General features: G+C 34.2%; 2 protein-coding genes across 2 annotated transcripts; both read left to right on the top strand.

Moving 5' to 3' along the window:
- Positions 1-38,448: 38,448 nt before the first annotated feature.
- LOC110616703 (leucine-rich repeat receptor-like protein kinase TDR) lies at positions 38,449-42,350 on the top strand. Its single transcript, XM_021759162.2, has 2 exons — positions 38,449-41,468; positions 41,766-42,350. The coding sequence occupies exons 1-2, from the start codon at positions 38,921-38,923 to the stop codon at positions 42,071-42,073; spliced, it is 2,856 nt and encodes a 951-aa protein (XP_021614854.1). The 5' UTR covers positions 38,449-38,920; the 3' UTR covers positions 42,074-42,350.
- Positions 42,351-64,278: 21,928 nt separating this feature from the next.
- LOC110616859 (DNA replication licensing factor MCM5) lies at positions 64,279-70,557 on the top strand. Its single transcript, XM_021759362.2, has 18 exons — positions 64,279-64,622; positions 64,715-64,858; positions 64,957-65,136; positions 65,226-65,324; positions 65,404-65,540; positions 65,626-65,731; positions 66,059-66,193; positions 66,266-66,343; positions 66,541-66,645; positions 66,778-66,869; positions 66,952-67,084; positions 67,183-67,278; positions 67,477-67,568; positions 67,652-67,742; positions 68,365-68,474; positions 69,357-69,474; positions 69,608-69,709; positions 70,112-70,557. Exons 1-18 carry the CDS (start codon positions 64,344-64,346, stop codon positions 70,193-70,195), a joined length of 2,181 nt encoding a protein of 726 aa, XP_021615054.1. The 5' UTR covers positions 64,279-64,343; the 3' UTR covers positions 70,196-70,557.
- Positions 70,558-72,089: the final 1,532 nt, after the last annotated feature.

Genomic DNA, 72,089 nt, shown 5'->3' with positions numbered 1-72,089 from the left:
AGATGCGGACAGGAGGAACACATAGCACGGGAGTGTCCTAGAGCACCTTTTATGGGCCAGCCCCAGCAGACAGCTTCTGGTAGTGTGGCACAGCCAGCAGCTTCAGCCACAACTCAGGGCAGTGGCAGAGGTAGAGGGAGAGGGGCAGCCTCTTCTTCTGGTTCCCGAGGTGAAGGTCCATCAGCTCCAGCCAGGATCTTCACCATGACTCAGTAGGAGGCTAACACATCCAACACCGTGGTGTCAGGTAATCTCGTCATTGGGTGTTCTGATGTGTATGCATTAATGGACCCGGGTGCATCTCATTCATTTATTGCTCCGAGAGCCGTTGAGAGGTTGGGTCTGATAGTCTCTGGGTTAGAGTGTCCCCTATGGGTCAGCGGACCCAAGTGTGACCCGTCAGTGGCAGTGTCAGTCTGCCAGTACAGTCCAGTCTTTGTTGAGGGAAGATGCCTCTCCGCCGACCTTGTGGTTCTAGATTTGACAGACTTTGACGTCATTCTAGGGATGGATTGGCTATCTACCCATGGTGCTACCTTGGACTGCAGAGACAAGGTAGTCAAGCTCAGAGATCAGAACGGGTCAGAGGTCATGTTCAGAGGAGATAAGAGGGGCACACCTAGAGGTCTGATATCAGCTCTACAGGCTCGTAGGTTGCTTAAGAAGGGATGTCAGGGGTACTTAGCTCATGTGAGAGAGCTAAACAGTTAGGTCAGGGAGCCGGCCTCGGTGCCAGTTGTCAGAGAGTTTCAGGATGTCTTTCCAGACGAGCTTCCAGGTTTACCACCTGCTAGGGAGATAGAGTTCGAAATAGAGTTGGTGCCTGGAGCTAGACCGATCTCTATCCCTCCCTACAGGATGGCCCCAACCGAGTTGAAGGAATTGAAGGAGCAGTTGCAAGAGCTGGTAGAAAAGGGCTTCATCCGACAGAGTACCTCACCTTGGGGTGCTCCGGTCTTGTTTGTGAGAAAGAAGGATGGATCCCTCAGACTTTGTATCGACTACAGGCAGTTGAACAAAGTCACTACCAAAAATAGGTACCCTCTGCCAAGGATCGATGATCTATTCGACCAGCTAGCAGGAGCGGGTTGTTTCTCCAAAATAGATCTAAGATCGAGGTACCATCAGCTAAGGATAAGGGATGAAGATGTGCCAAAGACAGCTTTCAGGACCAGATATGGGCATTTTGAGTTCCTTGTGATGCCGTTTGGGTTAACCAACGCCCCTGCAGCATTCATGGATCTCATGAACAGAGTATTTAGTCAATACCTGGATCACTTCGTTATTGTCTTCATCGATGATATCTTAGTGTATTCCAGGAACGCAGAGGAGCATGCCCATCATCTGAGGTTGGTTCTGCAGACTTTAAGGGAACATGGCTTGTATGCCAAGTTCTCTAAGTGTGAGTTCTGGCTGAGGAGCATTTCGTTCTTGGGGCATGTGGTGTCGGAAAATGGTATAGAGGTAGACCCCAAGAAGACAGAAACTGTGGCTAACTGGCCTAGACCCACTTCAGTGACAGAGATTAGAAGTTTCTTGGGTTTGGCAGGTTACTACAGGAGGTTCGTTCAGGACTTCTCAAAGATTACAGCTCCTCTGACCAGACTAACCAGGAAGAATCAGAAGTTTGTGTGGACCGACCAGTGCGAAGAGAGTTTTGAAGAGCTTAAGAAGAGGTTGACTTCAGCACCAGTGTTAGCTCTGCTATCTAGTGATGAGGACTTTACAGTCTTTTGTGATGCGTCCCGTGTGGGGCTGGGTTGTGTACTAATGCAGAATGAGAGGGTGATCGCTTATGCTTCTAGGCAGCTGAAGAAGCATGAGTTGAATTACCCCACACATGACCTTGAGATGGCAGCAGTAATCTTTGCACTCAAGATGTGGAGGCACTACCTCTATGGGGTTAAATGTGAGATCTTTACAGATCATAAAAGCCTGCAGTACATCCTGAGTCAAAGAGATTTGAATTTAAGACAGAGGAGATGGGTGGAGCTGTTGAGTGACTATGATTGCAAGATTCAGTACCATCCGGGTAAGGCGAACGTTGTGGCAGACGCCTTAAGCCGAAAATCACTCGGCAGTTTATCCCACATATCGGCAAAAAGGAGGCCAGTGGTGAAGGAGTTTTACAAGCTCATTGAGGAAGGTCTACAGATGGAGTTGTCTGGTACAGGTGCCTTGGTGGCCCAGATGAAAGTGGCACCCGTGTTTCTGGAGCAGGTGGCTCAGAAGCAGCATGAGGACCCGGAGTTAGTAAAGATTGCCAGGACTGTTCAGTCAGGCAATGATAGTGAGTTCAGATTCGACAGCAAGGGGATCCTCCGCTATGGGAGCAGACTATGTGTACCAGATGACATAAGGCTAAAAGGAGACATTATGAGAGAAGCTCATAATGCAAGATACAACGTTCACCCTGGGGCCACCAAGATGTATCAAGATCTAAAGAAGGTTTATTGGTGGCCAGCTATGAAGAAGGAAGTGGCACAGTTTGTGTCAGCCTGCGAAGTGTGTCAGAGGGTGAAGCTGGAGCATCAGAAGCCGGCTGGAATGCTTAACCCGCTACCTATTCCAGAATGGAAATGGGAAAATATAGCTATGGACTTCGTAGTGGGGTTACCGGCAGCGTCCAACAGAGTGGACTCCATATGGGTGATTGTGGACAGACTCACTAAATCTGCTCACTTCATCCCTGTCAGGAGTGGCTATTCTGTGGACAAGTTGGCGCAGGTGTATGTCGATGAGATCGTCAGACTGCATGGGGTTCCTGTTTCGATAGTGTCAGATAGAGGGCCCCAGTTCACCTCTAGATTTTGGCGGAGTCTGCAGAACGCCATGGGTACTAGGTTGGATTTCAGTACTGCTTTCCATCCACAGACGGACGGACAGTCAGAAAGGACCATCCAGACCATAGAGGATATGCTCAGGATGTGTGTGCTGGACTTTAGCGGTTCTTGGAGGCAGCATCTACCTTTGGTGGAGTTTGCCTACAATAACAGCCATCATGCTAGCATCGGGATGGCTCCATATGAAGCCTTGTATGGGAGGAAGTGCAGATCACCTGTTTGCTGGGAAGAAGTGGGAGAAAAGGCCTTGGCAGGGCCTGAGCTAGTTGAGATTACCAGCAGAGTAGTACCCATAATCAGAGAAAGAATCAAGACTGCTGCAAGCAGACAGAAGAGTTATGCAGACATCCGCAGAAGGCAGGTCGAGTTTCAGGAGGGGGATCTGGTATTGCTCAAGGTGTCTCCTATGAAAGGAGTGGTTCGCTTTGGGAAGAAAGGTAAACTAGCCCCACGATACATCGGGCCCTTCGAAATCTTGCAAAAGATTGGGAATGTGTCGTACAAGCTGGATTTACCTGCTTCAATGGAAAGAATCCATCCGGTTTTCCATGTTTCAATGTTGAGGAAGTTTGTGTCAGATCCGAGCAAGGTTCTTAGTGAGCCTGATGTGGAGGTCCAAGAGGATCTCACCTATGTTGAACAGCCAGTACGGATCATAGACACCCAGATCAGAAAGTTAAGGAACAAGGAAATCCCGATGGTGAAAGTCCTGTGGAACCACCACAATTTGGAGGAATGCACTTGGGAGACACGGGAGTCTATGCTCCAGCAGTACCCTCATCTCTTTTGAGGTTAGATCTCTATGTGTTTATGTGCTATGTATGTATGTATGTTATGTTTTATGCCATGCTATGTGCTAGTTGAGGAACATTCGGGGACGAATGTTCTTAAGGGGGGAAGAATGTAATACCCGGCTAGACTCCGGTATCGGAATTCCTACCGTCCGGTGGAATCTCGGATGTCGGAAGCCTCTAGTAGGGTAGAATCATGTTTTCATAAAATTTTTTAAGGTATTTCATGGTTTTAAGTATAATGGAAATGATTTTTTGCATGAAAACAACCTTGAAGGAAAACTCAGGTTCGGCCGCCGAACCTCAAGTTCGGCCGCCGAACATGCATGCCTTCGGGAGCGCCTTTAGGCCCCCGAAAGCATAAGTGAGGAAAGTCCAGGTTCGGCCGCCGAAGATGGCATGCATGCGGAGGCACGTTCGGCCCCCGAACGTGGCCTGGCCAGCCACTATAAAAGGGTCCCTTAGCCGAAAACGGGCGAGCTTTTTCCCCATTTCCGGCCAAGGTGAGTTCTCCGCCACCCCTCACCGTTTGAGCAAGTTTTGGAGCTTTGAGGTTCAAAAACTCAAATCTCTTCCAACTCCAAGTTAGATCGCCTCCACCCTCGATCTTCAAGAGGTAAGAGTCGATCTCTAGCTTACATTATGTTTTAAGCAAGTTTTATGCAAGTTCATGGGGTAGAAAATGCATGTGTAGCTTATGTTGAGCTTATGGGTTTTTGATGTGATTTTGAACAATGTGAGTTGCTTGTGTGTTGTAGTTGGGGTTTTGATGGTTTGATGCCCCTAGGAACTTGTATGTTTGCTTGTGTATGATTGAGGAATGTTGTAGAATAGGTTTATGCATGTTTGGATGAGATAGGAGGCATAAATGCATAGGGGAGCTGAGTTTCTGCCATTCTGGGAGAAACCAGGTTCGGCAGCCGAAGGAACTTTCGGCCGCCGAACATGCTTGTGGAGGCAGCCTTCGGCTGCCGAAACTTGCCCCCGAAAGGAGACTTTCGTCTCTGTCTGGGACTTTCGGCCGCCGAAGGTGCCGCCGAACATGCATGAGTTTCGCCTCTGTCTGGGAGTTTCGGCCGCCGAAGGTGCCGCCGAACCTGCCTGACTTTCGGCTCTGGAGGAACTTTCGGCCGCCGAACCTGCCGCCGAAAGTGCCCTGTCCAGCCCTTTCTTGCATGTTTTTCTATGATTATTCCATGATGTTTTAGGGGGTTTTGGGGAATAGTTTAGAGTTATGTTCACGTATGTTGGTCCCTCATTTGAGTCCACCTGTGTAGGTTCGGACCCGAGGAACCGAGGACCCCCGCAGTGAGTATGTTGCCCCAGTGTCTGGTCAGAGCTATCCAGAGGTGAGTGGAATAAACCTTTATGTTTTTAAGCAAATTAATCGTATAGTTTTGAGCATGTTCATGCATCATGAATGCCATGTGATGTTTTAGGTTGTTTGCATTAGAATCCACGAATATGTTGCATTGCACATTTTAATGTTGATGTGGATGAATGTTGGATGATCCATAGCCCTCGATCTATGATATGACGATGTGATATGTACGGTACGGAATGTAAGACTAGTGGGACCCATTCTACGTTCGCTGGCACTATGTAAGGGAAAGACCAGGACCCATTCTACGTTCTGGCACAGTTGGACCATGTAGAGGGCTATTGGTGATAGGTTCATCCTTGATGTGATTAGCTGTGATGTGATGCATTCCATGTTATCATATATTTTTAAATGTTTTATTATTCTGCTCACTGGGCTCTAGTAGCTCACCCCTCTCCCAATTTTCCCAGGATTGCAGGTACAGGGTAGACCAGGAGGTTTACAAGAGTAATGAAGTATGGTATATGTAATAGATAGTGTGGACATGATAAATGTATTAATGTTATGTAAAAGTACAGTTTCAGTCATGTAATCATATTGAGGATTAGATATTGTGCTTGACATTGTGTATGAGGTATCCCTTTTATTACATGATCAAAAATGTTTTATTATGTTCATGAAAGCCAACTCATCTTATGATGTATCGCCCATTGGGGCATTGATGAGATCCCACAGAGGGATCATGATTATGATTATGGCTATGTGCAGTGCATGTTCAGGTTGAGTTGGATGTATGAAAGAAAAGTTTTAAATTTTTATGTATGTTGTTGATCATATATGGGATTAAACAGGTTTTCAGGTTGTATGTCAGGCTTGCTACGGGTCTTGGCGGCCTTAAGCCGACCCGGATCCTAGCGCCGGTAGCGGTCCGATTTTCGGGTCGTTACAGCTCCTGTCAGGATGGCACCTGCAGAGTTAAAAAGAGTAGAAAGAGCAATTATAAAAGTTGGTAGACAAGGGTTTCATCCGACTTAGTACCTCGCCCTGCGATACTCTAGTGTTGGTTATGAAAAAGAAGGATGGATTCCTAGGACTTTGTATCGACTACAAGTCGTTGAACAAAGTCACTACCCAGGACAAGTATTTGTTACCTTGGATTGATGATCTGTTTTAAACCAGCTAAAAGGAGCTGGTTGCCTTTCCAAGATAGATCTGGAGTCCAGGTACCATCAGTTAAGATCAAGGAAGAAGATGTACCGAATGTGGTGTTTAGAATCAGATATGGGCACTATGAGTTCCTAGTAATGTCGTTCGGGTTAATAAATGCCCCTACAACATTCATGGATCTCATAAGTAGAGTTTTAGTCGGTTTCTGGATCGCTTCGTTATTGTCTTCATTGACGGTACCTCGGTGATTTCCAGAAATACAGAGGAGTATGCCCATTATCTAAGGTCAGGATTGCAGATCCTGAGAGAACATGGCTTGGATGCCCCGTTCTCCAAATGTGAGTTCCGGTCAAGGAGCATATCTTTCTTGGGTCAAGGTATGTCGGAAAAAGAAAAGTGAGGTAGACCCGAGAAAGTCGAAGTTGTAGCTGACTAGCCCAGGCCCATTGGAGTGACAAAAAATCAATAGCTTTTGGGTTGGGCAGGTTACCTACTAGAGGTTCATCCAGAACTTCTATAGAGTTGCCGCTCCTATGACCAGATGGATCAAGAATAACCAGAGGATTATGTGGTCTATTCAGTGTGAAGGGAGCTTTGAAAAGCCGAAGAAAAGGTTGACGTCAGCACTGGTGGTAGCTCTGCCTACCAGTAATGAAGATTTTGCAGTGTTCTATGATGCATCCCGTGTGGGGTTAGATTGTGTGTTAATGCAAGTGATGGGGTAATTGCTTATGTTTTTAGGTAGTTGAAGAAGCATGAGTTGAATTATCCTACACATGATCTAGAGATGGCAGTTGTAATCTTTGCACTCAAGATGAGGAGGCATTACCTTCATGGGGTAAAATGTGAGATCTTTACAGATCATAACAGTTAGCAGTACATCTTGAGTCAGAGAGAGTTGAACCTAAGGCAGAGATGATGGGTAGAACTGTATAGTGACTGTGATTGCAAGATCCAATATCATCCGGGTGAGGCAAATGTTATGTTAGACGTCCTCAGTCGGAGATCACTTGGCAGTTTATCCCATATTACAGTGAAGAGAAGGCCTGTGTTTAGAGGAAGAAGTAGAACTGTTGTGAGTCAGCAGAAGAGTTGTGTAGAGTTCCAAAAAGGGAAAGAGTTTTATCAGAGTGCGCAGTGAAAGCTTGTTAAGGTCTAGGAGAAGGTTATGGTATTACTGGAGGTGTCTCCTTAGAGAGGGTGATTCGTTATGGGAAAAAGGGTAAACTGACTCTAAGATACATCGAACCCTTTGAAATCCTGCAAAGGATTGGGAATGTATCCCACGAGTTAGATTTGCCCACTTCAATGGAAGAGATCCATTCGTTTTTACATGTTTCCACGGTATATGAGTTCGTGTCGGATCCGAGTGAGGTTCCTAAAGGAACCGGAGGTGAAGATCGTAGAGAATCTCACCTATATTGAGCAACTAGTACGGACCGCAAACACGCAAGTCAGAAAGTGTGGAAACAAAGAAATCTCGATGGTGAAAGCCCCTTGGAATCGCCTTAAGATGAAAAGTGCACCTGGGAGACCGGGAGTTCATACTCCAGTGGTACCATGTTTCTTTATAGACTAGAGTTTATGTGTTGTTATGATTGTGTTTATGTTATGTTTATGCATGTGTTAGTTGAGGAACATTCGGGGACAAATGTTCTTAAGGGGGGAAGAATGTAATACCCGGCTAGATTCCGGCATCGGAATCCCTACCTTCCGGCGGAATCTCCGTTGGAATCAGGAATTTTGTCGATGCCAGAGTCTTCTAGAGGGGTAAAATGTGTTTCTAAAATGTTTTCACATGATTTTATGGTTTTAAATGGAAAATAATTGAGTTTTGAAAAGAAAAAACCAAGGAGGCATTTGCCAGGTTCGGCCGCCGAAAGTGAAGTTCGGCCGCCGAAAGTGAAGTTCGGCCGCCGAAAGTGAAGTTCGGCCGCCGAACATAGGAAGGTTTTGGGAGCGCTGTTGGCCTCCGAAAACCTTGTTTGAACGAACCACGGTTCGGCCGCCGAACCTCAAGTTCGGCAGCCGAACATGCATGAGTTTAGGGGGCACGTTAGGCTGCCGAAGGTGGTTCGGCAGGCCACCTATAAAGAGCCCTCAGATCGGAAATGGGCGAGTTTTCTCCCCATTCTCGAGCTCAGGTGATTTTTTGTACTCCTTTGGTCGTTTTCATGCTTTCTTTACCCATCCCTCATATAACAGCCCGGACGTGATCCCCGGCACTGTTACCGCTCACGGCCCAGGGCTATCCCTCGCCTGGCCCTCTCGCCACCTCGGGCTTTCCACTGGCGTCGTGAGCAGCTCTTAACATCCCTTCACCCTCACGGGTTCCACGCAGGATTTGTCCCTCGGGGGAGCCATTACGGCCCGCCCTAGCCCGAGTGGATTTGGCCCAATTCCTTCCTCTGGGAATTAGGTCGCCTCCCCCACTGCTCGAACCCTTGACCTCCCACTTTAAGGGAATAGTCTGGTGAGAGTGAGTACCAATTGTTCCAATAGTCTGGTGAGAGTGAGTACCAATTGTTCCAATGGAACAACTGGTACTCACTCTCACCAGACTATTCCCTTAAAGTGGGAGGTCAAGGGTTCGAGCAGTGGGGGAGGCGACCTAATTTCCCAAGGGAAATTTGGGCCAAATCCACTTGGGGAAGGATGCGTTTGACGAGAACCCAAGGGGACAAATCCTGCCTGGAACCCGTGAGGGTGAAGGGATGTTAAGAGCTGTTCATACGCCAGTGGAAAGCCCGAGGTGGCAAGAGGCCAGGCGAGGGATAGCCCTGGGTGTGAACGGTAACAGTGCCGGGGATCACGTCCGGGCTGTTACACCTCAAGTTTTCATGAGTTCTACCCTTGTTTTGAAGTTTTGAAGTTTAAATAGGAGTTTTGGGAGCTTGGAGGCTTTTGGAGCTTGGATCCTCCACACCTCCGAGTTAGGGATCGCACCACCCCTCGATCTTCAAGAGGTAAGTGTAGATCCTTGCTTTCCTTGTGTTTTAATGAAGTTTTAAGCGAGTTTAAAGATGTTTTGATGGTTGATTATGGGTAGATATGCATGTTAGGGTTTATATGAGTTTTATGCCCAATATATGTTTATGTGCTGATTGTTGGGGGCTTGGACTAGTGTTTATGCTCCTTTATGCATGTGGGAGAGTGTATGCATGATTGGGAGAGAGCAAGTGAGGTTTTGAGTAGTTTTGATGGTTTTGACTTATGGGGTCATAAGCTACTTATGTGTGCTTTATGACGTTCTTTGTTGGAGTTTAAGCTTGTTTAAGCTCCTTTGTGCATGGTTAAGGGTTTATGCATGTTTTTAGGAGGTTGGGTGCTTGTTTTGGGGTGTTTGGAAGGTTTGGGAGGCTGGTATGCATGAGAGGCTGAGTTCTAGACAAACTCAGGTTCGGCCGCCGAAGGTAGTTTCGACCGCCGAACCTGCCTGTGGATGCATGGTTTGGCCGCCTAACATTGCCCCCGAAAGTTGAGTTTTGGCTTGAAAGCAGACTTTCGGCTGCCGAAGGAAGGTTCGGCCGCCGAAAGTTCCTGACTTTCGTCTCTGGAGAGGGACTTTCGGCCGCCGAAAGTGCCCGAGTTTCGTCTCTGGAGAGAGGGTTCGGCCGCCGAAAGTGCCCTGTCCAGCCTTTTCATGATTATTTTCTATGCATGTTTAAGTGATGTTTTAGGGGGTTTTTGGGTAGTTGTGTATGAGTTGTTTAGAGTGTGTTTGGCACCTCATTTGAGTCCACCTGTGTAGGATCAGACCTGAGGAACCGAGGTGGTCAGCAGTGTTAGTTGCTTCAGAGTTAGCCCAGAGCTAGTCAGAGGTGAGTAGAACTGAACCTTATGTTTTTGTTAAATTTAAACCAAATGATTTAAGCACGTTCATGCATCACGAATACCATGTTGTGTAATAGGTTGTTTGCATTAGAATTCACGAATATGATGCATTGCATAATACGATGATGATGATGTGGATGAACATTGAATGATCCTCTAGCCCTCAGTACGATATGATATGATATGATATGACATGGTATGACATGAGATGGAAAGACCAGGTGTGGTCTAATCGCCCCTGGCAATATGTTATATGACAGAGAAGACCAGGTGTGGCCTAATCGCCCCTGGCATAGTTGGACATGTTATGATATGAGTTATGTGAGAAAAGACCAGGCGTGGCCTTATCGCCCCTGGCACAGTTGGACATGTTATGATTTGTGGAGGGCTATTGGTGACAAGTTCATCCTTGATGTGATATGTTTGTGATGTGATGCATTTCATGAAAGCATATGTTCAAATGATTTTTATTATTATTCTGTTCACTGGGCTTTATAGCTCACCCCTCTCCCCTAACCCCAGGTTTGCAGGGTCAGAGATAGTTCAGGAAGTCAACAGGATATGGCTATGGTTATGATATGTAATAGAATAGTTGTGGACATGATGTAATGTAAGGTTATGTAATGATGTAAAAGAGTTGTATAGTAACATGATATTATATAATGTATTCAGAGTTATAGTATTGTGCTTGGCCCGAGTTGGATAATCCCTTTGTATATGAGTTTTATGTTATGTTGATATATGTATTGGACCGAGTTTGACATAGGGTATGCTGACCCTAGGGGTTCTATGAGTTCAGTCATAGTGCATACACAGATCAAGCTTGGTAAAGGTAAAGTTTTAATGTTTTATGGAAATGTTTGATCATGTTTGGGATTATACCAGCTGTATAGGATGCATAGTAGGCTTGCTACGGGTCCCGGTGGCCTTAAGCCGATCTGAATCCTAGCGCCGGTAGCGGTCCGATTTTCGGGTCGTTACAAAAGGGAGGATAGGGCATGAAGGTGGGATATGGGTTATAGCTAAAGAAATCTGATGTACCTCCCATCGGATACCCTGGCCCTTGCGGGTAGGGTGGATACTGTGGTGGAACAAAATCTGAGGCCTGAGTGCCTCCTTGGGACTCTCCCATATCCTCTACTGACATACTCATGCCCATACTCCAATCTCTACTCTGATCATCCTCCTCTGATTCCCTCACATCATCTGACATTCTGCCCAGAACTGATCCCCTCCTACTTGCATCAAAAGACCTTCTAGGGTCCCTTGATGTACCTTCTCTGCTTGATCTACATGACATTGCCCTTTACAGAGTAGGGGGATGGGCATCTATACTCTCATTCTCTGGCGGAACTCCAGTCAATCTAGCAGATCGACTAGTTCCTCTCATCCTGCTTTCTGAAAAGCACAACACATACACTTAAGCATTAACATCATATGATCCATGTGAGAACACATGAATCCTCAACACATACATCGCATACATAGCATATCATTAATGCACACGTCCTTAGGCATGGCATTACACATCATCATACAAGACAGGACTCCACATCCTATCCTAGTGGACATGATTTTCCTATTGTGCTTGCCCTTCTATAACCTTTATGAGCCCGACACACTATAGATCCGACCATATGAACCTAGGGCTCTGATACCAATCTATAACGATCCGGAAATCGGACCGCTACCGGCGCTAGGATCCAGATCGACTTAAGGTCGCCGGGACCCGTAGCAAGCCTAACATACATCCTGTATACCTGACAAATCCCATACATGATCAAACATACACATGAAGCTTTAAACTTTTTCTTTCCTTTACCAAGCTTAACATGTGCATGCACAATCCCATAAACATAAAATAACCTCACACTGGAGTCCTCATCAAACGCTCCAATGGGGCAACATATCATACGTTAAGCTTGGTGTACATAATCATCATCATATAAATATTAACATACTATCATGTATCAAAGGGATTAACCATACATTATTAGGGTAAAGCACAACTCTAATTATGACATGACATTACATATCCTTACATTTCAATACATACTTTTACATCATTACATGGCTTTACAAATACATCATGTCCACTGATATCCTATTACATAATCATGACCATATCCATAACTTGCTGACCTCCTGAACTATCTCTATCCCTGCAAACCTGGGGTTAGGGGAGAGGGGTGAGCTATAAAGCCCAGTGAGCAGAACCATATAAAGAAAACATTTAAACATATGCCATTATGAAATGCATCACATCACAAACAATACACATCAAGGATGAACTTGTCACCAATAGCCCTCAACAAATCGTAACATGTCCAACTGTGCCAGGGGCGATAAGGCCACGCCTGGTCTTTCCTTACATAACTCATATCATAACATGTCCAACTAAGCCAGAGGCGATTAGGTCACACCTGGTCTTTTCTTACATATAATGTATTGCCAGGGGCGATTAGGCCACACCTGGTCTTTCCATCTCATGTCATACCATGTCATATCATATCATATCATATCGTACTAAGGGCTAGGGGATCATTCAATATTCATCCACATCATCGTCATCGTATTGTGCAATGCATCATATTCGTGAATTCTAATGCAAACAACCTATTACATAACATGGTATTTGTAACAGCCCGGCCCTTTCACCGGCACTGTTACCGTTCACAGCCTAGGGCTATCCCTCGCCTGGCCTCGTGCCACCTCAGGCTTTCCACTGGCGTCGTGAACAGCTAACTCTGGAGCAGCTAACTCACTGCTGAACACCTCGGTTCCTCAGGTCCGATCCTACACAGGTGGACTCAAATAAAGGACCAAACATACTCTAAACAACTCCCCAAAAACCCCCTAAAATATCACCAAAGCATGCATAGAAAACACCCAAGAAAAGGCTGGATAGAGCACTTTCGGCGGCACCTTCGGCGGCCGAATGTCCCTTCCAGAGCCGAAAGTCATGCAGGTTCGAGGGCACTTTCGGCGGCCGAACCCTCTCTCCAGATCCGAAAGTCAGGCACTTTCGGCGGCCGAACATCACCTTCGGTAGCCGAAAGTCTACTCTAGATCCAAAATACAACTTTCGGGGGCAAGGTTAGGCGGCCAAACCATGCATCCACAGGCAGGTTCGGCGGCTGAAACTACCTTCGGCGGCCAAACCTGAGTTTGTCCAGAACTCAGCCTCTCATGCATACCAGCCTCCCAAACCTTCCAAACACCCCAAAACAAGCACCCAACCTCCTAAAAACATGCATAAACCCTTAACCATGCATAAAGGAGCTTAAACAAGCTTAAACTCCAACAAAGAACGTCATAAAGCACACATAAGTAGCTTATGACCCCCATAAGCCAAAACCATCAAAACTACTCAAAACCTCACTTGCTCTCTCCCAATCATGCATACACTCTCCCACATGCATAAAGGAGCATAAACACTAGTCCAAGCCCCCAACAATCAGCACATAAACATATATTGGGCATAAAACCCATATAAACCCTAACATGCATATCTACCCATAATCAACCATCAAAACATCTTTAAACTCACTTAAAACTTCATTAAAACACAAGGAAAGCAAGGATCTACACTTACCTCTTGAAGATCGAGGGGTGGTGCGATCCCTAACTCGGAGGTGTGGAGGATCCAAGCTCCAAAAGCCTCCAAGCTCCCAAAACTCCTATTTAAGCTTCAAAACTTCAAAACAAGGGTAGAACTCATGAAAACTTGAAGGATGGGTAAAGAAAGCATGAAAACGACCAAAGGAGTACAAAAACTCACCTGAGCTCGAGAATGGGGAGAAAACTCGCCCATTTTCAATCTGAGGGCTCTTTATAGGTGGCCTGCCGAACCACCTTCAGCAGCCTAACGTGCCCCCTAATGTAATACCCGGCTAGAGTCCGGCATCGAAATTCCTGTCGTCCGGTGGAATGCCGGTGGCGGTCCGATTTTTAGGTCGTTACACCTAAACTCATGCATGTTCGGCGGCCGAACTTGAGGTTCGGCGGCCGAACCTTGATTCGTTTAAACAAAGCTTTCGGAGGCCAAAAGCGCTCCCGAAACCTTCCCATGTTCGGTAGCCGAACTTCACTTTCGGCGGTCGAACTTGGCAAATGCCTCCTTGGTCTTTTCCTTTAAAAACTCATTTCTTTTCCATTAAAAACTATAAAATCGTGTGAAAATATTTTAGAAACACATTTTACCCCTCTAGAAGACTCTGGCATCGTCAGAATTCCAGATTCCAACGGAGATTCCGCCAGAAGGTAGGGATTCCGATGCCGGAATCTAGCCGGGTATTACAAAATACTCCAAATGTCACGGGCCCAGGCTTTGGCACTCAGTTAGGACCGTGTGGCACTTGACTTGAACACTATCAAGACAAGTCAGCCGATCTGTCTACACGTTAATCTGCACAACGAAGCATGTTGGTTAGCCAAGAGGCTAGAATGCAATTAAAGCGAGCAAGATAAATACATATCGAGCAAATATCCACATCCAACAAGCATAAAGGCATAAGCAACCAAAGTATTACATGTAGGCACAAATATTTTGATAAAAGGGCTACTCATTTCATTCCAGGGGCAAAACAGTCATTACACAATTCAACACAAAGGTCCTCACACCACTTGCAGACAGAGGGGAATGCCTACAAGGGTGGAGGCACAGCACAGAGACTCGATAGGCCTACGGTGGCCAGCTGGGCCCAGTCCTCACTGGTGGCCAACTAGTCACTCCCTCCTAAAGAGCCTTAGGAACAAGTTGAGCTGTGACAGGAGGAGACATCAATATGTCTGAGGTGACACCCCCCTTAATAATTACATAAAAATGAATTATAAGAAACTGACACTGCTCTTTTGATACTACTATTTTATACTAATTTCTATCCATTTTGTTTTCAAGAAATCCCATGTTGGGAAAATTACATTTTAGTCCCTCAAGATTCTAGACCCCTAACACACCGGGTCCACCACGCCGAGAATTTTTTTCGATGTTGAATCGAGAGGTAGAGGTGGAGAGGGGGCTAACAAGCTTATTTGCAGGCTATACCGATGCCCACGTATGGCCTAGCGCATGCCCAGGCCCCGGCCTTGCTGGCCCCCCCATGGGGGTGACTAGTGGCAGTAATATCACCGTGACTAGGGAGTGGGAATTCCTATTCAGAAAACAAAACGTGTCATGAGATGAATATTTTACTAGCATAAATTTTCAAGCAAATATAACCTTTATAATTTTTACTATACTCAAGAAAAACACAGGGACTAAATCGAGGAGATAATTTGTGTTTGGCATAAGGTTTTAGCCATGAATAACACAAACAACTAAAAATATCAAATTCTATATAATTGGGTTTAGCATGAAATAAAACCTCATAAGGTGTAGTGGTGTGAGAATTAAGGAAGGGTGTAACGACCCCAAAATGGACCGTCACCGGCGCTAGGATTCAGGTCGGCTTAAGGCCGCCAGAACCCGTAGCAAGCCTGCTATACTCTCTGTGTACCTGTAAACCTCATACATGATCATACATTTTCTGTGAAAATAAAACTCTTTTCTGAACCAAGGCTTAACCTGTGCATGCACTAGCTCTGTACTCTGTACTCATGTACTCTGTACTCTGTATCCCTGACTAGAGCTTGCTCTAGATGGGTTAACTCATGACAGGAAGACCAGGTGCTCGATTCTACGCCCTGGCACAGAGTTACTGGGACTATGTGGTGACAGGTTTACTCTTGATGTGGCTTGTCTGTGATATGGTGCATTCCATGAGATCATATTTTACTGAGATGTTTTACTGTTCTACTCACTGGGCTATAGAGCTCATCCCACTCCCTTAACCCCAGTTTTGCAGGTTCAGTGTACAGTGTACAGGGACAGTCCAGCAGAGTACAGGAAAAGTAAAGAGATCTGTAATAGCTTAGAGTGGACATGTAATATTAAAGAGATGTAATAGTTGTTGCTTGACCTAGTGATGTATGTTTTGTACATGATCTGTATATGTATATATGTTTTCCTGTATGTGAAAACCAGGCTTTTCTGCTGGAAGAATCAAGGAAGCATACCTGGGATGCAGTCTCATAGTATATCTCCTTGCTTTCTTTTGATCAGTATCATAGGCTTGACCCACGTACTGAAGCAGATCCAGGAACTTATCTGTGAATTCATCCACACTCATCTCATCTGTCTGTCTCAACTGTTCAAATTCAATTACTTTCATCTCCCTCGAACTGTCAGGAAAAGCCCACCCTGCAAACTCATTGGCGAACTCTCCCCATGACATATTGTCCATTCTAGGCTCCACATAATTCTTAAACCATTCTCTGGCTTTCTTACATTTTAATGTGAAACCTGCCATCTCAATGGCTCTCCTAGCATCTGCTCCCAATTCACTGGTTATCATCCTAACTGCTCTGAGGTAATCAAATGGATCATCTCCCGTGTTGTATTTAGGAGCATCCAATTTCAAGTACTCCGTCATTTGGACTTTACCTCCAGATGAGCTAGGTTCATGTCTGTCAACAACAGGGGCTACTGGTTCTGGTGGTAGTATTGGTTCATTTGGCTCTAGGTGTGCTGCACTTGGATGGGTAGGGGAAGAGGGATACATAGGATATGGTGGATAGTAAGGATAAGGCATATAAGGCATATAAGGAGGATATGGCACAAAACTCGAGTACTCCGACATACCTCCCATCGGATACTCTGGATAGCCAAAACCTGAGGTCTGAGCACCTCCCTGCGACTCTCCCATACCTTCCTCAAAACTGCCTATACCCATGCTGTCATCTCTAGACTGATCAATCTCCATAGCTTCCCTCCTTTCCTCTGATCTTCCTCCCCTAGCTGTTCCTCTTCTGCTCTCGTCAACAGACCTTCTAGGGTCTATTGACGTACCTTCCCTGCTAGATCTCTGAGACCTTGTCCTTGGCAATGCAGGAGGACGAGCAGCTGGTCTCTCATTCTCTAGTGGGACTCCAGTCAATCGAGCTGATCGACGAGTTCCTCGCATCTTTACTCTGGAAACACAACATATAACATACCACTTTAGCACATAAACATCACATATCAATCATACACATACAACACTCATGGCATATCATAGCAGATAGGACTCAAGACCCTATCCTAGTGGACATGATTTCCTATTGTGCTTGACCACTTCTAACCTGTCTGAGCCCAACACTGTCTCTATAGGTCCGATCATGTGAACCTAGGGCTTTGATACCAATCTGTAACGACCCCAAAATGGACCGTCACCGGCGCTAGGATTCAGGTCGGCTTAAGGCCGCCAGAACCCGTAGCAAGCCTGCTATACTCTCTGTGTACCTGTAAACCTCATACATGATCATACATTTTCTGTGAAAATAAAACTCTTTTCTGAACCAAGGCTTAACCTGTGCATGCACTAGCTCTGTACTCTGTACTCATGTACTCTGTACTCTGTATCCCTGACTAGAGCTTGCTCTAGATGGGTTAACTCATACCTGTTAAGCCTGGTTTTCACATACAGGAAAACATATATACATATACAGATCATGTACAAAACATACATCACTAGGTCAAGCAACAACTATTACATCTCTTTAATATTACATGTCCACTCTAAGCTATTACAGATCTCTTTACTTTTCCTGTACTCTGCTGGACTGTCCCTGTACACTGTACACTGAACCTGCAAAACTGGGGTTAAGGGAGTGGGATGAGCTCTATAGCCCAGTGAGTAGAACAGTAAAACATCTCAGTAAAATATGATCTCATGGAATGCACCATATCACAGACAAGCCACATCAAGAGTAAACCTGTCACCACATAGTCCCAGTAACTCTGTGCCAGGGCGTAGAATCGAGCACCTGGTCTTCCTGTCATATATGTATATGTGTATATAACACCTCTGTACTTACCATTGCCAGGGCGTAGTCAAAGGCTCCTGGACTTTGCTATACCTGCCAGGGCGTAGTCAAAGGCTCCTGGACTTCGCTATACCTGCCAGGGCGTAGTCAAAGGCTCCTGGACTTCCTGTCTGAGACTATTGGATCATTCAGCATTCACTCACATCACCAAATAACGATGCAATGCAACATATTCGTGAATACTAATGCAATCAACCTATGGCATAAACATGATGCATGAGATATGCTAAAAGCAGTTTGTGGTTCAATTAAAAGTCATAAGTTTAGTTCCACTCACCTCTGGCTATCTGGACTGACTGACTCTGCAGGCTCTGAACCTCTGGAGCAGTACTCACCGCTGCTCTCTCTGGTTCCTCTGATCTGTACCAATACAGATGGACTCAAATGAGGGACCAAACAAGCATAGAAATAACTCTCTTAAACTCCCCAAGAATCCCCTTAACCTCACTCAACTATCCATGCAAAGCATGCAAAAGAAAGCTGGACAGGACACTTTTGGCGGCAAGTTCGGCGGCCGAATGGCCTCTCTGGAGACGAAACTCAAGCACCTTCGGCGGCACCTTCGGCGGCCGAATCCCCCAAACAGAGCCGAACATGCAAAACAGGCTGTGGCAGCCAAGCCACCATGCAAGAGGTTCGGCGGCCGAATGAACCTTCGGCTGCCGAACCTGAGTTCATCCAGAACTCAGCTTCAACGGCAAACCATCTTCTCCTTCCCTTCAACCACTCAAACCATATATACTCCAACTCCTCAACACACATATACTCACGTATATGATCACAGGGGTCCGAAACTATCTAATAACCCCAAACAACAAATCAAACATAACACATAAACATTTATACATGCATAAATCATCAAAACCACCATTTTTCACCTAAACATGCCTCTCTCTTCATAAATCCTATAACACCTTCAGAAAACATATAAACAGGGTCAAGAGCATTCCTTACCTCCTGTAAGAAGAAGCTAAACACTCTGAACAAAAGGAAACGGACCAATCTTCCTTCAAACTCTCAAACTCTACGCTCAAACACTTAGTTTTGTTTTGTTGTCAAAACTTTCAAAACCTTAGAAAACACACTACTCTTCTGCATGAGCAGCTAATATCACTTGCAGATGAGTCATGAGAGACGTGACCTGCTCTATGGCAAGAATCTGAAGCCAACATCTGTCACAATACATGACTCAGCTGGCTGGCCACCTCAGCTTCGGCTGCCCAATCGCATGCAAAATCATGCCACATTCGGGGGCCGAACTTGCATTTCGGAAGCCGAACCTTGAGCACTTTCGGCGGCCGAACTTACCTTCGGCGGCCGAACTTGGCTCCTCTGCCTTGGTTCATTTCAACTCAAACCTTGGGTCCATTTCCCTGTAACACAATAAACCACACAACATTCGTGAGAAACTCATATCTCCTACCCGCTAGAGGATTCCGACATCCCGGAGTCCACCGGACGACAAGAATTCCGGTGCCGGACTCTAGCCGGGTATTACAAAGGGTAAGCGATTAATGATATACACACTAGTGTCAAAGGCATAGGACCAATGTTTATAAGGTAAATGTGCATGATGAAGCAAAGTTCGCCCTGTTTCAACAATATGTCGATGCTTGCATTTAGTACAACCATTTTGCTCTGGTATATAAGGGCAAGATACACGTTGAGAAATACCATTAGTACTCAAATAAGTGGTAAGAGCTTGAAATTCTCCACCCCAATCTGCTTAGAAATTTTTTATTGGTAAATCAAAGAATTTTTCAACAAGACTACAGAATTTAATAAAAAGAGAAAGCACATTAGATTTATTTTTCATGAAGAAAATCCAAGAGTATTTACTGTAAAGATCATAGAATAAAACATAAAAATGAAATCCATCAATAGAAGGAAATGGGGATGGACCCCAAATATCAGAACAAATAAGCTCTAACGGTTTATTAACTGGAGAGTAAGAGTCTAGAAATGGCAATTTATGCATTTTTCCCAAATAATGCAGGCATTACAAGAAACTTTAGAAAAGGATCTGAAAGATAACTTATTAAGACTAATAGTATGATTAAAAAGACGAGAATTAGTGTGACATGAGGATAAATAGAAGTAGAAGGTTGCAAAGGTAAATAGTATAATTCATCTTTGCTCTAGCCTTGAAAGAGTACCTGTTTCATGCAAATATCCTTAACAAGAAAAAAGTTAGGAAAAAACTCAATGGATACATTATTATGCTTACAAAAGGCACAAACAGAAAGAAATGATGAGCAACTAAAGAATACAAAATATGATTTAAATGAAAAGAATGATTATCAAGAGAGACAGAAGAAGAGCCAATGTGAGTAATAGGAATACCTTTTTCATTGCCAAAATAATTTCTTTAGGTCCAGTATAGGGTGTATATTAAGCGAGACTCCTGGAGTCGACCGTCAGGTGATGATAATTGGCACCAGAGTCTACGGTCCATATATGCACAGGTGAATAAATAGTAGCCAAATTAGAGGTTGGTTTTGGATTAGAATGAATAGAATGGACAGGTGCAAGGGATGGACATTGACGGGCAATATGATCGTTTCCATTGCAATTATGACAAATAATAATGATGGGAAAATGAAATGATGAATTCAAATGCGAAAAGAAATGACCACGTTCGCATCCTCGACCACCATGCCCTTTAAACAGTATAGTTTATGGACATAATGGGTATTAGGAAGAACTCTATTCTCAATAGAGAGAGTCTCCAATTTTAATTATGCCTCTTCACTTAACAAGAGAGCATAGAGATCATCATTGAAAATAGAAGTATTACAAGCCTCGATAGCCCGAATGAATGGACGATAAAAAGGATCTAAAATCTTCCATGATATCATTGACTGAAGAGTCCTCAGAGACTTCACTTTGCAAGGCATTCAATTGATCAAAAATTTGCTTGGCACGTTTCATGTAGTCATCAATGAAATTAGATCCTTGCTTGAGACATTTAAGTTGTTTTCTTAACTACATGATTTGTGTGCAGTAACAAATCTAACAAGTTGGAAAAGTAAGGACTTAGAAATTGAATAAAACAACCAGTTTACAACTAATTGGTTCTGCCTATATCACAAATCATAGTCAGAATTTGGATTATTATCAACCAGAAACTTTATTGGTAGTGGAGAGGTAGACAGAACAAGAGAAGCAAAGTTATAACCATTTAAAATAGGTAGGAGTTGAGCCTTCCACAATAGATAATTTGTAAAGGTTAATTTAATTGGTAAATACTGATTAATATTGGGAAGAGAATGAGAAGTAGCACTAGCTTGGGTTGAAGAAGAAGAGAGAGAAGTGGCTATGAAGAAAGGAGAAGAAAAAAAAAATTAAAGCATGGTGGCTCTCATATCATAAAAGAACAAAGATATATGGCTGAATTGAATGATTTTATTGTTGAGCAAAGCAGCTATTTATACACAAATTAGTTACATGATTTATGAAAGATAAGATTATATAAGATAATATAAATATACACAAGATAAAATACATGATATGATATGTAACGACCCGGAAATCGGACTGCTACCGGCACAGGATCCAGATCGACTTAAAGTCGCCAGGACCCGTAGTAAGCCTAACATACATCCTGTCATCTGATAAAATCCCATACATGATCATACATTTTTATAAAAATTTTAAACTTTTCATATACCAAACTTGACCTGTGCATGCACCAAAACTGTATACATAAAAACCCCATACTGGAGCCCTCATCAAATGCTCTAGCTGGGTCAACATTACATATGTCAAACTTGGTTCAACATATATCATCATTAAAAAATATTTCATAAAGATCATGTACCAAAAGGGATTAACCATACATTAGGGCCAAGCATAATACTAATCCTCATTATATTACTGTACAATACATTACATTATATTACATGTCATTTCATGTCCACTACTAATCTATTACATATACAACGCCTTTACCCTTATTGACTTCTTATGCTATCTCTGACCCTGTAAACCTGAGGGTTAGGGGAAAGGGGTAAGCTACAAGAGCCCAGTGAGCAGAACAATAAAAACAATTTAATAAACATAAGCTTTCATGGAATGCATCACAACACAAACAATTCACATCACGGATGGACTGACCCAAAAATCCCTCTACTCTGTGCCCGGCCATCGGTGGAGCTCCTCAGGACTTCTATTACATAACATAAGCTCTGTGCCAGGGGCGTAGTGCAGGCCACACCTGGTCTTTCCTGTACTCTGTGCTAGGGGCGTAGAATGGCAGCCCTGGTCTTTTATTACATAACATAATATCTAGAGGGCTAATGGGTCGTCCTGTTGTCCATCCACACCCACAATAAATAATGCAATGCGTCATATTCGTGAATTTTAATGCAAACAATCTATTACATATCATGATGTATGAACATGCTTAAAAAGTTTGATTGCTTTAAAAAAATAAAAGAGTTATGTTCTACTCACCTCTGGCTGACTCTGAACTAACTCTGAAGCAGCTATCTCACTGCTGATCACCTCGGTTCCTCAGGTCCGATCCTGCACAGGTGGACTTAAATGAGGGACCAAACATACTCTATCATGACTCTAAACATCTCCCCAAAAATCCCCTGAAACATCATAAATATGCATGGAAAACAGGCAAAGGAAGGCTGGGCAGGGGACTTTCGGCGGTAGGTTCGGCGGTCGAAAGCCCCTACAGATTCGAAAGTCAGACACTTTCGGGGGTAGGGTTCGGCGGCCAAAAGTCCTTCCAGAGCCGAAAGTCACCATCCTTCGGAGGCAGATTCGGCGGTCGAAACTCCCCTCCAGAGCCGAAAGTCCCAACTTTCGGGGGCGAGGTTAGGCGGCCAAAACTGTCTCCCCTGGCAGGTTCGGCGGCCGAACCTGGATCCTTCTGGGTGGCAGAACCCGATTCTGCCATCCCACAACTAGCCTCCCAAAACCCTCCAAACTCAAACTCAATACTCAAACGCATGCATAAACACATAATCAAGCATATAGGGGCATAAAACTAGCCTATACTCCAACAAACATCACATTTAACATACATTTATCAATAAGCTAACATAAACCCTAACATTTTAGATCTACTCTAAACATGCATCAAAACCCCTTAACCCTTCATAAAACTTACTTAAAAACATAAGAGAAGATGAGGATCTGCACTTACCTCTTGAAGATCGAAGGTAGGCGTGACCTAACTTGGAGATGAGGAGAAAACGAGCTCCGAAGGTCTCCAAGCTTCAAAACTTTGATTTGAGCTTAAAATCTTCAAAAACAAGTTAAAACTCATAAAGATCTTGAAGGATTTGAGGAGAAAACACAAGATCAACAAGGGGGTGGCGGAGACTCACCTTGCCCGAAAATGGAGAGAGAAAACTCGCCCATTTTCAAACAGGGGGCCTTTTATAGGTGGCTGGCCAAACTACCTTCGGAGGCCAAAATTGCCTCTGCAACTCCACCATGTTCGGCCACCGAACCTAAGGTTCGGCCGCCGAACCTGGGTTTCTCCTCCAAAACATTTTCTTTCAAAACTCAATTTTCTTTCTTGATCAAAACTATAAAAACATATAAAAACATTTTAGAAAACCTTTGTTTTACCCTTTTAGAAGACTTCGACATCTGAGAATTCCGGATTTCAATGGAGATTCCACCGGAATGTAGGAATTCCGATGCCGGGGTTTAACCGAGTATTACATGATAAAGATAAATTATACAAAAAATGAGATAAACTCTATCAGCATGTACATGTACAACATCTCCCAAATAAATCTCACTCAATCTGAATTCAATTTATCTCATATTAGTCCCTTTATTTGTTACTGAATTAACAAAATTGTTGAACTCTTCATCAACTTTATTGAACACGTGAGAACAAATAGCAATCAAATTGAATACCACATTTCTACTTATTAATTTTTATTTTATCCTATGATTTAAATAATGTAGTATAACGTGATTTTAGTGTTATTGAGCAACTCAAATAGTATGTAAGCTATAATATCTGTATCCTAATTAAATTTTACTAATTATTATTTTATGAAAACTTAATCATATTCAAATAAATAATAATTATATGCTATTACGTTTATTATTTAATAATCGTAGTAAATTAAATGTATTAAAAAATTCAATTTTTAAATATTATAAATATTACATTTAAAAAATATATTATAAATATTTTTTAATTTAATATTAAAATCTAGTATTTTTTATTAAAAAGAGATTAAGTTTACAGCTTTTAAGCGATTTTAAATTTTTTTAATAATTTTAATTAAAATAAAAAATTAAAAAAAATAATTTATCGTATAACTTTAATTTTAATATTTTTAAATGCAAACTTATAATTATAATTAAATTATAAATTATAATAATTGCGAAATTTAAAATTTAAAGTTAAAATGAAAAATTCATTTAACTAAAATAATTTTTTAATTTATTATTAAAAATTAAAATAAAAATAACAAAAATTTCGCAATAAATATAAATATAAAAACATATATTCTATGATAAAATTTAATCAAGAATATCTTCAATCAATTTAAATTTAAATAGAATAATAATATAATTAAATAATTAAATTAAAATTTTTTAATTAAATAATTAATTTTTTTTAAATAATAACAGATTGTAATTTTTTTAGAAAAAAACTATAATTTAATTTATGATAAAATTTAAAAATATAATTTAAATATTAAGAGAATTCTTTTTTGATAAAATTTAATTAATTATAATTTAAATGTTAAAAAAATTTATCAATTAATTTAATTTTAAATAAAATATTAATATAATTAAATAATTGAATTAAAATTTTTAAATAATAATAAATTTATAATTAATAAAATATAATAAAAATAATTTAAAAAATTCTAATATTCTCTCTCTTTTCGCTTTTATATATAGTATTTCACTTTTATATGTATAGAGTATATAACATAGCTATGGAGAAGTTGCAACTTGAAGCCTTCCGGGTCTTCAGTTCCGGTCAGGAACTCGTTAGAATTAGGGTATGGGCTTAATTTCTCTCGGGCTTGGGTTGTAGGAGTCTATGTTGGACTTTGGGCCTCTGGTCTAGTAAATGTATTTCAGCCCTCTGGCCTAGTTAATTTAATAATTTTTAAAAATTGTTTTTTTTTTATGAAAGTAAAAGTAGTAAAAGCTCAAATAAACACAATCAAAAGACAAAAAATGTTTTAAAAAAAATAATAATAAAACCTCACAAATGGTGAGGCGTCAAAAAAAAATTTTCTAACCAAATAAATTATTTTTTATTATTTAATTTTAATTTAAAAAATAAAATATATTAAAAATTTTCTATATAAAAATTTTAATAAAATTCATAAATTATAAAAAATAACACAGAAAAAATCATTTCTCTTAAAATAATTTATTTTTTTATTAATAAAATACTTTTTATTAATTAATTTTTTAAACACTTTAAATATTAAATAATATAAAAAATATTCATAAAAATTTTAAACTTTCCATTTGTTTACGATTGTATCTTTATTTCTTTTTTTTATAAAAATATTTTATAGTAATAATTTTATTATTAAAAATTAACACAGAAAATCAGTTTAATATAAAAAATCTCTATGTTAAAAAATAAAAATTTTAAATATAGTTATCCCACCGATCAGCATTCTATTATTTATTCTATTGAGTGTTGAAAGTCTAATTATGAAAAAAAATTAATTAAAAATTATTTTTATTAATTTAGGAGTTTTTATGTGAAAACTTAATTTTTAACAAAAATATAAACGAAAAGACAATTATAAAAATATTGTTAGTATATAATATATTTATAAAAAAAATTAAAGATATAATTATAAAAATATGCATAATTTAAAATTTTTATGAATATTGTTCTAAAAATATTTTCTATCAAAATAAATAGAGTAAATAATAAATTAAAATAACAGATAATGAGGGGAAAAAATGTGTATTTTAACATTTTTAATAAGAGAAAAAAGTGAAGGCAAAATGAATAAATAAATAAGGAAGGCGTTTTGAACATGTAATGCCAGCTGGCCACCGCTAGTATTGTTTTTCATCTAAAGCATAATTACATATCCCATCCATGAATTCAATTAATTTCACTTTTGGAGTACTATTGCACCATGCTCATTGCATTATAATCCATGAAAGTGCTTTATCAACTATTGTCGTTTTGAGCGTTTTACAATGTTTTTCACCTGCCTCAGCCATTTCCAAATTAACCAAAATCCGTCGATTTTTAAATTTAAGCTCTCATTGAAGGGAAAAAAATAAAAATAAAAAAAATTACATGTAATGAAAATAATATAATCGCTAAATCACTTTTTTTTAATGAATTACAAAAATAATATCATTAAAAATTAAAAGTGATCATTCAATCGATTCAATTTAAAATTGAACTGAATCAAATAAATTAAAAATTAAAATTTTAGTGTTTATAAAAATCAAACCGAATCAATTTTGATCAGAAATTGAATTGAATTGAATTGAATAGTTCGATTTAATTCGATTTGAATTTTTAATAATAATTTTTATTTTTTACACTTTATTTTTAATATTTTAAAATTTAATTAAAATAATTTAATTTTAATATTAATTTAATCTCTCTAAAATAATATATTATTAGCACTAATCAATTTGATTTAATTTTTTTAATTTTTTTAATTTTTTTTATCAAAATTAAATCGAACTGAAATAACGGAAATTTTTAAAATTAAAAACTAAATAGAATTAAAATGAATAAAAATTTAAATTAAAATTTTAAATTAATTTAATTTAATTATTTTTTTCAGTTTAAATCAAATACTGTTCACTCCATTAAAAATTAATAAGGAACAAATCAAAATCTATATGTAAATATAATCATACAAGTAATTTTAAAAAAAATAATTTTAATAATTTTACATATTTAATAGTATTGATAGAAATTTTTAAAATTAGAGAAACTAATTTAATTTTTTAACTGTAAAATATTTTAATTAATTACTTTTTTAAATATTTTAAATATAAAAAAAATGAAAAATATTTTTTAGAGCTCAAATTAAGGGGCATAACTGTTGGAAGGAAAAAAAAAAGAGAATGTTGTATGAAAATTAATTATTTGCTCTTTATAATTTAGTAAAAATATTAATTATTTATATTAAAAATACATTAAATACTTTCTTTTTTAACATTATTAACTGTTTAGTCCTTTTTTAAATATCTATTCATTCTGTTTATACAAATCATTTGTAAAGTATAAAATGATAAAAAAAAATTCACTCATTTTTAATTAGTATCTGTAATTTTAATTCTTATAATTTTAAAATAATAAGTATAAATCTTTATAATTTTAAACTAAATAACTATTTAATTCTTATAATTAATAAGGAAAATTAAATAATTAACACTCTAAAAGTAGAGTATTTATTATATATTTAAAAAATAAAAAATTAAATAATTAATTTCTCTAAATCATACTGTTTAAGTAATTTACTTTCATTACATTAAAAAAATTCGTCAATTAAAAAAAATTTAACACCTTTTAAAAATTTAAATTTCTTTAATTAAGATATTTCAATAATTAAATAATAAATATCTCAATATTTTAATAAGAAAAGAAATGATGTGACATGAGGATTGAGGATGAATATTTTGAGTGCAAAATAGGAGTCCAATTCAATCCATTCAAACAACTGAGAAATGCAACTTTATTTGTTTGTTTGCTTTTTTCTTTTTTTGGACCTAAAAAGAAGAAAATAGTAAGGCAGAGGGCAGTCTCCGAGGCCACACGGTCAGTCCATGCTCCACGCTTGTCGTTTTCCTTCTCCACAACTGTCCTTTCCTTTAGCTCTTTAAGCTAATTTCTCTCTCCCCTTTATTATCATCACACCTTTCTGTATTTCAGCTTTTTTTTATTAAAACAAAAAAAAAAAAAAAAACACTCAACCTTCCCCAACACTATTCTAAACTATTAATAAAAAATTATTATTTAATTTTTATTATATAATAAAATTATTATATTTTCCTTCAGTATTGTAATATAAAACAGTAATTTTTTATTTTTTTATAATAGATAAAAATATTTTTTAAAATTATAATTTTATTGACCATGAAAATAAGCCGTTTGTTAAAATAAATTATTAATATAATAAAAAATAAATTTTTTTATAATAATTTTAAATTACTATTAAATTATTATTTTGACATTATTAATCATGCACATAAACTCTAAAGGATATTAGGTTAGACTTTTTGTAGATTGTTTTTCTGATAAAATTCTTAAAATATTAAAATATAAAATAATTTATGCAATCCATCAATAAAAAAATCTAGTACTATTATATTTAAGAATAAAATCTATTATTATTTTAGTGATATATCAAATTTTTAATTTTATATATATATATATATATATATATATATATATATATATGCATGCTCAGACGTGTATATATTTTATAAGAAATTTAAGAAAATAACAGAAAAGAGAAGGCACGGGGAACAAGAAAATAATGAATTAGGAGTATACGAACATTAAGGATAAAATGTTGATAATTAGTAATGACAGCATTATTTTTTAACAATCCTAAATTATTTTCTATAAAATTCAATATTATATAGTTTTAATTCATTAATATTGAAGTCATATTTAAGGTGGAGAGTTTATTATATAGTTTTAATTCATTAATATTGAAGTCATATTTATGGTGGAGAGTTCTTTTAATTTTAGTTAAAATCAATTACGTAAAAAATTATTACTATTATTATTATTAATATTATACAGTAATCACTTAAAGTGGATCATGAGCTATTTACAATAAGGTCAGACAAAAATTTAATAAGTTAATATACGGTTCTTCCCATGAAAATAATGATTTGGACACTGTAGCACTTGATTTTTCATCAAAACTCGCTCTCTCTTAAATAAGTTGAGTTTTCACATAAAATTATCGTTAACAGATATAATTAAGTAAATTTCTATCAATTAGCCTATAATTACGGGATTTCCTATTAATTAGGCGATATCAACTGGATTTTTAGAAAATGCGATAATTAATTCCATCTTCTTACGGTATAAAAACTAATGATCGCAAAGATTAAAATATATAATTTGTACACAAGAATATTCTTGAATTCTAAGCAATTCCTTATACTCGCCCTATTCTTCAATTTATTAACAGTATAATTCAGTAGATTCCTATCAATTAGCATATAATTATGGGATCTTCTATCAATTAGGCGGTATCAACTGGATTTTTAGAAGATGCGATAATTAATTACATCTTCTTACAGTATAAAAACTAATGATCGCAGAGATCAAGATATATAATTTGTACACAAGAACACTCTTGAGTTCTAAGCAATTCCTTATACTCGCCCTATTCTTCAGTTTACTGACTTAAGAGTCGGAATAACTGCCGTAAGCATCAACCACTTCACAATCTCTTTCTTGCAAGATTGACCAATTACAGTATAGCTCTATTCCGACAATATCATTTGGTTCCATTGCCAGGAATCCATTGAATTCTCTTTATTCATCTAAATTAAGGTGGAGAGTTCTTTGAATTTTAGTTAAACTTAATTACGTAAAAAAAATTATTATTACTACTATTATTATTGATATTATACAATAATCGTTCAGAACAGGCTATGAGCTATCACTATAAGACAGTGCTACATGATAAGGGTCTGATAAGTTGATATACGGTTCTTTCTGTGGAAAGGAAGACCTGGACATCGTAGCATTCGGTTTTTCATCAAGACTCACCATCTCCTAAATAGGTTGAGTCTTTACATAAAATTATCGTTAACAGGTATAATTTAGTAGATCCCTATAAACTAGCCTATAATTACGGGATCCCCTATCAATTAGTCGGTACCAACTGAATTTTCAGAAGATGCGATAATTAGTTCCATCTTCTTACAGTATAAAAGCTAATGATTGCAGAGACCAAGATATACAATTCGTACACAAGAATACTCTTGAGTTCTAAGAAATTCTTTATACTCACCTTATTCTTCAGTTTACTGACTTGAGTGTCGAAGAAATTATCATAGGCATCAACCACCTCACGATCTCTTTCTTGTAGGATTGACCAATCACAGTACAGCTCTATTTCGGCTACATCATTCTGTTCCGTTGTCGAAAATCTATTGAATTATCTTTATTCATCTAAATTAAGGTGGAGAGTTCTTTGAATTTTAGTTAAAATCAATTACGTAAAATGAAATTATTATTACTATTATTATTATTTATATTTATATAATAATCGCTCAGAATAGGTCATGAGCTATCACCATAAGACAGGGCCACATGATATGTAACAGCCCGCTTACCGGACCATCACCGGCACTAGGATCCAGATCGGCTTAAGGCCGCCGGGACCCGTAGTAAGCCTACTGTCAACTCTGTGTACCTGATAAATCCCATACATGATCATACTTAAGCTTAAAACTGTGACTTACTCTTTTTTTTTTTTCTTTGCTTGACTATCTTTCCACTAAGCCTGGACTATGCATGCTCTGTCTGTATGCACTCGAAGAGTGATACCTGCTATGGTACCATACAGTGACTACAGAGATAGAAAGACTACCATGCACCAAGCTTAGCTCATCATCATCACAACATTATCTCAATCATATATAACATCAACATAAAATGATCATGTGCAAAGGGATAAACATACACTAGGGCCAAGCACAATTCTATAACTCAGTACATAACTTACTATTACATCATTTCTATACATTACATAAACTCTGTACTGTACATCATTATCATGTCCACTATTCTATACTATTACATATGCCTTTTACCCTTGCTATTTCTTTCTCTTTCTCTTCTCTGAGGCCCTGAAAAATGGGGTTAGGGAGAGGGATGAGCTGCTAAAGCCCAGTGAGCGGAATCTATATAAAAACATCACATTGAAAACATGCTATCATATGATGCATCACTGCACAAACATTTCACATCTCGGATTGGACATGATCCCAAAACTCCCTCTGTCAGTGCCCGGCCCCCAAAGGAGCTCACACAGGTCTTTCACTAACTACTCATGGTGCCCGACCCTATAAGGGCTCTCACAGGACTCATCCAAGGTACATGCCCGGCCCCAAAGGAGCTCACACAGGACATACAATAATGACAGACTTATGGGCTATTGAGATCGCCTCGGTCCAATCCACATATACAAGTAATAATGCAATGCATCAACTTGGTGAATACTAATGCAAAGCATCCTACATAAACATGGCATTAATGATGCATGAATCATGCTAAAACAGTTCTTAACTTTTAAAAGAAAGTTCTGTTCCACTCACCTCTGGCAACTGCTGAGCAGTCTCTGTCACTCTAACTCTGTGGGCCTCCTTGGTCTCTCGGGTCCGTACCTACACAGGTGGACTCAAATGAGGACCAAACTTACTTAAACATAACTCCTACTATCTCCCCAAAACCCCTCTAAAACATCATAGGCATGCATGGAAAAATGGGCAAAAGAAGGCTGGACTGGGCACTTTCGGCGGCTGGTTCGGCGGCCGAAACCTCCCTCCAGAGACGAAACTTATGCATGTTCGGCGGCACCTTCGGCGGCCGAAAGTCTCGTCCAGAGACGAAACTCATGCACTTTCGGCGGCCGAACTCCCTCTTTCGGCGGCCGAAAGCCCCTTTCTCACCCAAAAGCCTAGCTTTCGGGGGCAAGGTTTGGCAGCCGAAACTGCCTCCACAAGGGGTTCGGCGGCCGAACCTTGCTTCGGCGGCCGAACCTGGATTCTCCAGAAAGGCAGAATCCGAGCACAACTCATGCTCTCAGCCTCCAAACTCCTATCAAACACCCATAACATGCATACCAACACTTCTCAACTAACATATCACATAACTCATGCATATAGAGGCCTAAAAACTAGTTCAAGCCCCAAAAACAACAACAAAACGCATATGAGCAACATATGCTCAAACTCATGCTTATACCCCAAAACATGCCATAAACCTCTCTAAAACTTCTAAAACTTGCTTTTAACATAAGGGGAGGTGAGGATCCATGCTTACCTCTTGAAGAACTAGAGGATTGATGATCCAAGCTTGGAGATAGGAGAAAACTCAATCAAACTCTCCAAGTGCTCAACTTTGCTTCCTTTTGCTCAAATCTCTAAAACAAAGCTCAAATCAAGTTAAAACATGCAAGATTTGAGGAAAACATGAGAAATCACACCAAGGAGAGCTTGAACCTACCTTTGACCCAAAAACAGAGTGTTTAACACTCAAGTCTCGGGCAAAGGGGCTTTTGTAGTGGCCAACCGACTCTTCCTTCGGCGGCCTAACGTGCATGCGAAACCATGCAACTTTCGGCGGCCGAACTTCACCTTCGGCGGCCGAACCTGGCTTTTGTCCCCTTGGCCTTTTCATTTCAAAACTCAATTTTCTTAACTCAAAACATGCAAACATGATAAAACACTTAAAAACATCTTAAAAACCTTTCTTATACCCTTAGGGCAAGCTCTGACATCCTCGAATCCCGACTTCCAACGGAAAATCCGCCGGAACGTAAGAATTCCGATACCGGGGTCGAGCCGGGTATTACATTCTCCCCCCCTTAAGAACATTCGTCCCCGAATGTTCCTCTCTAACTCAAAACAGAGTAAAAACATAACATAAAGCACATAAAGAACAACAGAAGCTAACACTAACCTCAAAAGAGATGGGGGTACTGTTGGAGCATAGACTCCCGTGTCTCCCAGGTGCACTCTTCTATGTTATGGTGGTTCCAGAGGACTTTCACCATCGGGATCTCCTTGTTCCTTAGCTTTCTGATCTGGGTGTCAATGATCCGCACTGGTTGTTCTACATACGTGAGATCACCTAGGATCTCCACATCTGGTTCGCTGAGAACCTTACTCGGATCTGACACAAACTTCCTTAGCATCGAAACATGGAAGACTGGATGGATTCTTTCCATAGACATAGGCAAATCAAGCTTATACGACACATTTCCGACCTTCTGCAAAATCTCAAAAGGTCCAATGTACCGCGGAGCCAGCTTACCTTTCCTCCCAAAACGAACCACCCCTTTCATTGGAGACACCTTCAACAAGACCAGATCCCCCTCCTCAAACTCTATGTGCTTTCTGCGAACGTCTGCATAGCTTTTCTGCCGACTAACAGCAGTCTTGAGCCTCTCTCTGATGATGGGCACCACCCTGTTCGTGATCTCTACTAACTCAGGCCCTGCTAGGGACCTTTCTCCAACCTCTTCCCAACAAACTGGTGACCTGCACTTCCTCCCATACAGAGCTTCATATGGGGCCATCCCGATGCTAGCATGATGACTATTGTTGTAGGCAAACTCCACTAAGGGTAGATGCTGCCTCCAAGATCCGCCAAAATCTAGCACACACATTCGAAGCATATCTTCTATGGTCTGGATGGTCCTCTCTGACTGTCCATCAGTCTGTGGATGGAAAGCAGTGCTAAAGTCGAGAGGATTGATGATCCAAGCTTGGAGATAGGAGAAAACTCAATCAAACTCTCCAAGTGCTCAACTTTGCTTCCTTTTGCTCAAATCTCTAAAACAAAGCTCAAATCAAGTTAAAACATGCAAGATTTGAGGAAAACATGAGAAATCACACCAAGGAGAGCTTGAACCTACCTTTGACCCAAAAACAGAGTGTTTAACACTCAAGTCTCGGGCAAAGGGGCTTTTGTAGTGGCCAACCGACTCTTCCTTCGGCGGCCTAACGTGCATGCGAAACCATGCAACTTTCGGCGGCCGAACTTCACCTTCGGCGGCCGAACCTGGCTTTTGTCCCCTTGGCCTTTTCATTTCAAAACTCAATTTTCTTAACTCAAAACATGCAAACATGATAAAACACTTAAAAACATCTTAAAAACCTTTCTTATACCCTTAGGGCAAGCTCCGACATCCTCGAATCCTGACTTCCAACGGAAAATCCGCCGGAACGTAAGAATTCCGATACCGGGGTCGAGCCGGGTATTACATGATAAGAGTTTGATAAGTTGATATACAGTTCTTCCCATGGAAAGAAAAACCCGGACACCGTAGCAGTCGATTTTTCATCAAGACCTGCCCTCTCCTAAATAGGTTGAGTCTTCACATAAAATTACCGTTAGCAGGTATAATTCAGTAGATCCCTATCAACTAGCCTATAATTACGAGATCCCCTATTAATTAGCCGGTACCAACTGGATATTTAGAATATGCAATAATTAGCTTCATCTTTTTACAGTATAAAAGCTAATGATCGCATAGACCAAGATATACAATTCTTACACAAGAATACTCTTAAGTTCTAAACCAATTCCTTATACTCGCCCTATTCTTTAGTTTATTGACTTGAGCATTCGAGTAAGTGCCATAGGCATCAACCACCTCACGATCTCTTTTTTGCAGGATTGACCAATCATAGTACAGCTCTATTCTGACTACATCATTTGGTTACGTTGCCGGGAATCCATTGAATTCTCTTTATTTATTTATATTAAAATGGGTCTCTTGTACCTTAAAAAAATCTCTCTTTTCTCTCTTGAAATGGTCGGCAATTTCCGAGCTATTGCTAAGAGCGCTACCACTAAGGATGTAACCGTTTCCTTTATTCTTAGTAGTGAACTTATAGATGTTGTATATGTAATTGCAAGTGGACCTAGCAATGGTAAAGAAAAAATAAACGTGTCGCAGAAGATGTCCTGTTAGTGGACCAAGAACCGTGGGCCAAACAAGAGGTAAGGTTCAAACCTTCAGAAAAGGCGATAGGATTTTTCTAAAATGACCTGCTAGTCATCAACATCTGTCTCAACAGATATGAGGTAAGGTGAGTCTTGGTGGATACAGGTAGTTCTATTAATCTCCTCACTTTAAATGTTTTTAATAAGTTAGACTTAGATAAGAATAGCTTTATTAAAGTCTCATATCCGTTAGTAGGATTAGGAGATAAAACTGTGGCAGTACTAGGCGCCATCAATCTTCCATTGTGCTGGGTGATGAGAAGCATAAGCAGAAACTGTATGTGGAGTTTGCGATAGTAGATATCCCGCTCACATACAATGTGATACTCGATCACCCAGTTCTAAACTGTCACAGTATAATTATTAACATGGGTGCTATGTGTCTGAAGTTACTGACTCCAAGAGGATTAGTTATAGCCCGAGGCAACCAAATGTTGACACAGAAATGTTACAGACACCCCACAAAAAATTTCAGAAAAGCGACGATGCCTATTGACTTACTAGAAAAATTTGACTCCCACATAAAATTAGAACTAGTAGATCCAGTAGAAGAGGTCTGGTTAGGTAAGGATCAAAAGGTATGATTCGGCACTGTATTAACTAATAAAATAAAGGATCGTTTAACAAAATTGTTAAAATGCAGAGTAACCACATTTGTTTGGTCTCCAAAAAATACGACAGGAGTTAACTCAACCCTTATCACCCATAAGCTATTTGTCGATGAAACAGTAAAACCGGTGCAATAAAAGAAAAAAAAAGTTTGCACCGAAGAGACAACAAACAATTAAGGAGGAGGTTAATAAGTTGTTAAGTGTAAGGTTAATAAAGGAGGTCCAGTACCCTACATGGCTCGCTAATATAGTACTGGTAAAGAAGACCAATAGGAAATGGAGAATGTGCGTTGATTTCATTGATTTAAACAATGCATGCCCAAAAGACCATTACTTACTCCCATCTATTGACAGGTTAGTAGACTCGACCTCGGGACATGCAATGGTTTGCTTTCTTGATGCCATGTCAGTTTGCCACAGATCATGATAGACATCGAAGATGCATAAAAAACTGCTTTTATTACCGATGTAGGAGTCGTCTACTACAAAGTTATGCCATTCGAACTAAAGAATGCATAGGTGACTTATCAAAAGCTGGTGTCAGAAATCTTTAAAGACATGGTGGGGTCAATAGGGGTCATTAGGCGAAGTGTACATGGATGACATGGTGGTAAAGAGCCTGTCCTTGGAAGATGATTCAGATGATATCCAAAAAAATTTTTATGTGCTGGATAAAGCAGGTATGAAGCTAAACCCTGAAAAATGCACCTTCAGAGTGAAAGCTAGATAGTTTTTGGGGTATTATCAGAAAGAGGTATAGAAGTAAACCCAAAAAATATTAGTGCCATCCAAAATATGGAGGCACCTAAAACTATTAATAAAATATAGAAGTTGAATGCGCGAGTCACAGCTCTTGGCTAGTTTATATCCTGCTCGGCCAGGAGGTGTCTTCCTTTTTTAAAGCTTTAGAAGGCAAAAAATAAGTTTGTGTGGAGGAAAGAGTATGTAGAAGCATTTGAAAGTTTAAAAACCTTTTTATCATCTCCCCTTCTACTAAGCTTGCTTGTCGAAGGCAAACTTTTATTTCTATATTTGTCTGTGATACAAGAAACAATAAGCTCGATTGCTTGTCGAAGGCAAAGTTTTATTTCTATATTTGTCTGTGACACAAGAAACAATAAGCTCGATACTCGTTCGTGAGAACAATGCAGTGCAAAGACCAGTTTATTATGCCAGTCAAGTCTTAATAAGGGCAGAACTGAACTATCCTCCCCTTGAAAAGTTGGTGTTTGCAGTCTTAATGTTTGCCACAAAGTTATGACCATACTTTGAGTCACACACTATAAAATTCAAGACAGATTATTTATTATGAAAAGTGTTACATAGGCTAGAGCTATCAGGGTGGCTGTCCACATGGACAGTAATCCTGACAGTTTTTGATATCAGGTATGTCCCAATAAAAGCCATGAAAACACAGGCAATAGCCGATTTTATTGCAGAAATGACCATGCTGTTAGAGTCTTCAACATTTCTTGAACCAACCATGGAAGAGTGGAAGGTTTAGGAGGATGGAGTTTGTAGAGCGGGGGCTTCTGAAATTGAAATCCTCTTGCAGAATCAAACCGGCCTAAAGCTTTGTTACGCAGCAGAACTCGCTTTCGATGCTACCAATAATGTAGCCAAGTGTGAGTTGTGATAATGGCCTTAAAAATCATCAAGAAAATAGGTATATATAAATCTATTATTTTTAGTGACTCACAATTAATTGTTAACTAGTGTCAGAGACAGTTTAAAATTCGAGACCCAAACCTTATCAAATACGAGGAGAAAGTTCACTCCCTAATGGAGAGAATCAAAGATAGGCAGAGCAAATATAAGCTTCACAAGGTAGTTAAAGGGGATAATAAAGAGGTTGACTTTTTGGCCAAAATAGCGGTGGCAGGAGAACATCCTTAATACAATCATTTTATTTAAATTAAATAGAAAATTAGATATTTTAATTATATAATTTAAGAATTTTAAATAATTAATTAAGAATTTAGTATTCTAGTTAAAGTTTAACTCGAATTAATCAAGTTGTTTATATAATAAAAATAATGACACATGACATTGTATATAAATTAATTTAAATTTAGTTAAAATTAATTTTAAAAATTATTATAATTATAATAAATTTAAAAGTTAAATTTTTTTATTTAAAATTAAAAATTATAATTATGATTTTTCTAAACCAATATGCCTAAATATAAATACCATATCAATAAATAATTTAATTGACTAAATATAAATGTTGATTCATTTTCCCCTAAATTTTACTATTGTATTTATTTTCCCCAAACATATGACATGTTGCTATTTTCCATTGAAGATGACTTTGATATCTATCTATAACATTTCTCACATTTATGAAATAAGCCAATCAGTTGGAGCAGAGCATTGATTTTGAGTTGCAGAGAATGCAGAAATACCTTGTGATTTGTAAAGTAAAGCCAATGCCAATTAATTGAGAGCTAATTATAGAGAAGCAATGGAGCTTCTTCCCCATAATTATTTTGATCACGGGCTCACTGTGGAAGGCTTGATTCCAGGAAGCAGCAGGGCCAGGACAGGGACCCCTCCCCTCTATTTATTTCATTACCACACTAACCCAAATAAAAAAATAAAAATTATTGCACTGTTTCCCATGTTTATTATATGCAAACAATTTCCTTAGGCTATGAAAGGACCAAAAATCCTTGCAGGTTTTCAATTTTTAAGATCTTTTGTTTGTCCATTAGTGTGTCTTCTTCTGCCCTTTCTATTCTCTTCTCTTGTTTTCAAGTCCAAAAAAAACCCCTTCAGACGAGGAGACTCGATTTTCTGTCCATAATATACGTTTTTATAATTAATGGTTAAATTTGATACGAAAATTATTTTATTAATAAAAGAAAAAAAATCAAGATTAAATTATTTATCATTAAAAAAATAAAATTATATTGTGCATTTTGCTGAATGTAGGAAACAACAGTGAAAAATTACCCTTGACATCAACGGTGCCTGTCTCTGTTAAGACTTGATAATCCACCATTGAAGTGAAAATGCTTCTTTCTTTTTCCCAGTCTTAAGAGACGTTAATTTTAATTATTAGATCTTTACATTTACCTCGAAAGAAGCATATCACTGCCACATTTTCTTTTCTTTTCTTTTCTTTTCTTTTCTTTTACACGTATGTCTATGATATGGACTATTCCTTTAATATCCTTGTTGCTCACAAAAGGCCTTAGCTAATCATAATCATAAATTATTCAAAAAAAGAGATTAGCTTTTCTATTACAGCTATATGTACAGTCTCCACTCTTTATTTTCTACCGGCTCGTTTCTGTTTCTGTTTCTGTTTCTGATCTTTGTGTTACATGGATATGGACGATTAGGTTCATGTCCCATGTCCTAAGCCCCATTTCAATTTTAGATACTGCTGCTAACGTATTGGATTTTTCTTTTCTCCTTAGTGAAAAGCAAAGCGAAGATGCCTCTGATTGGAAAAAAAGCTATATTTTCTCTAGTGGCAAACACCATCTCAGTAAACTATGGCCCTAATGGTCCCTTCTTGCCTCCAAAAGCAACCCAATAATATTCTCAGATATCAGCTAATCCCCCATCCTTTAATACAATCTTTCTCTAGTCCCCATGCACCTCTCATCCAACTAAATCACAGACCTGAGAGTTGATACCCCCCATTGCTAAACACTGACACATTTTTTCTTTTTTGTTCTGGGCTGGTGTCCATTGTTGTCTTCCTTCCCTCTCTGCTGCGAGTTCCAATGGAGATATCCCATTTCTTGTACTTGTGGGTTTTGTTTGCTTTGATGTTTAGTTCAGTGGTTTTGGCCACTGATCCTTACTCGGAGGCTCTTTTGAGCTTAAAATCTGAGATTACTGATGATAGTAATAGTTTATCTGACTGGTTACTGCCTTCTGAAGGGAACCCATCAGACAAAATTCATGCATGTTCTTGGTCTGGTGTCAAGTGCAATGAGAACTCCACAGTTGTTATTTCTCTTGACCTTTCTTCCAAGAATCTTGGTGGTGCATTGCCTGGGAAGCATTTTGTTGTCTTCACTGAGATTGTTGATCTCAATATTAGTGATAACTCATTCTCTGGGAATCTTCCTGTGGAAATCTTTAATCTCACCAATCTAAGAAGCTTAGATTTGAGCAGAAACAATTTTTCTGGAAAGTTTCCTGGTGGAATCTCCAGCCTTCATAACCTTGCTGTGCTTGATGCTTTTAGTAACAGCTTTTCAGGGCCATTGCCAGTAGAAGTTTCCCAGATTGAAAAGCTAAAGATTCTCAATTTAGCTGGAAGTTATTTTGATGGACCAATTCCACCAGAGTATGGTTCTTTCAAAAGCCTTGAGTTTATTCATTTGGCAGGAAATTTCCTCAGTGGTAAGATTCCAGCAGAAATAGGCAGACTCCAGACAGTGATCCACATGGAAATTGGCTACAATTCTTACCAAGGAAGTATCCCCTGGCAATTGGGCAACATGAGTGAGCTTCAATATCTTGATATAGCTGATGCAAATCTCTATGGCTCGATACCAAAACAACTCTCAAACCTCACCAAGCTCCAGTCACTGTTCCTTTTCAAGAACCACCTCACCGGATTGGTGCCATGGGAGTTTAGCAAAATTGCGCCGCTTAGTAGCTTAGATCTTTCTGATAATCAACTTTCTGGGCCAATACCAGAGAGCTTTGGGGAGCTGAAGAATCTTAGGCTGCTAAGTTTAATGTATAATAAAATGAATGGCACTGTGCCTCAAGCCATAGCCAAGCTTCCATCGCTGGATACTCTCCTGATATGGAATAATTTTTTCTCTGGCTCTCTTCCACAGGACTTGGGCAGGAACTCAAAACTCGGATGGGTAGATGTTTCCACCAACAATTTGGTGGGCAGCATTCCACCAGATATTTGTGCAGGAGGTGTACTTTTCAAGTTGATTCTGTTTTCGAATAATTTTACAGGCAGTCTTTCACCTTCCATTTCCAATTGTTCTTCGCTTGTGCGTCTTCGAATTGAAGACAATTCCTTCTCAGGTGAGATCCCATTGAAATTTAGCCATCTTCCTGATATTACATATGTGGACCTCTCGAGGAACAAGTTTACAGGCGGTATTCCCACAGATATCTTCAAAGCTTCAGAGCTTCAATACTTCAACATCTCTAATAATCCAGGTCTTGGAGGTATCATCCCAGAAAAAACATGGTCCTTGCCACTTCTCCAGAATTTCTCAGCATCAGCTTGTAATCTCTCAGGCAATGTTCCTCCTTTGCAGTCTTGCAAATCTGTTATTGTTGTCGAGTTGCAGAAGAACAGCCTCGCAGGGAATATCCCAGTTAGTATCTCTCAGTGTGAGGCTCTTAGGAAGATGGATTTAGCTAATAATAAGTTTACAGGCAAAATTCCTGAAGAGCTTGCGAGTCTTCCAGATTTAAGTTTCATAGACTTATCACACAATAACTTAAGTGGTCAAATCCCAGAAAAGTTTGGTGATTCTTCAAGCCTAGTAGTTTTCAATGTGTCATATAACGATATCTCCGGATCCATTCCCTCAAACGATGTGTTTAGATTGATGGGTACCACTGCATTTGCTGGAAATCAAAAGCTTTGTGGAGCACCCTTGCGTCCATGTCATGCTTCAATGGCAATACTTGGCAGCAAAGGCAAAAGGAAGCTTACATGGATTCTTCTACTGTGTGCAGGCGTGGTTATGTTCATTGTAGCATCAGCTTGGGGGATATTCTACATTACAAGAGGAAGTAAAGGCCGATGGAAAATGGTTTCTTTCAGTGGGCTCCCTCAATTCACAGCAAACGATATTTTGAGAAGCTTTAGTTCCACAGAGTCAATGGAAGCTGAGCCTCCTCTATCAGCTTCTGTTTGCAAAGCAGTTCTGCCCACAGGAATCACAGTTTCAGTGAAAAAGATTGAATTTGAATCAAAGAGAATGAAGGTTGTGACAGAATTTGTAAGTAGAATGGGAGATGCAAGGCACAAAAATTTGAATAGATTACTGGGATTTTGCTACAACAAACAACTTGCTTACCTCTTGTTTGACAATTTGCCTAATGGAAATTTAGCTGAGAAAATTAATCTGAAAAGGGATTGGGCAGCCAAATACAAACTTGTGATTGGCATTGCAAGAGGACTTTGCTTCCTTCACCATGACTGTTATCCAGCAATGCCCCATGGAGATTTAAGGTTGTCTAACATACTTTTGGACGAAAATATGGAACCCCATTTGGCTGAATTTGGGATTAAGAGCCTTGCGGAAATGACTAACGCCTCATCTCCAGCATCAGAAACAGGTACTTCTTGCTTCAACTTTTCTGTGGCATCTATTGTTTTAGCATCTATTATTTCTTGTTTTACATGTACAGAATCTTTTTGTGGTATGCACCACAAGTTCTAGGTTGGTTAAAGTTGTAAGAATGTCTGGAAACCAAATCAAATTAGCAGACAGAACTTTCTTGGGAAAATTACAAAAAGTCCAACCAAGAAAGCCATTGCTTGACTAAGTTGACAAATAACTTCAGTCAATATTCCCCACAAACACAAGTCATAGAGTTTACAGTTTATCATTTTGACTTATATTTTTCTAACAGGTGAATTCACTACCACCTTGAAAGAGGAGCTTTACATGGATACATACAAATTTGGAGAGATTATAATGGAAATTCTGACTAGTGGTAGACTGATGAATGCTGGAGTAAGCATACAGAGCAAGCCTAAGGAGATGCTGTTAAGAGAAATATATGATGAGAGTGAAGCTGGTTCTTCTGAGTCAACAAGAGAAGAGATAAAAATGGCTATTGAAGTTGCTTTGCTCTGTACAAGAAGCAGACCGGCTGATCGGCCATCCATGGAAGATGCACTAAAGCTTCTATCAGGATTCAGGTCACAGAGAAAATAACCACAGCTGATGAAGCCATATGATAATACTGTCAATTTTCAAAATTATGAGGTTAATGAATATTATAGATATATAACAAGTAGCTAGCTGATATGATCAGTGTTTGATTCTGTTTGATATAGATCATATTCTGTTTGTTTAGTGAGTATGAGAATGATTTTCTGTAATATAGTGGCCCTGTAAGTTTGTTTATTTTTTAAGATTTTATCATATACAGAATCAATTAATTACTGTATTTCTCAAATCAGTCTTTTCAGCAATAAAATAATTTAAAATATTCATATGCTGATTGATTTTCCATATTTAATAGCATATATCTTAAAAGAAGAAGAAGAAGAATTTGTGCAAGATGAGCTGTGTTGATGACAGATCTTTTGGGGTTTTTTTTTTATCTGAAATATTTTGGATTTACTCAGATATGAAACCTCTTAAATTTATTCAGATACACTTAATATCATATTAAAATTTCATCTCGAATTTACTTAGATACACTTATCACCAAATTAAGTATGTGATTGTCGATGTTTTGAGTTTTGAATAGTTAATTATTTCTTCATGTTTCAATGAGATTTTATTTGTATAAGTGCCCAGGGAAATTTTCTAGTAAATAGGGTAAAAAAAGACTTATTAAATTTAATTTTAAATTTTTAATACTCTTTGAATGATATATTTTTAAAAATATATTTTTTGTATTAACAGTTCCAACTAATAGTTTTTTTTTTTTCAATTTTGTTTAAACCCTATTGGCCAATTTTAATTATTTTAGTTCTTGATAGTTGTTCTAATAGTACTGATTAACTAAAAATTTTTAAAAAATAATTTTTCATAATTTACTCTCTTTAATTACTCAAAACTTTCTGTCATCCAATCTATGATGTGTTCTGTTACATCTAAAGTAAATCAAACTAGAACTAGCTCCAATATGTCTCCAAGAAAAAGACAATACATACTTATACCTTTGTTCTTTCTATACAGAGTAAAGACAAAAAAAAAAAAAAAAAAAGTTACTTAGAGCACATCAATGAATTCAAGTGTCAACCTTAACCATCATTTATAAACATTAAAAGAATAATAACCATAAGTTATAAACATTAAAAAAATCTAATTATTCTCATTGTTATTGAACAGCATGTATAATCATTATTCACAGCTTTTTTCTTTATCAATTTATCTATTATCGTAAAAAAATTATTTGTGACATAATCTAATATATATAAATATGAATTTTTTTTATAAAAAATTGCATAAAATCCATATTTATATTTAAATTTTTTTTTATTATCTAGCAATTTACTAAAAAATTTTCATTTTAATATTCAGACTTAGCTCAGCCAAGTTTGTTATTACAATAGTTGGAATCAGACTTTAATAATAGTTTCAAGTGATGAGCATTCACTTTCCATTGAAGAAAAAATGCTTGTAGTTCAAAGTTCCAATCCTGCCTGTCTCTTCCTTATCTATCTAAAGACAGGTGGCTAAGGTCGATTCCTCGTGAAAATCGATGGTTTCTGCTTAATCGGTCAACTTATTCAGAATTTTTCTATCAACTAAAGGGCGAGATTAGTCGACCTTTCACTAAAATAGCTTTTCTAAATTGTACTACGTACTATAAATTCATATAAAATTTTTAATTTTTGCTTTAGGATAAAAAATGAATCATAAATAAGTAGGGGAGAGCATAAATCAGTCTGAATCGAAAAATTGAATCGAACTGATTAATTTCGGTTTAATGGTTCAATTAATCGAAAGGTTCGGTTCAGTTCGGTTAGTATTTTTTAATTTATTCGATTTTCAGTTGGATTCGATTTAAACATGTTAAATAACCGAAAAACTAAAAAACCGATTTTATACATAAAAATACTGATTTTATATATATTTTTAACTTTTATATAGATTTTTATGAATTTTTTAAATATTATTATTATATATTCAAATAATATTTATTGATAAATTTATGTGAAATATTTATTAAATTATTTTACGGAAATTAAAAGCAGAAACTTAAAAAGAATTACAGATTTCAATTTGAATCGAACTGATCGGTTTGGTTCAATTATATTTTTATAATTGATTTTTTTGATTTTTAATATTTTTATAATTCGATTTTCAGTTTTTTCAGTTCGATTCGGTTTGAAACCGAACCGACCGATTGCACGGCTCTATAAATAAGTGATATTTTAATTGAGTGATTTTTAAATAAAAACAAACAAATAAATTTTTTAAATATTGAAAAACGTGATATTAGTATATTTTTTAAAAAATCTCAATGTCAGCAAACTCTTACTATGCACGACACTCACAGCACCATCAAGATTTGGATAGTACACGATTTTTAATTCCAAACCCAATTGAGAAATTATATTAACTAAAATTTATTTAATTATTTAGTTTTAATTTTTCTTGTACAATAATAAAATTGAAAAAATGATATTATGTATGTATTTTTAATAATTTTAGTGATTTATCATTCTATGATATAGTTTTCATAACATGTTTTATATTTTATATAGTTTTCAATATAATTTTATAAATTATATAAACAATGTTACGTAATTTTATTTAAAGAATTCAAATTTTAATATATAAAATGTTAAAGAATATATTATAGAAAACTTTAAATAAATAAAGGTCTAAACACATTTAATAGCTATTTGAAACTTAACTTGAAAAAAATTTAGTTTATTGTGTGTTTGTGTATATATATATTATTTCTTTGATTATTTTTATAAATTAAATTATTTTTATAATTTAAATATGACTATCTAACTATTAAATAGTCATTAATGATATTATAAAATAATCATATAATCTAATTAATTATTAAAAATTTTAAATCGTATAGTTTAAATAATTTAATTAGTTAGTTATAATTTATTATACCTAAATAGATTGTATACATAATATCTTATTAATTGAAAGTATAATAATAGAATTTATATATGTGCATATTTGTTATTTTCAGCATAAATGTTTTAATTACTTTATAACTTTTAATTATGTGTAAATCTTATATTAATAGTACATTATAAATTTGTATATTAATTATAGGTTTAACCTGGTGAAAAGTGCATCCTGATAGACCTGAAAGGTCTAAGATTCGACTCCCCCAACCCCTATTTCCAAAACAAATGTATCTTTTAATAAAATTACAGAATAATATAATATTTCCATTAAAAAATGTATCTTTTAATAAAATTACAGAATAATATAATATTTCCATTAAGAATTGTGTATAATTTATTATTATTATTATTATTGTTTAAATATTAATTAATATTATTATTCTTATTATTGTTTTGATGTTAATTATTTATTATTTTAAAATAAATATAAAATTATTATAATTTGATGTACATCAATCAATATTTAAATTAAAATTAAAATTAAAAAAAATAAAAATAAAAATGAAAATGTATCGAAATGGTTTATAATCATATTGAAATTATATCAAAATTTAGTTTTAAATATAATTTTTAAAACAAATTTAAAAAAAATTAAAGGTTTATTTCTAATTCTAATTCTGAATTAGAATCAGAATCAAATATAGCCCTAATCACGACTACTAAATATTTTGCATAGTATTTAACATTCACATTTAACTTTTCAATTTAAAAATGAACTAAACTGATTTTGAAAAATAACTAAAAAAAATTTGATCATTTGGTTTCTTATTTTAATGGACTAAATGATACAGGACTATTTAGACTCCGTCAAGAGTTTCAACCAATATCGTTTGGTTAAGACGAAATAAGAGAAAAGATAGGCTAAAAGACGAAAAGTCTTATTGAAATTTCTTAAAGATTGAAAAGTGAGTTTCTAATAGCCAAGAAAAGCTATTTATAATAGAAATAAAATCCTAATATGCAAAAATAATCCTAATCCTAATCCTAATAGGAGTCAAATCGTAATAGCCAAGGGAGACTATTTACAATAGAAATAAAATCCTAATATGCAAAGATAATCTTAATCCTAATAGGAGTCTAAAATACTAATAGCCAATGGAGGCTATTTACAATAGAAATAAAACTCTAATATGCAAAATTATAAAAATATCCAAAATATCCAAAATAATAATTAAAATATAAAAGTTAGCTCCGGTCTAAATCTGTCGTAAAATCCAAGACTAGTTGTCCCGTGTCACTAAAGATATTCATCTCCTTTAAAAAATCAAACTTTTAGCTTTAAAAAAAAATTCATTTAAAAATTAATATAAAATAAATCCAGATTTCCAAAATCTAAATTATTACAAACCAAAAATTAAGAGTTGCAAAAGTTAAATTCTTGTTACAAATCCAAAAAAAGCTTAATAATAACTTTGTCATAGATCATAGACTACGGCCTAAAACACTAATTTTGTTAAGTATCAAACATATTCGGCCACAACTCATATTTATAAATTTAACTTACAAATGAAGTCAAGGAAGAAAAGGAATCGATAGTCAACTCAATTGAGAGATCTTGAAAGAAAAGGCTAGTACGAAAGCTTATTCACTCATGGTTTTACAACTTTCAACAAAATAGGTGATGACAAGAGTGATGGCAGAAGGGGGAGAGATATTGAGAAGGAGAGATTACTAACGAGAGGGCGAGAGCAACAATAACCTTGTAAGAGAGACCGTGATGCGGCGAAATAATGTTGACAGCACTAGATAAAATAAGTTTAAGGAAAAAAAAAAAAAGGAAGGTTAAAGAGAGCAGTCGACCATAGAAAAAGAGAAGGAAAGCTAAGGATTTATGCATTATGATATGAATTTATAGCACTTTATTGGATGACTCGAATCTATTTAACTACAAGGAAGGGCTACAAATTTAATTTTAAGAAAAAAAAATAATAGTGAATATAATTTCAAGGGTTAAAAATTTTAGGGAAAATTACTTTTTAGTCCCTGAGGTTTAACGTAATTAACACTTTTGTCCCTCTATTTTGGCGACCCAATATTTAAGTCCCTCACTTTCTATTCCGTCCAAATTCGTAGTCCTTCCATCCAAAATAGCCATTTGGGACACGTGAATTGACAAAATTAACTTTCACTAAAAATCCCGCTATTTCAAAATCACATAACCCAAACCCAAATACCTCTTCTTTTTCTTCTTCCTACCCTTTCTGCAACTTTTTCTTCTTCTTTCTTCTTCTTCTTCTTACCCTTTCTGCAACTTCTTCTTCTTCTTCTTCCTACCCTTTCTGCAACCGGAGAAAACATGAAAGAGAAAAAAAAATAGGAATTTCACATTGAGAAAAGGGTATTTTTGGAAAAAATTATCACCTCTCACCTTTGACTCTTTGACCAAACGGTTTAAATGGATAGAAAAACTACGAATTTGGACGGAAGAGAAAGTGAGGGACTTAAGTGTTGGGTCGCCAAAATAAAGGGACAGAAATGTTAATTACGTTAAATTTCAGGGACTAAAAAGTAATTTTTCTAAAATTTTAAAATGATACGATATAAATATATCGATTCGATTAGATTAAATCGAGTTTTATTTTTTTAAAACTAAACTGAATTAATTAAATCATTTTAAGATTTTAAAATTGAAATTAAATTTCTTAATAAACCAAATTAAAATCTTAACTGGATTGATCAATCCATTATTTCGTCTCGATGCTCAGCCCTATCTCATCCCCATGTGCAAGACTGATCCATGTGATCAAATTCGGCCATATTTGCCTCACCCAAGGCTGTAGTGTTCAGTCCAAAATTGAATTAGGGCCCTCTAAAATTAAATCTGGAACGACCTCTTTTTCGTTTTTTGCTAAAGATAAAATTTTATTAATGGCAAGAAACCCATTAGAGGAAGAGGCTCAGTGGCCCAAGCTACATAACCCCTAGCAAGCTCAAAGATTACAGAAGAAAAGCAAGGCCTCAAGCCCTTAACTAAGAAACCCTAGGCAGACTGGTTTCCAAGCGCTAGCCGGCCTAAAATTAAAACCACTTATAGGTTTCATTTATTATTTATTAAAAAATATTGAAAGTTTGAATTCAATCTCAAATTCAATTCAAAATTTAATATTTAATTTAAATTCGATTTAAAAATTAAATATTATGATCAAATTTAATTTGTAAAAAGTTTATTTAGCATAATGATGAATCTAATTTGAATTTAAACTCAAAAAATTCATTTAAAAAACTCATTAATAAAATTTAAATTTAAATTTATAAAACTCAATTAAAAAATTTGTTAGAAATTATTATATTAAAAAAATTATTATTTTTGAATTTAATTCATAATAAATTTATTTATTAATTAAATAAGTCAATTCAGACTTACATTAAAATTTCACTTATTAATAAATTCATTTATTTTAAATCTAATTAATTTAAATTATTAAATTTTAACTAAAAAAATAAAAGATATTTTATTAAAATTAAATATAATTTAATCAAAATCTCTTATAATTAGAATTTTAATTTAAATTAAAAAAATTTAATTTATAGCAGAATTTCACCGCTCCGTCTTCGTAAATTTTCGATCTGGAATAGAGAAATGTAAGTGCAGTAGCTACACACATGGTAATTAGGCTGAAGTTGGCTTGAGGTTTAACTAATCATTGCTTTCTTGAGATTCCAAGTTCAAATCCCATCAAGAATAATTGATTAAAAATTTTCTTTTCTTTTTTATTTTTTTTTATTATTTAATTTTAAATATTTATTTATTATTTAGATTTAAATATATTATAATATTAAATATTATTTATTTTTATTTTTTATTATTTAAATTTCAATATTTAAATATAATTTTTTCTCTTTTTTATTTTTTAAGTTTTAATATTTAAATATTTATTTATAACATTAAATATTATTTATTGTTATTTTTTATTATTTAAGTTTCAATATTTAAATATTTATTTATTTATAACATTAAATATTATTTATTGTTGAAATACTAATTATTAAACTTTTAATTAATTATATAAAGTGATCAGATTTTTTTCTTTTTATTTTTTTATCATTTAGATTTTAATATTTAAATCCTTTTATTTTTTTATTATTCAGGTTTTAATATTTAAATATTTATTTATTTATAATATTAAATATTATTTATTATTCAAATACTAATTATTAAACTTTTAATTAATTATATAAAGTATATTTAATATAAGATCAACGATATATTAATATTAAATTCAATAATAATTCATTTAAATATTTATATTACATTTTATGTAAAATTAATTAAAATATATATAGTAAATATACAAATTTATATATAAATAATCTATATAAATAAGGGAGAGAAGTAATTTGAGGGAGTTTCTATTAGTAATTTATTATCATTAATTATTCATATATTATTATTTATTTTTATTTAAATATATAATTTATATTTAATTATTTTATATTATAAAAAATACTATACATGTAATATAAATATAGAATATTACATAAAATAAATATATTAATATAAATATAATAAACTTAAATTATATAATTATATATATATTATACTCGCTTAATAATATTATATTAATTTATATTTAAATAATATAAAAATTTTAATTTATAAAATTAAACTGATAATATTAAATACGATAATAATCATACAAATACATATATAAATGTATAAAAGTAATAATAATATAGTAATAATAATAACTTATTAAGAGATCTAATAATTTAAAAAAAGTATCTATTTAGAAAGATATTGAAAAATAAATATATAAATTAATTGTATAATTACACAATTAAGTGATAGAGATATATAAATTAACAATATATATGGTTATATAGTTTAATATTATTTAATTTTATATAAATTAATAATATATATGGTTACATAGTTTAATATTATTTAATATTTTAGGTTTAAAAATTAAGGAAGAGATAAAAAATACAAATAAATATTAAAAATATAGTATTTATAATTTTTTTGCATCCTGAAGATATTTTAAAAAATGGTATAATTTAAGATGATGGGTTAGTTTTTCCTACAGATTTTTAAATCATTGACATGAAAGAGGATAAAATTAATATCAAATATGATATTTTGTCAGGTAAACCTTTCCTTAACATAATTAGGACCAAAATATATGTACATGATATTATATTCACTATGGAATTTGATGAGAAACTGATTAAGTTTAACGTTTATGATTTTTTGAAATATCCTAGTAATATAAATAATGTTAAAGGCATAGATTTTCTTAATGTTTTGAGCCAAAATATTTTGAAGGCATAGATTTTCTTAATGTTTTGAGTCAAAATACATTTAAATTAAATGCTGCTGAATGTTGTTATATGCAGGGTATGGATATGGACAATCTAAAGCAATTAGATTAGCAAATTGTTGCTATTAAAAAGTTACAAGAAACTGTTCATGCTATAGACAATATTCTGTCACTGCCCAGGTCATATAGCATTCTGCCACTACCTACCTAGGTTAGCCTTGATTGAAAATTTGCCTAAATCTATTATGAAGGCACTTAAATTGAAGTTAAACTTGTTGTCCAATTACCTCAAATATTCATACCTAAGGGGTTGGAGACGCAACTTTACTTAAACGATGAGAAACTAATCATGTTACTTAATGAGGGTAAGAAAGCAATAGGATGGATTATAACCAACACTAAATGTATGATTGAGCCTTGCCTTATGCCCTACCCATATCAACTTGACTAAGAGAGTATTATTCTAACCCTTTTTGTATAAATTTTTGTTTTTGCACACATTGAGAACAATGTGTTGGTCAAATGTGGGAAAGGAAATTATAATTGTTGTATTTTTATTTTGTAATTTTTTTAAAATTTTCATGCACTTCCTTTCACTTTCTTTTTATGCATTTTAGTAGGAATTTTGGCTGAGCATTTCAATTTGATTATTCCACTTACTTTTGAATTTTTAAAAATTTAGACTGAATCATAAATAGCATGTTAGTGTTTATATGAGTGATTGTCTTGATTTTCACTTTACTTGTAATAGTCTTTGATAATTGTCTTGAAGTATACTAATATCGTTTGGCTAAGACGAAATAAGAGAAAAAATAGACTAAAAGACGAAAAGTCTTATTGAAATTTCTCAAAGATTGAAAAGTGTGTTTCTAATAGTCAAGGGAGGCTATTTATAATAGAAATAAAACCCTAATATGCAAAATTATGAAAATATCTAAAATATCCAAAAAAATAATTAAAATGCAAAATTGACCCCCTAAACGATGGAATTTCATATCAAACTTTGTAATCGGCCTTCGTCACACTTTTGAAAGTCGTGCGTCTCGAAAATTTCTTTTCTGAAAAGCTATCGTGGGTCTCTATCAGACGTCGGCAGCAAAAGTTAGGTTCAGTCTAAGTCTGCCATAAAGTCCAAAGCTAATTGCTCCATATCAGTATGTGTTTGCATGATTAAAACACTAATGGAGTATAACTAGGGTTTGTTTAAGTTATGAATTTTAAATTTTTCTGAAACGTTTGTCAAAGAAATAATGAGTTGTACTAAAGAAAAAGAAAAAAAAGAGTACAAAATAATAAGTGACCATGAATAGTGCTAATAGCTATTTGAAACTGTGATAAATTGAGTAACCGGAGGTAAGTACTATAAATATGTACATTCGCATCAAAAAAGTAATGACATTCCAAGTAAAAGATAAATAAGTGCTCATAAATAATAAATAAAAAAATTGGATTCTTTGTTTTTAGAATTAAGAATTAGCTTTAAATAACAATAGAATTAGTTAAGGTAAGGTTCAATGACTACTCCATGAATATTTGATATTGTCGAATCTAAAAAAAATAACCTATCCAAATCCAATAAATATAAATTTTGAATAGGATTGAATCTATAAGGAATTGACACTAAAAATCTTCGATCAATGACTAGGAAAAAGGGTGATTTTGATAAAGGGTGATTTCGACAAAGGGTGAAACTAAAGTAAAAATGAGACAATTAAAGAAAGCAATAAGAGACTTGAGAGAAAATCAATGTAAATAAATTCTAATTAAAGAATAGGATCCATTTCAGTTGTGAGAATTAATAATTGAAGCAAAAATATATTTATTCATTCAAATAAATTAGTTCTAGTCATAAGAGATGCTCCTCACAACTTATCTCTCTTTAGATGCAAATTAATTAGAAAATGTTTACTAATTAACCATAATTAACAAACAACTCAAAAAACGTCTATTAGATTCAATTTATCAACCGCTTTAAGAATTAGAGAAACTCAATTTTAACTAACAAATCAAACCGCGTGGTGAGTTTAAGCTAGATCATGCAATTCATTAGTGAATTATACCAATTGTTATCTATTGGTGAATAACTCAAGTAATTATGGATTTAAAGTATCCAAATTAATAATATATTACCTTGAAAATATGAACAACGGGTCCTATTAATCAATTAACAAAATAATAAAAATAATTATAACTGAAATTGTATAAATATTAGAAGAATAAAAAATGAGCAATAATATTTAGATCTCACAATCCATGAAGAAACTTAAACTTCAACTTATTATCAACAAGAACTAAAGTGATTAACCACACATGGTTGAAAGAAAGCACAAGAAGAAAGAAAAAAATTTGACAGAAGAGAGAATATGATTACAGTTGTCAAAATTGTGTTTAAATAGCAAAATCCTAGATAAATTCTCTTGCAATTTCTTCCTAGAAGAGTTTAATTTGAATATATTTAATGAAATAACTCCATTGATTTATTTTCTAAGAGTGGTGGAGATTCTCTGATTTTTAGGAGAGGTTATGTCATGAAATATAAGAGTTTAATTTGAATATCTTTAATGAAATAACTCTCTTGATTTATTTTCTAAGAGTGGTGGAGATTTCCTGATTTTTAGGAAAGGTCATGTCGTGAAATATAAACTGAAACGCGCGAAATTGCGAATTTTTTAATGGGAATATCTGATTTTATTTCTTTCTTCCTGTCATATGTATTTCTGCCGCTATTAGGAGGTTTGCTTAAAGATTTGGGCAAATTTTTTGTCAAGTGTATTCGGCCATTGCACATAATCGACTCTTGTTCTTATTGATTTTAACTCATCTTTTCTATACTTTGCTTTTTCTGCAAAAACATGACAAAAGACATATAATTAATAGAAAATCACTTAGATTGGTGATAGAGAAGAATGAGAATATATATTAAATTTGTGCTCTATCAATGCTACTTGACTATTTGTGTGATTGAGTGTGAATAGTTTGAACTCTCCTATTTGTGTCAAGGATTTTGTTGGGATTATTGTTTGTAATTTCAATATTGGGATTGTTAGTTATATGCATGCTGGTATATTATTGTGCTTCAATCCAAAAGTCTATGTAAAATAGTAAAGTTAATAATCTAAATTATTTGAATGCACGAGGATTCAAGTGTGGGAGAATTTGATAATGTATATATTCAATACATATTTTAATTAAATATTTGGTAATACTATTTATTTTTGCAATTTTATGGATTTTATGCATAAATACATAGGATAGTAAAGATGAACCAAAATTAAAGAGAAAAGAAGTCGATTATTTGCAGTGGCTGAATAGATTTAACCGAAGAGTTGCTCAAGTCTCCGGACAAACCTCCCAACAGCAGCAAAATCATATTTGATGTGAAAAAATCAAGATTCTCCTATTTAAAGCATTCAAATTAGTCTAAATCTCATGGGGTTCTTGTCCAAAAAATTAGAAAACCTCTACCCTCTCTTTAAAACAAATCAAAAGAGTTATTTCACTAAAAATATTCAAATCAAACTCTTCTAGGAAGAAATTTCAAGAGGATTTCTCCATAGTTTTGCTATTTAAACACTTTTTTTACAGCAGCAGCCTACATCCTCTCTTCTGACCGAATTTCTTTCTTTCTTTTTATGCTTTCTTAAGGTCATGTGTTGCTAATTTATGTAGTTTTAGTCGGAGATAGGTTAAAGTTTCTATTTTTTCATGAATTGTGAGATCTAAACATTATTGTTTATCTTTTTTCTTCTAATATTTATGCAATTTCAATTATTATTATTATTATTATCACTTTGTTGATCAATTAATAGGACTCATTAATCATATTTTCAATATAATATATTGTTAGTTTGGATGATTGAAATCCGTAATTATTTGAGTTATTGAACAATAGGCAACAATTGGTTAACCCATTAAGGGATTGCATGATCTAGCTTAAACTCACCATATGGTTTGATTTATTAATTAGAATTGAATCTCTCTAATTTTTAAGGTGACTGGTAAATTAAATTCAATAGGCGTTCTTTGATTGTTTGTTGCCTATGGTTAATTAGTGAATATTCCTAATTAATTTACACATAAGGAGAGATTGGTTGTGAGAAATGTCTCCTATAACTAGAACTAATTTATTTGAATAATAAAGATATTTTTGCTTCAATAATAAATTCTCACAACTGAAATGGATTATATTCTTCAACTAGAATTTATTTGCATTGATTTTCAGTCAAATTAATTATTTGATTTTCTCTTAATCATTGCTTACCTTAATTATCTTGTTTTTATTTTAGTTCTACTCTTAATTAAATCTCCCTCCCCTTTTTACTTTTATTGTTTATTTTCCTAATTAATGATTGAAGATTTTTAATGTCAATTTGTAACCTCCCGAATATTCGAGTTAAGAATAGTATCATCTCCGAAAAGTAATAGTATCATCCGAAAGGCGCCTAATATCTTTTTCATCTATAAATAATACTATTCAAAATATGTTAAATAATTAAATTGAAAATAAAGTAAGTCAATTAGAATGGTAATAAAATTTAAATGAAAAAAAAATCAATCTATGACTTAATCAGTATTATTGGAAAGGATAAAGTTTAGGGAGAACATGACATGGATATTGACTTTGATTAAATGTGAGTGTGAAAAATGTGTAAGATGAAAAATCTACGGGTTAATGCAAATAGAAATAACATTGGGTGAAATGTCAAAAAAAAAGTTAAATATTTTATAAAGAATTAATTTTAGCTTATCATTCCTTAAAGAAAGTCTAGAATATTCAAAAGAGAGAAAAGAAACTTCATCTTCTTCCCATTTTTTCTCTTCATCGCCGCTTGACGGAAGAAAATTCTCTCTTTTCTTCTTCATTTCTTTATTAATTTCTTCTAAATTTTTATCCAAAATCAATTACCCATTATACTCAAATCCTTTTTCAAGCTAGCAATTCAATAAAATGAGAGAAATCAAGAAGAAATCAAAGTTGAAAGTTTAGGTAAATAGTATTAAAGAGTTGAGAAATCAAAGATATGATATGGGTTTTATTTTATAAGTGTTTTTTACCATTTTTTTATATAGTTTTTCATGGAGAAATGAAATTTATTGGATTTGATTAATTATTATTTATGAAGAGCAATTTGAAGAGGGTAAAGAAAAAGGACAAGGGAAAGGGAAAGGGAAAGGAAAAGGAAAAGGGAAAAGAGGAAAGAAATGAATAATTGAAGAGAATTTGTGGTAGCAAAAGGTTTGTGTTCAACTTTTCTTGAATTAAATTTAAAGTTTTTAATTATGTGAGATTTGAACATTTGACATGTATATAAATTTAATAAAATAAATTATATTTGTGTTGATTAAGTTAATTAATGGATGAATAATAAACTAATTTGATAAAAAGAAATCTTAGGGTGATTTATCTTAAATGACTAAAATTTAAAGTATTAGATTGAATGTGACTTGTCATTTTTTTTTATTTTAAATTATAAATAGAAATAAATCTAATAAGGTTAAAAACTAGTTGGACTAATAAAAATTTGAAAGGAGAAAATTATTGTGACTAAATTTGAGTGGACCATTTGAAAAATATGTTTAAGTTATCTATAAAGTATATTTGAGAAATTGGATATATTTTATTTAATATTAAATGTTAAAGAAAAATATTAAAGTGAAACTTTAAGGATTAAAAATTAAATTGAAAAGAGTAAAAGATAAAGTGGAGCCAAAACTTTAAAGAGAAATTGAAAATTATGAGACTAGGTTAAAGTATTATAAATATATATATTAAATAAATATTTTTATAAATGAGAATCACGAAAGGTTAAACTTTTGAGTTAAATATAAATTTTGACAAGCTATAAAGGATAAAATTATAAGTTGTAAAGTTAAGTTAAAGTAATTGAATTGTAAATTTTAAATAAAATTATAAGGATTGAATTAAAATTTAAAAGTAAAATGAAATTCAACTCGTTATATTAGACATGGTATGACAATTTAATAAATCTATATTGTGAAAAATTATTTTTAATGTAAATATTAAGAGTCAAATGTAAATTGGCTAAAATTATAAAAATGTAAAAGTAATTTTATGAAATTAAAATAATTTGTAAATTTAAGTATAAATACTTTATTATTAAATGATAAAAATGATTAATTTTATTGTTATTAAATAAATATAAAAGTGATAATAATAGTTTAAGGGTAAAAATGAAATATAAATTAAAAAATAAATAATAAATAATAAAAACTTTAAAATGGTAGAGATGTGAATTTAAAGTATATTAATGGATTTTTACGTAAAATAAAATATTTGTTAAAAATTTTAATAGGTTTAATGAGATTAAAATATATAGATTACATTACATTGGATTTCATTTCTCGACCTCAATAATATAGACTCTGGAATTCTACATTTTGGCTTTCGAGTCTTATTGTTTTGGCACTTAATTTATTACGGTTATAGTTTTTTTTATTTAGTTTTTATGATTCTACTAAAATTTATAAAGTCGAAGATAAAAGATTTATAATAAGTGAAAAATGATAAAATTATTATAAAACAAATTATTAAAGAGGCATATATCTAATGAAATTGATATTTTGTATAAATAATTTCTCAATAATAGTAGAATAAATTTATTTATTGAATTAAAAAAATGTTTTTAATATTATTTTTCTTGCAGTATGTAAATTTTTATTGCAGTTTAATTTACTTAACGAGTAAGTTTTCTTATAATAAAAAAATTAAAAAGTAAATTATTTTTTAAGTTATATTTTTATTTTTAAATTTATTGATTCCACAAGATAAAAAAAAATATAGCTATAATCAAATGGTATTAGCTAGAATTTGAAAATTTTATCTAAATAATAAAACACTTTAATATAATATTGCAAAGTTTTTGTAACGATCCGGGAATCGGACCGCTACCGGCGCTAGGATTCAGATCGACTTAGGGTCATCGGACCTGTAGCAAGCCTACTGTGCACTCTGTGTACCTGTTAAATCTCATACATGATATCTGTGAACATAAAATCACATACTAGAGCTCTCATCGTATGTTCGAGATGGGTCATCATCAAATAACCACATACTAAAGCTCTCATCGTATGTTCGAGATGGGTCATCATCAAATAACAAGTTTGGTAAATGCAAAAGTTCAAAATTTTTATGGAAATGTATGATCATATATGGGATTTAACAGGTACACAGAGTGCACAGTAGGCTTGCTACGGGTTCCGGCGACCTTAAGTCGATCTGAATTCTAGCGCCGATAACGGTCCGGACCAGAATTGTTACAGTTTTTTATATGTTTGTATTGTCAAATTGCAAACATAATATGAATAAACAAAAGGGGTTATAGTTAAAAAAATTCTGAATCATTTGCGTTTTAACGTATATATTATATACTATAAAAATTAACTAATATACTCTAAATTAATTATCTAAATTTATTTATATCATTAAATTTAACAAAAATATTATCTCATAATCTTATTCAGCATAAAAAAATAATATTTTAATATAATCCAAATAGATAATTATCAAAAAAACTTAAAACTTCAATTTCAACAATTATATCCTCAACTTTTTTAATAAATATACTTCAAATTAATTTTTCATTTATTTGATTTTTAATTTTGATTTGATTTACTTATAATTTTGGATGACACATTTTTTAGAGCCGATAACTCATTTTTTTATTTTTTTCATATAAGTGCAATTTTTTGTGTAATTATCTATTATAAATGTTATGATAATAATACTACTAGTAAATCAGAATCACAATTCTCACTACCAGAAAATTAATTATACTTATTGTATCTATTTGAATAAAGTTGAAAGTCAATAATCAGTCTAACTAATAAAAAATGACTGAGTTAAATTTAATTTATGACTATATTTTATATCTTAGGTAATGAATTTAATCATTTTAGATTTATTAAACTTTATTGATTTTCAGACTAGTTAAAGTGAATATAATAAATATAACTAATTTTGTATATTGGGAGAATTGTGATTCTTAATTTATTAGAATTAATATTATTATAATACTTATGATTTATAATTATGAAAATATTTAACTTGTTGATGTAAAAAATATTGAACAATGAGTTATTGACTCTTAAAAATATATCATTTTAAATTATAAATAAACCGAATCAAAATTAAAAATCAAATCAAATTGAAAAATTGATTTGGGTATATTGATAAAAAATAAATTTATGATATAATTGTTGAAATTGATAAAGTTTTGAATTTTTTTTAACAATTATAGGTTATATTAAAATATTAATTTTCAGTGCTGACTAATATGATGACGTAATATTTTTATTAAATTTAACGGTTAAATTTAATGATATAATATAAATAATTTTATATGATTAATTTAGAAAATATTAATTAACTTTTATAATTTAGAGTATATATAATAAAATGTGAATAATTTAAAAAAAATTATTATTATTCTAAAATAAAATAGGTGATTGCATTTTTTTAATGTCATGTAAAATAAATTGGAAAAATAAATAGATGCACACATAAGTAGGGTATCGAACCCTTATGTTTTTATAAATTAAAGACTAAAAAGTCAAAAAGTAACTCTTAATTAATAATAGTAATAATTATATATATACACGCCATTTGGAAAATATATAGATTTTCGCTTCAAAACTCAAATTTATAATATGTATATAGATACATTTGTAGATATATAGATATGGGTGGGCATGATATAATCTACTTCAATAAATATAAAAGCTACCTCGTAAACTTTCTAATGGTTACATTAATCTATTTATTAGATCATCGAAGCAAGATAATAAGGAACATATCCGAAAAAAGGGAGTTGTAATTTAAAATATAAAAACTATCTCATAAAACTTCTAATAATTAAATTCTTATACTTAATATTTGCTTTTTGATTATTCATTGAAATCAAAGTAAAAGAATGTGAAAGAATCGCAAAAGAAAAAGCCATAATTAAAATTAAATGAGATAAATGATGGAGAACTAGTGAGTTTAGATACCATGCACAAAAATAAGATAAACAATTGATAATATTTTGTGAGTCTATTTCTAAACTCAACTTTGTAATAGTTATATAAATTAGCATGGAGAAACGACAGAAAGGGAAATAAAGTGTGAGAGAGAAACAGAGAATGATAAGCAAGTGAATATATGCAGGTAGCGGGGGTGCTTTTTGTTGATCATTGTTGTGTTCAACATCGTTTTTGTAGGCATTTCAAAAGGTCGTGGTAGTCCTCTAAGGCAGAAAGGGTATTTTTGTTTGTTTGTTATTTTTGTTGTGGTGATTTCTTCTCTATTTTGTCGATGTGATTTTTAGGTTTTGGTGTGATTTTTGTAGGCCGTTGATCCTCTATTGTTAGGAAAACTTTATTGTGGTTTGCTCGTTCTGACTAAGGATTTGAGAAGTATTGCATGTGCAGATGATGATATCTTGGGGTTGCTACCTCTGAGTTGGATGATATATGCATTCCTGACATAATAATGCTATGAATTTTGTCATCTCCTCTCATGGCAGTATGTTTTCACTATTACTATGGATTTGTGTTGGCCAGCCTTTTCAGATCTTCAGAGCTGGTTGGTGATGGTTGTTTCGTCGGTATGGTTTAGATGTGAGCAATAGGTTGTTTCGATTTAAAATCAAACTAACAAATTACCAGACTCATCCATTTTTTCATATTAATTTTTTTGATTTTATTATATTTTTTATAACTAAAAGATAATCTTCACTTGAATTTTTTATTTTGATTAGATTTAGAGCTGGTTGACGATGGTTATTTCGTTAATATAGTCTAAGTGTGAGCAATCGATCATTTTAATTCAAAATCGAACTGACGAATTGTCAAACTCATCCATTTTACCATATTAATTTTTTGATTTGTTATATTCTTGATGACTAGAAAAGAATTTTCACTTGAATTTTTTTTTACCATATTAATTTTTTGATTTGTTATATTCTTGATGACTAGAAAAGAATTTTCACTTGAATTTTTTATTTAGGTCATATTTGAAGCTGACAGAATATGTAAAAACTGTTTTAGAGCTGTTTTGGACTTAGAGATTCTACTTTGCTCAATATTGAATCCAAACTCCAATGAATAAACGGTAAAAATTTACCGTTGATAATCCTAAAATTTCAAAGTATTTGGATTAGCTATAAATGTGATCAGACTTATGATTACAATAACAACAATAGAAAGAGTTCTTGATTTCTTTTTGTTTTTTTATTTGAATTTTCTCTCTTTTAGTTTGGAAAAAAGCCCATTTAAAAAGCTATTTTAGGAGTAAAAAGATATCTTGATCTGAACAAAACTCTCTCCTTAATATTTGTCTGCATCTGTAATAGCTCATTCAATTAAATTTTCTTTTTCGGTTAAAGGTTAATTTAGTTGAGGTTTTTCATCAGAGATTCAATTTCATTTTATTTTCATCTTAATTTTATATTTTTATTATTTTTCTATTTTATGAAAAATATTATCTCTATTACGGTCTTTTTAGATAGTCAAGAAACTTATTAAATATTTTATTTAAATAACATACTGTTAATTCATTCAATTAAATACATAATTATTTAATTAAATTAATACAAATAATAATTAACATACTAATTTATATTAAGAAATTAAATGATTTAATTTAAATAATTTATTTGTAATTGTTAATCTAAGCTTGGATTCTTTTTCTCTTTAATACGATTAATTGATTAAATCTACATATTTGTGAAATTATTAATTAATTAAATATTAATTTATCACTCAGCAAATTAATACAATATTAAGAAATAATTTGTAAATTCTTTAAACGATAATTAAAAATGAAAAATTAAGTAAATTATTTTTAAAATATCAATGGTCAATTAATGAAATCTTTTAATTTGGATTATCTTGAACTGAATTATTATTAGTATTGATTGATTATTTACTCTATTTTATCATTTTATTATTGTTTTTATTTTTTTACAACAAATTTTAATTACAATTTTTTATTTTCTTTTTTCATTTCAAACTTTTCTTTTTATTTTTTTTCTACTTAAAATTTGAAAGAAATCATTTTTACAAGCATATAAGGGATCGTTGCTCATTCATTCTATCCACATAATTATTGAGCTTAAAAAATATTTTGTTATATTTGACGGATTTAATGTTGTTTACGAATTAAACTGGAAAAATTAAAAATTAAACTTTTAAAATATAAAAATATAAAAATCAAATCGAATTAATATAATTAAAAAAATCGTATCGAATTGAGATGATTTTTTTATTAAAAATTAGCTCACTTTTTAATTCCAAACTTTTCTCTATTTTAAAAAAATTTTTTTACTTTCTTTCGGTTTCTCTCAAACATAGATTTAATATTTTTTACTTTATTTTCTTACATTTTCATTTCCAACACCAATTTAAAGGGAAAAGAAACAAAATTATACACTAAGAAAATACAAATCAATACAATAATTAAAATTAAAAGAAATAAATTATGAGAAATATAAACAACACAAGAATCTATGAATTGAAGCTACCACATTGCTGCTGTGACGAGATTGTGTAATGCTAGAGTTGTGATGTGAATTAGAGATTGCTGGAGCCGCGATGCTAAAGGCTACGTTGACGAATTTGGAGGTCGCCTGGAGTTGTGCCACTGCAACACTGGGAGGCAGCCTATAGTTGTGTGCCTATGCAACATTGGAGATGCACACCTACGATGCTTGGCAGCAGAGAAAGAAGAAAAAAGATGACTAAGGTTTCCCATCTAAAATAATGAATATATATATGAAATTAACGACCGAGATTATTAAAAGTTGATTGTTAAGATTTAAAGTTGAGAAAAAAGTTAAAAAAAAAAAAAAAAACTTGTGGATGCTGAGCTTCAAAATTTTGATTTCATAACACAAGGAAAGTTGTGCTTAATTTTTTTTTTAAATAAAGTTGTGTTTAATTAAAGTTTCAAATATATTTATTTGACTCAGATTCGGTTTTAGTGACACTTTAATTTTAAAAGATAAATCAAACTATTTAAATTAAAATTAAAAATAAAATAAAATTAAACCGTACTGATTTATCATATAAATTGAATTGAATTATCAAATTAAATAAATTTGATTGGTTTAAACCGAATAGTGTTCACCATAGTATAAACTGTAGTATTTGACAATTTATTTTTGATAGTGCCACTTTTATCTTCTTGTTTAAGTTAGATTGGTTGTCTAGTTTAATTTTTTTGGTTTAATCTTTTGGATTGTAAGTTCGATAAGAATTTGCCTTTATCGATTAGTTTTTTCAGATTCTCCTTTTATATATATATATATATATATATATATATATATATATATATATATATATATATATAACACATATTTATTTGCGTTTGAGTTTTGTTAATACAATTTTTTTAAGCAGTTTAAAAAAAAAAAATCTAGCGTGAAAAAATTTTCAGAAATTACATATATATAAAATATCCAAGAGCATACCCAAGTTATGTGTTAGATTTTCATATTTATTATTGTGATCTTAAAATAAAAGCATGTAAAATAGCTATGAGCACGCCTCAGTTTTTTTTTTTTTTTTTCAGATACAAAATTACAGTGATATATATATATATATATATATATATATATTTTGAATTGACATTTTTTATTTTTTAAAATTTGATTATTGCATAATAAAAATAAATAAATTACTCATTGTTTAAGGTATATGCTCTTCAATATTTATATATCTGCTTAAATTGTTTTTTAGGTTAAAATCTTATATCTCTATTCTCACAATCCAATTTCATTTTATATGCTTGGTTTGTAATTTTAAATAATTAATTATAAAAAAATAATTATTATTAGCTAAAATTCAAATATGTTATAATTTCAAATGTTGATAATTTCTAAGATGGGTATTGTTATTATTATTAGTGTAATAGTAAATTAACTTTTAATTATGTTTTTTAATCACTTTTAACTTTAATATGTTTGATGAAGTGGCCCAACAATTTATATTTTTATATGCTTTAATGTATAAAGAATTAATTGATGGTATTTTTTTTAATAACATACACGGCTCAATTGTAATCATAAATCGTAAAATAGAATTATATAATCAGGATTTGATAAGTCGATAAGTGATTTTACCCATAAAAGAGAAGACTTCACGTTACGCTTATAATCATTATAATCATTTATCAATTAGCAAGTGGAAACCGGATTTTTAATAAATAATATAGATAATTTCATATTATTAGAATATAAAAGTTAATAATAGTAAAAATAAAAATATATAATTTTTTTATATAATTATTCTTAAATTTTAAATAATTCTTTATATTTGTTTTATATTTTAATTTATTAATTTGAACGTCGAAATAATTATTATAAACACCAACTAACTCTTTTTTTTTATAAAATTAATCAATATTGACACAGTTTCATTCCATCCATATCACATATATATATATATTTATTAATAAAATGTAATTAATCTAATATTAAAACAATTATACTACATAATCTTCCTAATAAAAGTATGGGTACTAGTTCATTAGGACAATAGCTATTGGGTAGCCTATTTATATAATTATTGAAATATTTTTCTTAAATTAGTTAATAAATTTTTATTATTTGTTAAAATACATATTTTAATTGATTGCATTCACATATTAATAAAAAATATTTATATTAATTTTTATGAGTGTGTTTTGAAATTAATTATTAGATGCATGAAATAAATTTGTTGATTTTAAAATCATGTGAACCTTATTAGTAATTTTTTCTTAATTATTTAAAAGTAATAAATTATATAATTTATTAAAGTAATAAATATTAATTATCATTTGATAAAAATATGGTTAATAAAATTTAATAATTATATAATTATTTAAATTAACTCCATATTATTTAAAAAAATTATTCTAAGAAATTAATAAAAAAAACTGAAAATAGGAGACGCATTGTCCGACAAGCACGTGCCAAGTGCATGCACTCCTTCCCGCCAGAGTTTCCCGCCAAAATCACTGTAAAGCCACAAAATCCCTCCTCTCTTCTCCCATATTCTTCACAGCGAGAAAGAGAGAAAGAAGAGAGAGTTGTTCTAGCAGAGGAAAACAAAGTTCGAGAAACGATGTCAGGTTGGGACGAAGGAGCCGTATACTACAGCGACCAGGCGCAGTTCCCTGAATCAGGTTCCGATGCCTCAGCCGCCGCTCCCAGCCGCCACACCATCCTCCAGAAATTCAAGGAATTCATCAGAAACTTCGAGAGCAAGAGCAATGTTTTCCCTTATCGCGAAAGTCTTGTCCATAATCCTAGGTCTCTCCTTGTCCACCTCGAAGATCTCCTCGCCTTTGATGCGGAGCTCCCCTCCCTCCTCCGCTCCTCTCCCGCCGATTACCTCCCCTTGGTAACCATAATTGCGACGATCTATTTATACAAATGTTTGTATATGTTTTTATACATGCTAATTTGTGATTCTCCTCTTGGTTTTTTGTGTAGTTTGAGACGGCAGCGGTGGAGGTTCTGCGGAGTTTGAGGTTGAAGGAGCAGGCAGAGAGTGGGGAAATGAAGGAACCGGAGATTCGGGAAGTGCAGATCTTATTGAGTTCCAAGGAGGATCCTGTTTCCATGCGATTCCTAGGGGTTAGTATGTCCCCCAGTTTGGGACTTTGTTTCAGTATATGTTCGTGTTGGTCTATTGCGTCTAATGGGGTTGTGTTTGTAATTCATTTTATTTGCAGGCACAATATATCTCAAGGCTGGTTAAGATAGCTGGTATCACCATTGCTGCTTCAAGAGTCAAGGCAAAGGCAACTTATGTGAGCCTAGTGTGTAAGAATTGCCAGAGTACCAAGGAAGTACCTTGCCGCCCAGGCCTTGGAGGGGCAATAGTGCCTCGTTCATGTGACCATGTTCCGCAGGTTTAATTCAAACCCTTTTGTTTCAATTCTGTGGAATTTACGTCCTTTTTTCGACAGTGAATTTGATTTCGTAATTGAAACTTCTGTAGCCTGGTGAAGAACCATGCCCTATTGATCCTTGGATGGTGGTTCCAGACAAGAGCAAGTACGTTGATCAGCAAACCCTGAAACTCCAGGAGAACCCTGAGGTAACGATACTACTCTACTGAATGATGTTGTTAAGGTAGAAGTTTTGTATAATTGTTTGGTGGTATGTGGATTCTGAAGGATGTTCCTACTGGAGAGCTCCCAAGAAACATACTTCTATCAGTGGATCGCCATCTTGTTCAAAGGATTGTACCTGGCACGAGATTGACCATCATAGGGATTTATAGCATCTTTCAAGGAGCCAATTCATCAACCTCGTAGGAGTCATTTTACTCTGCTTCAATTTTTTTAAATCTCTATTGATTCTACTAGGATTAACCTTAAGTGTTTGTGCCTGTGCAGCCATAGAGGAGCAGTTGCAGTTAGACAGCCTTATATAAGAGTCGTGGGAATAGAAGAAGTAAATGAGGGTAATTCGCAGGGGCATACAGCTTTCACGCAAGAAGAGGTATTTTTACTGAAACATGATGAGAACATTTAAATCCGTTTGGTACATCAAAACTTATTTGTCAATGTGACTAGATAGATTGCAACAGTTGATCAGTAATCATTTGCTTAGTGATTATTATACTATGTGTATTGGCATTGCTACACGTTGCATGATCAATAGATTTATAGAAACTTTGGAAAATTCAGCTGCATGTTATAATATATGGTTGTTTGTACCTTTAGTCCTTGGAACATTAAAGGATGAAACAAGAAGTTGAATTGCCTAGTAATTCTCGTGCATTTGTTTTTCTTGATCAATTCATTCATGGAAAGGTATTACACACAGATAGAAGAATTCAAAAGATTTGCTTCACGACCAGATGCATATGAAGCCGTCTGCTCCAAGATTGCTCCATCTATATTTGGAGAAGAAAATGTGAAGATGGCAGTAGCTTGTCTTTTGTTCGGGGGATCAAGAAAGGTATATCTTGATAGTTGATAATTTAATAATTGACTTTATCAATGTCATAACCAATTTTCTTTGCAAGCACAGAATTTACCTGATGGAGTGAAGCTAAGGGGTGATATCAATGTTCTGCTTTTGGGTGATCCATCAACTGCTAAATCACAGGTTAATTTCATATTTATGGTTGTTTTATTGGTTCAGAGCTCTTTGACTTGAAAGAAATGTTTGCTTGTTTTCTCATGCGCTTATCTTTCTGTTTGAAGGACTTTTCTATAGTCCACATGTTTTGCATTTTGTCTAAGCATGGTAAACTTATTTTAAAGATAGTAGATGCTGATTTTACAATTATTCTGCTTGTAAAGTTTCTCAAGTTTGTTGAGAAGACAGCTCCAATAGCTGTTTACACCTCTGGGAAAGGTTCATCAGCTGCTGGTCTTACAGCTTCTGTGATACGAGATAATAGCTCGGTAATCTCTTGATATTCTCTAGCATGTAAACAAGTGTATTTCATATGTTGCTTTTGGCAGAAAAAGGTAATAATATGTATTACTTCCCTCAGCATGAAAAGTGTCTGACTTGTAGTTATAATTGTCATTCAGCGCGAATTCTATCTTGAAGGAGGAGCTATGGTTTTGGCAGATGGAGGTGTTGTCTGCATAGATGAGTTTGACAAAATGAGGCCAGAAGATAGGTAATTAAACTAGAAATAGATAAGGCCTCACCTTTCCATTCATGCCCATGGATTGATATAGAGTTGCAATTATGTGGCTCAGGGTTGCTATTCATGAAGCTATGGAGCAGCAAACAATATCCATTGCAAAAGCAGGAATAACAACTGTTCTGAACTCTAGGACATCTGTGCTTGCAGCTGCTAACCCACCATCAGGACGCTATGATGATCTTAAGGTAAGTAGCTATATGTATTATATTCTTTTTCATCTTTGTCAATCTCTTTAATGCCTCATTTTGAGTTTTAGTACTAAGAATAATTGTTCCCCTTTCAGACTGCTCAAGAAAATATTGATTTACAGACAACAATTCTTTCTCGATTTGACTTGATCTTTATTGTGAAAGATAGAAGAGATTACAGCCGTGATAAGGTAATTTGCTATTTTCTTGCTCATCTAAAGAGTTACTGACATGGCTTTATTTTGTTCAAACTAAACAACAACCCTTTTACGTAATAAGAGAGCCTAAATTTCTTATAAATCAGAGCAATTTACATATTTCATTCATTAGTTTATTTGCAAATGCCCATAGCCCCATTCAGTGGCTTGAATCAAAATTTTCCTTTGCAGATTATAGCAAGCCATATAATAAAGGTCCATGCATCTGCTGATGCAACTTCAGCTGATACTAGAGTTTCTAAGGAAGAGAACTGGCTTAAGAGGTATATACATTGTGAATAAATTCAGTCTTAACATCTCATCATGTTTATGAGATAATAAATGCTATGTCTTGTGGTTGCTGCAGATATATACAATATTGTCGAAATGAATGCCACCCCCGTCTCTCAGAGTCTGCATCCAACAGACTGCAAAATGAGTACGTCAGATTTAGACAGGTATTCTTACCAGTTGATGCTTTAACAGACTGTTTATTAGTTATGTTCTATCCTAAATGAACTCAACACATCGGATACAGAATTGATCCGCTGGTGTTAAATTGAAACCTACTGCAATTCATTGAATTCTGGATCAATTTAGTGAGCTTTATTAATGAAAACTGGGGACAGTTGGAGCAAAGTCTTCATTAGAGTGGAATTTCATTTGTTTCTAAATATGGGTCCTCTACTAAATTCTATTAAATTGGGAACTTGGAGAAACCTTTTAATGATTTCTACTTGGTTAGATTTTGCATTAACATTGTGTTTCAGGCCTTGCATTTACAGCAATGACAATCATAAATCATGATTCCTGTCCTTTTTATTGCTTTGTATTTTAAGTCCCTTGATCTTTGCATTTTGAGTACATTCATCAATATTCCCAAACTTAATCCCTTGCAGTCTCATTTTGGCCCCTCCAGGGTTTTACATCTATATACTCAACTTGATTCATTTCTAATTTTGATGAATTCTTTTGGAAAACTTTTGTAGGGCATATTCTTAGTATGACCATGTGTTTGCTGATACTATTTGTGGATGATCTATCAATTAATGTTAACTGTTAATTTGGTGATTTGCTTAGGACATGAGGAAGCAGGCAAATGAAACTGGGGAGGCTGCTGCAGTACCCATTACTGTAAGGCAACTTGAAGCTATCATAAGGTTGAGTGAGGCTATTGCTAAAATTAAACTGTAAGTACTGGGCTGAACATGATGTACTGAATGATTGCTTAGAATGTGTACAAGACATGAGAATTAGAATATGAATAAATAAATAGTTGATCCATACAGCATACAGAAATAATTTGGCTTGACTATATCAACTCCTAAAGGTTTCTTGTCTGTGTCTATCTCTTTGATAACTTCTCTCAAATGAAAGTTATTATTGATTTCATCCAGAATAGAAGTCAGATTCTGAATTCCCTGAAGGACCACAAGGCATTTTATGCAAATTGAATTGCTTTATTTGCTTATTAGTAAATCTTAATATGCCAATTCTGTATGAATGTATGTTATGATTCTGGTAGCATTATATGGATTGATTGCCTGAGTTCTTAACATGCAATATGACATAACTAATGGACTTGGATATGTAAAGGCTATTTAGAACAAGTGAAGCATATAAATTCCATCCACAGAAAATTATAGTACATTTCTTCACACTAAAGTATTTCTAATGATGAATTAATTTGAAACTTAAGTGGCTGGGGATAGTCTAATTTTTTTTTTGCCTCTTTTAAATATATATATTTTTTCTGATAGGTTGTTAAAACATGCACTAAAAAGCTATGATGTAAAAGTCATAAAACAAAATAAAGAAAAAAATAAAAATGTAAAAGGAGCTGCTGATGAGCAATTGAACGCACATGCCGGGGAAATTCCCTGTCAAACTTGTGGCCGTCATCTCTATCAAAAGATGTAAATTTGTTTCCTTGCATGCATTCATGATATGCACATAAATACACATGCATGCATGTGGCATGGATGTGTTAGTTTATGGGTGTACAATTTTCCTTTGCCATATTCAGCGTCTTCACATGACTGATTTGTCACTCTTGTGAACTTTGACTTTAGGTCCCATGTTGCTACTGAGGCAGATGTGGTTGAAGCAGTAAATCTTTTCAAGGTTTCAACTATTGAAGCAGCACAGTCTGGCATAAATCAACAAGTGACCCTTACTCCTGAGATTAAGGTTTGTTAGAGATAATGTGGCTTTCATTATTCTTTTCTTTCTTTTATGTACTCTTAACAAGTTGTTCTGCTTTTCTTAGACTCCTTGTATGATGCAAAATTTTCATTTTGATGTTTTTTTTATCGCTGAACAGCAAGCGGAAACTCAGATAAAGAGAAGAATAGGAATTGGCATGCGCATATCAGAAAGAAAGCTGATTGATGAGCTTGCTAGAATGGGGATGAATGAATCAATTGTAAGTGTTTAGTGAAAATGCCAAAGCATTTACGTCTTTATTGAGATGTCATACATTATGACTTGCTTAGAAATACCCATCCACAAATGACAACAAATTCTAGGAGTATAATACCATGAAAAAATTGGTGACTGAGAACTGTCTTGTGCATTTGTTTGCTACAAGTGACAAAGGTCTTATTGGTTTTGTGCATGTTGACAATTTGAATCATTTCAATGCACAACATATCATGTCTTTATTTGAATAAGTGTGAGAACTTGCCCTCCACAACGGAACATCGTAAACTGCATAAATGGTTCATAGTCCAGGTCACAGAGTACATTAGGCAGACTCTAACAGAGCCAACAACCACCATCCCTACACTTCCCATGTGTTTTTTGATGTCATTATTAATTGTGGCAGGTGAGAAGAGCTCTTATAGTTATGCATCAAAGGGATGAGATTGAATACAAGCACGAGCGACGTGTAATTGTACGAAAATTGTAACAAGATTTAAAATCCACCTTTTTTAAGAAGAAATGTATCAGGAGCTGTCCAGTGATGAGCAGTTGATTGAGATGATAGCAACATGCTTTTGTTGTGATCCTGGGAGGACAGAACTAGAAATATGCAAGCAAAATGGGCATCGGAAACAGGAAGTTGTCTTGACCATTAACATTTATTAATAGTTTTAAACTTGGAACTTTTTCATTGTATGTATTAATTTAAATTAGAGGTCCTTATGATCTGTATATAGCAGTTGTTTGTGAAAGTTGTTAAAGCAGGAAATACATTTTCTTCCTGTTTTAGATCACAAACATATTTTTAGCTAAAAATTATCCTTTTTTAAATGAAATACGTTGTTCTCCATGTTCAATGCAAGGAAAAATCGTTAGCAATTGAGATGGTTACAGTTTCCATTTCAATTAATTTATATATGCTTCACTTTTGTGCCTTATTTCAATTACAAGGTAAATCTAATTCTTCGTTGGCATCTGACTTTGAGGCCTGGCCTTTTCCTCCCAGTAAATACCTGCATCCCAGTAGATGACATTAAGCGTGTCCTTTCTGCTTTATTTACAATGGTTAACATCAAAATAGGGAACAAACTGCACAGGCCGTACGTTGATTGTTGAAGGACATATTAGTAGAAGAGAATCATCAATTTATCTGACAGCTGCTTAATGATTGTGGTTTAGATAGAGTACAGTTAATCAGGGTAGACGTTAAAATTAAGTACTGCCTGAATCGTTATTCTTTTAATTTATTGGTGGTGGTTAGGGCTGTGCAATCGGTCGGTTCGGTTCCGAACCGAACCGAACCGATAAAACCGAAAACCGATTTGTTAAAATTTGTAAAACCGAAAAAACCGATTATGAAGGTATAACCGAACCGAATCGAACCGATAAAATTCGGTTCGGTTCGGTTCAAACCGAAATTTGTATTTTTTTTAAATTTTTTATCTCAAAAAATAAAATTAATAAACAATTAAGAAATAAAATTAATAAACAATTAAAATGGGTTGTCCCCTTTCTCTTCTTCGCATCTTTCAGACATGGCTACGCTCAATAAGAACCCAGAATAGCGAAGTTGCAGTGAGCAGGACCTCTCTTTCTTTCACCAAAGGTGATCCTAACCCATACTCAACCCAAGACAAACAAATATTAAAAGTAACACAAATTGCCAAACTGCAAAACCATATTCAAATCCACTGGTACAAAAAGAAAAAAGAAAGAAAGAAAACACAGGGAGGAAGAAAAAGAAACCATATTCAAATCCACTGGTACAAAAAGAAAAAAGAAAGAAAGAAAACACAGAGAGGAAGAAAAAGAGAGACCTGAACGGGATTGCAACGGTGAACAAAAACGAGAAGCTGAACGAAGTCGCTGATGTGAGAAGTTACTTTGGAGAGATCGATAAGCGGTCCATACTAGTATCTCTGCTCTCAAGAGATCAGTCCACGGAGTCGACGGGAAAGAGGTTGATGGTCGACGGTCGGCGGTCGACGAGAAAAAGATTGACGATCGGGGGGAATCGGGATTGAGGAGAACAGGGGTTCGGGGGGGGGAATCGGGAGATTGGAGAATGGGATTGAGGGGTTCGGCGAAAGGGATGGACTCAGAGAGTGCTGGGTTGGGTTGGGTATAATAGGTCTCACAGAGTGCTGGGTTGGGTTGGGCAACTAAATCGGTTTTTTCGGTTTGATCGGTTATTTAACATATTTAAACCGAACCGAACCGAAAACCGAATAATTTTAAATATACTAACCGAACCAAACCGATCATCCCGATTAACCGAACCGAAAAACTGAAATTAATCGGTTCGGTTCGGTTTTTCGGTTTAAACCGAAATCTGCACAGGCCTAGTGGTGGTTATTTTGTAGCATATTTGTAATTTATAT

Source organism: Manihot esculenta, chromosome 6, assembly GCF_001659605.2.
Source record: "Manihot esculenta cultivar AM560-2 chromosome 6, M.esculenta_v8, whole genome shotgun sequence".
NCBI lineage: Eukaryota > Viridiplantae > Streptophyta > Magnoliopsida > Malpighiales > Euphorbiaceae > Manihot > Manihot esculenta.
Note: the sequence above shows the minus strand (reverse complement) of the source record. Positions and strands in the feature narration are given on the sequence as shown.

Coding starts and splice junctions, on each gene's coding strand:
- LOC110616703 (XM_021759162.2), top strand. CDS start 38,921: ATGGAGATATCCCATTTCTTGTACTTGTGGGTTTTGTTTGCTTTGATG. Junction 41,469..41,765: donor ATCTCCAGCATCAGAAACAG/GTACTTCTTGCT, acceptor TTTTTCTAACAG/GTGAATTCACTACCACCTTG.
- LOC110616859 (XM_021759362.2), top strand. CDS start 64,344: ATGTCAGGTTGGGACGAAGGAGCCGTATACTACAGCGACCAGGCGCAG. Junction 65,137..65,225: donor CATGTGACCATGTTCCGCAG/GTTTAATTCAAA, acceptor AAACTTCTGTAG/CCTGGTGAAGAACCATGCCC. Junction 67,743..68,364: donor AGTACGTCAGATTTAGACAG/GTATTCTTACCA, acceptor TGATTTGCTTAG/GACATGAGGAAGCAGGCAAA.